The sequence below is a fragment of the Zingiber officinale genome, chromosome 6A (assembly GCF_018446385.1).
Source record: "Zingiber officinale cultivar Zhangliang chromosome 6A, Zo_v1.1, whole genome shotgun sequence".
Taxonomy (NCBI): domain Eukaryota; kingdom Viridiplantae; phylum Streptophyta; class Magnoliopsida; order Zingiberales; family Zingiberaceae; genus Zingiber; species Zingiber officinale.
Window position 1 is genome coordinate 57,405,820 of NC_055997.1, and position 72,089 is coordinate 57,477,908.

The 72,089-nt window shown below is 38.5% G+C and overlaps 2 protein-coding genes across 2 annotated transcripts; both read right to left on the reverse strand.

Moving 5' to 3' along the window:
* Positions 1 to 22,758: 22,758 nt before the first annotated feature.
* LOC121996396 (deoxymugineic acid synthase 1-like) lies at positions 22,759 to 24,736 on the reverse strand. The gene is made up of 4 exons (XM_042550359.1): positions 24,360 to 24,736; positions 23,859 to 24,102; positions 23,585 to 23,764; positions 22,759 to 23,325 (listed from the first exon to the last, which is right to left on the reverse strand). The coding sequence occupies exons 1-4, from the start codon at positions 24,686 to 24,688 to the stop codon at positions 23,101 to 23,103; spliced, it is 978 nt and encodes a 325-aa protein (XP_042406293.1). The 5' UTR covers positions 24,689 to 24,736; the 3' UTR covers positions 22,759 to 23,100.
* Positions 24,737 to 25,725: 989 nt separating this feature from the next.
* LOC121996398 lies at positions 25,726 to 44,983 on the reverse strand. Its single transcript, XM_042550360.1, has 8 exons — positions 44,749 to 44,983; positions 43,333 to 44,457; positions 40,879 to 42,199; positions 40,354 to 40,633; positions 28,919 to 29,026; positions 28,562 to 28,840; positions 26,750 to 26,893; positions 25,726 to 26,258 (listed from the first exon to the last, which is right to left on the reverse strand). The coding sequence occupies exons 2-8, from the start codon at positions 44,402 to 44,404 to the stop codon at positions 26,070 to 26,072; spliced, it is 3,393 nt and encodes a 1,130-aa protein (XP_042406294.1). The 5' UTR covers positions 44,405 to 44,457; positions 44,749 to 44,983; the 3' UTR covers positions 25,726 to 26,069.
* Between the last annotated feature and the right edge of the window lie 27,106 nt (positions 44,984 to 72,089).

Here is a 72,089-nt window from a genome sequence, read left to right on the forward strand (position 1 = left end):
TATCTTTGTGTCAAGCGACTTAACTTGTCGCTCGGACTCGGCTAGGGCGTGAGCCTGGTCAGCTGTTTTCTTCTGCTCAGCAGCCAGCAGAGTTTGAGCTTTCTTCAGCTCTTTTTGCAGCTCGGAGTAGGAAGGGCCTTGGGAGCCGCTCGGACCGCCTGCCGCCTGCAGTTGCCTTATCTCCTCATCCGCCATAGCCAGGCGGCTAGAAACTGCTATCTCTTCCACCCATCTCTGAAGCAAGAAGGCGCAGTTGTTAAAAGCCGAGCGGAAATATTCAGGCAAAACTTCAAAAAAAAAAAAAAAACAACAACAAAAAAAAAACTTACCCCCATAGCCGCTTGCATGTGGCTGTTGGCTAAGTTCCGGAGGGGGATCATTGCTACGCGCGCCCCAGCGTCGGCCCACATCTCGGCGAGGGGCCCTTTCAAAGTAATGGTGTGCTCGGGCACGGTTGGCCGGTCGGCTTCTGGTAGCAACTCTTCAGTTAGAAGATGAAGAGTAACCCGTATTGTGCGGCCGTGACCAGGGATCGCCCAACCGGGATCAGAAGCTGGCGCAGAAAACCGCGAATGGATGGTCGAGCGTTGGACTGAACGGTGAGCAGGGGGGAGAGTGTCGACCGGAGTGGCCTCAACCGGAGCAGTCAGCTCGTCCCAATCAGAAGGCGTCCGGTCGGACGAAATGATCTCGGGCACAGGCGCCTTGCCTTTAGCAGTCACGGCGGCCCGGTCGGAGGGTTGGACCGCAGAGGTAGCCGAGCGCAGCGGAGTCTCCACCCAGCGCCTCTTTTGTAGTGGTTGTTCCTCCTCCCAAACGGACCCTTCCTCGGGGGCCGTTTGTTCCCTGGAGGGGGTAGCTCCGCTGGCCACCTGCTGTTGAGAGGCCCGAGCGGCCGATTCAGCCTGGGTGCCGCTCTCTCCTTCGTGAGAACCGACCGGCTGAATACCCCGCGCCTCCATTTCCTTGGCCGTCGCGGCCTCCAGCGCCACTGCCTTTCTCTTCAGAACGCCGGCCATCACCGAGTCCATGACGATGTCAGCTGCATGAAAAGAAGAAGAAATCAGTTAGCAATTAAAGCAAATGCCCAAGCAAAATTCTTACCGAAACCGGTCGGAAGTGGGGTCCGTATAGGACTCAGCCCAAAAATGTACATCACTCCCTCGTGAAGAAGTTTGTTGATGTCCAGCCGCAGACCGGCTAGTACATTTGCGGCGTGAAGATAATCCGGTCGGGTCTTGAATTTCTTCAACTCGGGAGTAGGAGGTAGACTGACCTGCCACTGGGTCGGAAAGTTTGGCTGACTAGGCATGCGGAGGTAGAAATAATAGTCCTTCCAATGTTTATTGGAAGTGGGTAGTTTATTGAAGAAGACCAGACCGGGCCTAGCTTGGAACATAAAGGTGCCCGGCTCGGCTTGCTTAGGGTAATAGAAATAAAAGAAGACCTCCGGTCGGAGGGGAATGTTGTGAATCTTAAACAAAACGACAACACCGCAGAGGAGACGGAAGGTATTTGGTACTAAACTTCCGAGCGGCACGCCAAAATAATTACAGACGTCTACTATAAAAGGATGCACGGGGAACCGCAGACCGGCGGTAAATTGGTCGCGAAAGACATAGAAACCGCCGCGCGGCGGTCTGTGTGACGAACTTCAAAATCCTCGGGATTTCAAATTCTCAGCCAAAATATCAAAATCCCGTTGTTCAAACGGGACCGCATGGTAGTATACCATGGGCCTAGGGATTGTTCTTCGGATGAGAAGAGCCATGATCCGGACAGAAGAAATCAAAAAAGAAGTTTCAAAGACGAAGAAAAGGAGTTTCAAAGACTGGAGCTAGGGGAAGAAATGTGAATTAGATACCGGAAAGGGAGAAGGAAAGATCTAAAACCTTACTGAGGGGAGAGGGATCGAGGAAAGGCGCCGAAGAGCGTCAAAGGGCAGAAACAAGATCGCCGGAGCTCCAAAGCGCAGAGGGCAACAGTAGAGGTAACGGAGGCGAGTGAAGGTGAGAAGGAAACGAAGAATTTATAGGGTGAGGGTCGGGCGGCCTCCACCGTCGGATCCAGGTCACGGGATTCAAAGCATGCATCTAGCCGTTTATTTCGAATTGCTTCGATCACATCAAAATATCATGCCACCGCCTCCGTACTCTGATGGCATTGCTCCACGTGGCAGTCAATCATTCGGAGTATTTAATGAAGGTATGATCAACCTTGATGTCGAAGATTGGCGCAGAACGCGAGGAGATCCGGTGAAGGTCATCCTTGATTCATTCAAGGATATCTCTATGGCTGACCGGGCGGAGAGTATTAGCATGGAGGAGCCGTTCGGCTAGACTCACAGTCCAGTCAGTCGGACTATTCGCCTCCTTCGACTAGACTTGAAGGGGAGGCAAGTGATCCGGTAGTGAGAGCGGGCCCCCCCTTGCAAAGTCAACGCCAAGTGGAAGTCACCGGAGCAGCCGCCCATCCGGGGGAGAGTGTGGTCCGACCGGACGGACAGCCGTAGACGGCCGGTCCGACCGGACTGCCGGCCGGCTCGCACTTATGGTTGGAAGGCACCCTGTCAAATCGGGGTTCGGACGCTCAGTTGAAAAGGTCATGGACCGAGCTGACCTTTTGACCGACCAAAGTCATAAAGCACCCCTGTTTATTAATCTCCACAAAGCATAAGTAAACCACTGCGGATGTCCGGCCGGATGTTGAGGGAGTTGTCCGCCCGGACGACAAGTTTGGAGCAAGGGAAAATGATAGGGGACTTCTTTCTCTGACAACCAGTAGGTTTCACGTGTGTGCCATGCTCCAAATCTTGTGACAGGGGATTCTGCTGTCCCATCAAGGACATGCTTTGACTATAGTGATATGGGTCAGGTAAGCTTTCTGACAGCCGCATACCTAGGAAAGGACAGAGGACACGTATGCACCTCGGTATACATGCCCAAACCCTTCACAGCTCTATATAAAGAGCCTCAGACTTCGCCAGGAGGAGGATTTTTTGGAAAGAGAGGTATTCTGAGACTTTGGGAGCCACCTTATTCATCGTAATTTACCTGACTTGAGCGTCGGAGGGTCGCCGCCGGGAACCCCCCTTCCCGGCCCGACTTCTGTGCAGGTTAGCCGGAGCATCGCGCCACCAGTTGGAGATCTACATCAGCGAGTCGGAGAGCGCCACGTGCCCAGCGTCTGTTGACTTCTGGTTCGGACAGGATCACAGCGGAAAAAAGAGAGAACAAGAGCACACGCTAACACAAGTAGTTTTACTTGGTTCGAAGTCTTTGTTGACTCCTACTCCAAGGCTCACACGTAAGAGTTCTTTCATCTATCAATTCGAAATAGATTTACAAAGTTAAGTACAATAGCTGAAATGTAAACATTATCGACAAACAGAAAGGAAATATGAAAAAGTCTTCATTCTTCAAACTTTGAAGCAACTTTTCGGTATCATCAGAGCCTTTTTAGAGCAACGCGCGAATATAAAAGTCATAGTAAATGTTGTTCTGAAGTTGCTGGTCAAAGGCTAATTTTAAAACCCTATCCGAGCACCTGGATCCCCTCCCGGGCGGCTGGACTGTGCTAATGTGGCGAGCTCTTGTCGAAACTTCATCCGCGAAGTTTATCCACCTCCGGGCACCCGGACCTCCTCTGGGAGCCTAGACAGTTGACGTGGGCTCGGCCAGTCGACGCGCACCAACTTAGCTTTTGGAAGAATTTTCTGGTTTGGGTGCTTGGACCAGCTCCGGGCACTCGGACCGCCCAGGTGCCTGGCTAGGCACATGCCCGATAAAGCTAGCCCGAGCCCCCGGACCAACTCCAGGCACCAGGAGTTGGTTCGGGCTTTTAGATCGCCTCTAGGTGCCCAGATAACCCTTTTTCAACCTTCTCTTTCCTAAAAAAAGAGTTAGTTCAGGCAATTATAATATCTTTATCCTACAAAATAAAGTTAGCATAATAAGTAGTAGTATTAATTAGATACTGTCTCCCTGAGACCAGAATCTAGTCAAGGTCTTAGCTTAAGTTTTTCAAATAGACTTAAGTTGGACCGACGCCTATTGTTTCCTCAATCGAAAACGTGTCCTCACTGGATCTCTTCTCTAGTTGCTTACCTTTTACTTATCAACTACAGTTGCTCGACTTACTTTTGACCGACCAGGTCTTTCCATCAGTTGTCAGGTCCATAGACCCAACTGGATTTTGACCGGTTGTCAGGTCTCATAGACCCAACCAAACTTCTCGCCAGATATCGAGTCTCGTAGACCTATCTAGACTTTGCACTAGCTATCGGGTCCGATGGACCTAGCTAGATTTTAGCCTGATATCAGGTCCTCTAGACTCGTCAACTTGGTAAAACAATTAGACTATAAATACTCTAATTTTAATCCACTTGTCATTTATTAAAATTTGAGTTAGATCATTAGTATAAATTACACCAACAATCTCTCCTTTTTTTTAATACAATGACAACTTGAGTTAAAGTTAGAAAAAATAATATTAAAAGATGATATGTAAAATGTAAATAAATTATCTAAGTTAGTTTTAAATTTGATTTATTTGATCAAATTTTATTGTTCTTTTTCTACATTAACTCATACCTTCTCCCTTTAGCATTCATAAGAAAAACTAAGGTAAAATAAAGACAGGCATAATATGGGATAAGTAATGCAGGCATTAATGCAAAAATATAACTAAAAGTAAAGACTTTGTATGTATCAGATTTAGGGAGAGGTTTGAACAAAAGTTCAGTTTAGCGAAAAAAAAATCAAATATTTTTAAGAGCATTTTTTAAGTAAAGCTTTGTTAAAATTATATTTCAAGTAAGGCATTTGTCAAAGAATTTTCTAAGTAAACTTCTTCAAAGTTTTTTGAATAATCTTTGTTGGATCGAAAGCACTAGAGGGGGGAGGGGGGAGGGGGGGTGAATAGCGCTCGTAGCTTTCACTCGTTTCGAAATCGTAAAAACAACGAGTAACGCAGCGGAAATATGAAACAAACACATAAGACCCAAGTGGTTTTACTTGGTTCGGAGCCTTGGGTGACTCCTACTCCAAGGTCCACGCTCGTTGAGCATTTACTTTGGGAAATCACTAAAATATCGTGAATGAGTACAAGTAGGAATAAGTACAACTGAAATTGAAACAATACCGACAACAGAGTAATAGTAAATGAAGCTTTGGGTCGTCGGGGACTGCAACAGCACTTTAGCATCGACTCTTGAGCAGTAGATTGGTGAGAGATAGCTTCTTAATTATTGAAATCAAGTGCTGCTCGAATTCTTCTTTTATACAGTGTTGGAGGCGCCTCCAAGCCTGTCCGAGGCACCTCCAGGCTGTCGAGTCGCACATGTGGATCAGCACAGAACTGGTCACACTTATCGGCTTTAAGGCGCCTTCAAGCCTTGGTCAAAGGCGCCTTCAGCTACATCCAAGGCACCTCCAGCTCCTCTGGACAGCTGGCTTTCGGCTTGCACCCGAGGCGCCTCCAAGCTCCATGGAGGCGCCTCGGACACTGTTCATCCGAGGCTTTAGGTGCTCTTTTGTACCTGCAAAGTATGTTAGCCCCAAAAATACCCTGCAAAACAAAGTTAGCACAAAATAATAATATGAATAGAATATTTTGGCAGTCTCCGGACTGTCCAGTTCTGACTTTGGATTTCCATCCGAAAACCCTAGATCGAACCGACGCCTACAGTTCCCTCCGCGGGGAACACGTCCTCACCTACTCCTCTCAGGAGATTTACCTATTGCCAGTGCGATCCTCCAGATCGACTGGACTTTTTGCTCAGCGTCCGATGCTTCCGGTCTTCATGCTGGATGTCCGGTCCTCGACCCATCCAGACTTCTACCCGGTTCGCGACACCACGATTTTAACCTAGGGTTACCGCCCCCTAGGATTTTTGCCCGAAGCCCCGACCCGCCAAGACTTCCCGCATAAGGTTACCACCCCCTATGACATAGGGTTACCACCCCCTAGGGTTTTCCACTTGCCTAACCGCAGCTAGGACTTTCCTGAAACAATCAATCATACACATTAGATAACAATTAAGCTTAACTTTGAATCCCTTTGCCATAATCAAACCTAAGGTTTGATCGTCGGATGCTTCCCGCACCAACAATCTTTTTTTAAAGATTTTAAGAAAAAATTTCTAAGAAAGATTTTCAAAGTAATTTTTAAGAAAAAAATTTCTAAGCAAGATTATTAAAGTAAAATTTTTTTTAAAAAACTTTCTAAGAAAGATTGTCAAAATAATTTTAAAGAAAAAATTTTTAAGAAAAAATTTCAAAGTAATTTTAAAGAAAATTTTCCTAAGAAAAATGCTTTCAAAAGATTTTTTAGGTAAACAGTTTCCAAAAAAAAATTTAATAAATGTTTTCAATTAAGTAAGACAAATTTTCACAATAATTTTAAGAGTAAGGATTCAAAATAATTTTTTAAAAAATTATTTGATTTTTTTAAAACTTTCAAAATTACGTATTTTTCAAAGTAAATAATTTTCCAAGATGTTTTCTAGGTAAAGTTTTTTCAAGAAAAATTTCTCAAGGAAACATTTTAGAGTTTTGACAATTGATTTGAAATTAGATCCTCCTCTAAATCTAATATCTTTATTTAAAAATAATTATTCAACTACCAATATCCTTAGTACATGTCTAACTATTAATTATTAACTATCTATCAGAAGATAGTAGTGTTCACTTAATTAGCCAAGTTAAATAAAATTGATCCATCTTATTATTTATTAAGAAGGATTACTTAACTTGATCAATATATTATTGTATTTATAGCCCAGACTTGTTTTGATGTACTAATATAAACATCTGAAGTCCAAGCAAAAAGTCTACACATCTCACGTTATTTTATGTTCTTGAATACACAATCTAGGTAGATCTAGTATGTTTGTGAGATGCTCATTCCCTATATCTATAGGATCATGTTTTCTATGAATTAGATCTAGACTAAGGCCAAAATATTTTTTGCAACACTAGAGAAATGGAAAATTTTTAGAAAATATAAGTAATAATTTCCCTATAATTTGTAAATCATTTGAAAATTTATAATAAGAGTGCTAGCTTATTGTACACATTCTCAGTCATCTTTGTAGCTTGCTATTTGGATTGATAATATTAAATTAAGATTTAAGTTAATTGATTGGTAATTTGATTGATTTGATTTAGGTTAGTTTAAAGTTTTAATTCGGTTGAATTAAGGTATTAACTTAGAGTTTTCACTCAAGGTTATCCTACATTACCAATTAGGATAGATTAATTAAAGTTAAGTTTATATTAAGTTAGATTTTAGTTAACTTAATTTTAAAGCTTATGTGGATTAATATTTAGGGTTTAATTTAATTAATTTTTAAAGCTTAATTAAATTTTTAAGTTTTAGTTATTTTAATTTAACTTTATTTGTTAATTTTAATTTAATTTAATTTTTATTTAATTTAATTTATTTATTTATTTTTTATTTTTATTTTTAATTTAATTTAATGAATTTAATTTAATTTTAATTAACTTAATGTAATTTTAATTTAATTTAATTTATAATTTTAATTTAATTTATCCTTATTTATCTCATCTAGTCTAAGTTTTCAAACAAAGGGATTCTATAGTTTTGCGAGATGAGTTCAGTTAAATTTCAGAGTTTAGTTTAACTTGTGTTAGATTCAAATTTAGTTTTGGGTTCAACAAGTAGGGGTTCAACAAGCAAGCATTCTTTAAATAAACATCTAAGTTGTGGTAAGTCACCTGGACATCATTAGAGTAACCACCTCTTTAAAATTTTTCAAGCAGTCATACCTACTGAACTTAATATAAAACTTTGGTCTAACCGGCTAGGATTAGTAAGGGGTAGCTTCAGTTAATTCCACTAAGCCAAATGCACTAGGTCGAAGTCATATCTTCCTAGACATGCATAGACAGAGTTTCCCTAACCGACTATCATCCAAAACTTCTCTAGTGTTGTTTGTGAAGTTAAACTTTTGTCCCTTTTTAACCTAGTCCTAATTACCCAGCCGAGTAAATTATTATTTTGGAGATGCCAACTAATTTGAAGTCTCTCCCTGAATTATTCAATTTTGGATTTAGATTTTAGGTTTGTGTCGATTTACTTTATAGTTATAATAGACTTTGTTATAATTTGAGTTTAGATTAATTTAGTATTTATTTAATTTAGTTTTTTTATTTCATTTTATTTTTTGGGTTTGTATTTAGTTTAGGAGGTTTAATTCTTAATATTAATGTAAGTACCTCATGTTGGTTTTGATATGGTCAGCCAAGTTAAGTTAGGTCATATTATATTTAATCCTTGTGTCTAAGTGTGTAGGAGCTTAAGAACACAAGAAGTCGAGCGGAAGACGCAGCTAGCGAGAAGGATGGCACGGGAAGAGAGTTGACGAGCTTAGTGCATCAGAAGGACGAAATACTATAGAAGAGTACACCAACGGATGAGAATGACGCGTGTGGCGGTCTGATGGACAAGAAGCCTGGGAGGAAGGGTGCTCGAGGAGAAGGTCGGAGTTGGGTTCAGGTGAGCTCAACTCCGGTTAGCCAGAGAATCACCTACATGAAGAACTACGTGAAGAGATCAGCGTTTAGCTAAGTTGCGTTGTGGAAGACATCTTCTATGGTTGGAAGATGCCTTCGATGGACAGTATGAAGGCGCCTTCAAGCCTTTAAAGGCGCCTTCCGATAGCTGTTTGCCACGGATAGACTTTTATCCACTACAGATAAAACTTATCCGATGGAAGGCGCCTTGGACCATCTTGGAGGCGCCTTTAAGATGCAAATAGAGTTTTCCAGGGGCTATAAAAATATCCCTGGACCTAGGAAATAGATAATAACTCTAGCATTCATTTCCTAGTTTTTTTCTGAGAATTCAACGAGTGTAAGAGGCTTCTTTGCCTTCAACGAAGGAGATTTTTAGTGCTTTTTCATTTACCTTAGATTAACAACTACCTAGGTTGTAACCAAGTAAATTCTTCTGTCTCTTTTATTTTGTAGTTGTTCAATTAACTTATTATAATTGTGCAATTTCTACTAATCTAAGTTGAGAGATCGGAAAAAGTTTCTTTTTATATTTGACAGACAATTCACCCCCTTGTCGGCCCTGCTGTACCAACAATTGGTATCAGAGCTAGAATGTCTCAGAAGGACTAACCACTGATTAAAGCACCGAGGCAATGGTCGGACCAAGCATCTATCCATCGAAATTCGAGGGAGAATTCGCGACATGGAAGAAATTTATGGAGGTATTCTTTAAAACAGACTTTGAATTGCTTTTAATTATTAAATATAACTTTGTAGCTCTCAAAGACCCACAAGGAAATTAAAAAAAGAATACCAATGGACCAAGAAGGAGCAACCAAATTTCATAGCAAATGGACGAGCCGAATTCCATCTACTGAGCGTACTACCTCCGTAAGAAGTTAGCAGAATCAGCGCCTACGAATCAGTAAAGGAAGTTTGGGAGAAGTTTATGGAGCTACACGAAGGTATGTCTGAAGCCAAGCTCGCAAAACGAGATCTACTCTGGAACCAACAAACCAACCTCGGTTTGTTACCTGTTCTTCGAGATTTATAAAGGTATTCCTTAAATGATTTCCCTAGGATACAAGATTGGGCGTCTATAATAGATTCTTATTATATTTCAAAAGATCTAGATGTAAGTACTTTAGAGAGTTTATTTTCTATTATAGAACTTCACAAATCTAAATGTGTAGAGTTGAAAAAAGAGTTCAATCAAAACATTGCCCTGAGGCAAGAATAGATGATCAAGACTCCGAAGCATCCATTGACGAAGATGAAGCAGCGTTAATGCTATGAAAATTTAATAAGTTCATTAAATCTAATAATTTACTAAGTCACTGGAGAGAAAACACTTTCAGAATAAAAGGAAGGTCTGATGCTATAACTACCATGGAGAATAGCACATCAAGGATGGCTGCCCCGACCTAAAGAAGAATGAGAAGGAAAAGGGCAAAAGACCAAAAAGATTGAAGCACAAGAATCTGAAGGTCACATGGGGTGAATCGTCATCCTTCGAGTCCAAGATTGAAGCTTACGCCAAACTAGCCCTAATGGCAGATCACCAGAGGAATGTTGAAAGTTCTTCCAAGATGAGCATTGATGAAGGGGGAGGATTCTCTGAAGAAAGCAGTGACGAAGGGGAGCATCAGAGCATAAGGTAAATGAGGTACATGCTTTATCTTCTGAACAACCTTATGAGTTTATCAAAATACTTTCTAAAAATATGTGCAAATTAGAAAAAAAAAATGTTGATTTGAAAAGATAATTAGCTAATGCATGTCCACTAAAATTGTTTAATAATTTAAAATTAGAAAATAAAAAAATTGAAAACATAAATAGAAAAATTAAAAAATAACCATGCATGTTTTAACTACTTTCAAAAATCAAAGTTTAGAAAGTATGGCGAATTAATTGATATATTAAAAATCACCAGGAATAAATTAGAAAATTTTCTAAAAATTATGTACCTTCCAAATTTTTAATAAATTCAGTAGGTAAGAACCCATATTGGGTTCTAAAATTCCTTTTAGATTACACTCAATTTTTTTAGGATAGAAATTGTCTCAAATTAGAAAAATATTTTTTTCTATTCATATTTTAAATTAAAAATTTGCATCTATTCTATCTGATGACTTGATCTCTAAATAGAAATTTTTAAAATTTTATTTACTATTGAGTTATTTTTTATAAAATTGCTAACAAAAATCATACTTTGAAATTTAAATTTATTTCACAAGACTTAAATTTTTGAAAATCTTATTTTTTGTGATAAAACATAATATTCTCTATCCTTACAAATATTTTCAAATTTTTTTGAGTAATGTCTGATTTGTTATAAATTACTTTCTGAAAAGATAATTGTTAATACTAAAAATACAAGAAAATAGAAATTTTTGAAAATTTTATTTTTTTTTGTTGTTCAACAATGTGTCTAATACATCCAGGAAAAATAATAGAATTTTTAGGGTTAAAAAAAATATTTTTTTTTCAAAAATTACTTTCTGTACTGAAATAATTTATTTCTTTTCAAAAACAAAGTATTTTTTTGTGAAATTTTTTCTAACAGTTTACTTTATTTTTCCCAAATTTTTTTGATGTGATCAAAGGGGGAGGAATAGGTAAAAGTTAGGAGGGATTAAGGGGGGTTAGGATAATTTTTAATTATCCTTGTACTTATTTTATTGTACTTACTTTATTATACTTATTTATCATGTTATTACTTGTTGTTTAACCCTAACTTTAACTTGGATTGATGAACATCAAAAAGAGAGAAATTGTAAGTACCCCGTGGTGGTTTTGATATGGTCAACCAAGTTAAGTTAGGTCCTGTTGTGTTTAATCCTTGTGTCTAAGTGTGTAGGAGCTTAGGAACACAAGAAGTCGAGGGGAAGACGCAGCTAGCGAGAAGGATGGCACGGGAAGGGAGTCAACAGGCTCGATGCATCCAAAGGACGAAATGCTGTGGAAGAGTACACCAGCGGACGAGAAGGATGCGCGTGGCAGTCTAAGGGACAAGAAGCCGGGGAGGAAGACTGCTCGAGGAGAAGGTCGGAGTTAGGTTCGGATGAGCTCAACTCTGATTAGCTAGAGAATCACCTACGCGAAGAACTACGCGAAGAGATCAGCATTTAGCTGAGTTGCACTAGGGAAGGCGCTTTTTATGGCTGGAAGACGCCTTTGATATATAGTACGAAGGCGCCTTCCAGCCTTTGAAGGCACCTTCTGATAGTTGTTTGACGCAGATAGAGTTTTATCTGCTGCGGATAAAACTTATCCGATGGAAGGCGCCTTGGACCATCTTGGAGATGCCTTCAAGCTGTGGATAGAGTTTTTCAGGGGCTATAAAAAGACCCCTGGACCTAGGAAACAGACAACAACTCTAGTATTCATTTCCTAGTTCTTTTCTGAGCATTCAACGAGTGTAAGAGGCTTCTTCACTTTCAACGAACAAGATTTTTAGTGTTTTTTCATTTACCTTAGATTAACAACCACTTAGATTATAACCAAGTAAATTCTTCTGTTTCTTTTATTTTTTTAGTTGTTCAATTAACCTATTATAATTGTGTGATTACTACTAATCTGAGTTGAGAGATCGGTAAAGGTTTCTTTTTATATTTTATAGGCAATTCACTCCCCCCCCCCCCTCTTGCCTCCCCGCTATACCAACAATTAAGGTTGAGTTATTTGGTTCATTTTGATTTGGTTTTAGGTAATATATTTTGTTTTTAGGTACATGGTACTGATTGAGTTCTACTTTCTTGGTTAGACAAGTGTTCAAAACCCACGCTTTAGTTGGTTTCGTGTTTTGGCTTGTAAGTGATATAAATATTTTATTTGTTGAGCTGGACTTGTATTCGAGTCCAGATTTATTATATACAGATCGTTGAGATTCAAGTATCATGTCTAGGTAGTTGAATCTGGTTGTAAATTTTTCTAACAATTCTTTTAGACTGGTTACTTCAGTTTTTAATTTAGAGTTTTCTTCCTCAAGTCTTTCGACTTGAGTTGGGTTAGTATTTTTTGTTTGGGAATTAAGTTGTTTCTTAAGGTGTTGATTTTCCTTTAGGAGTGTCTTATTTTATTTTTCAAATATAAATAATTTTTTATTAAGACATGCAATTATTTTAAAGAATTTAACAGTTAAGATAGATGATACCTCGTTCGAACCTTTGGAAACGAGTGCGGATTTATGGCTTGATTCATATTCGGACTCGTCATCTTGTTCCGCCTTGCATTCTGATTCCGGTCCGGATGCTACTAGCGCAAGGTAGTTGTGATGCTTTCGATTTTTGATGTTCGATTCTTCGAAAGACGCCTCATCCCAAGTCACCTTTTCTTCTTCCTATATTTTGATGTTAAGTAATTTATTCAGAGGTGAATCCTTTTCAGTTACCTTTGCCTCATTTGTTCCTTCGTGTAACTCTATGAGTTTATCCTAAAGTGCCTTTGCATTTTCATGTGTACCGACATGGTTCAGTTCCTCCTTCGTGAGTCCGCACTGGATCGTGTTCAACGCCTTGAAGTTGGTTTGTTCTTTTCATCTCAAGATTCCTATTTTCTTGGTCCATCGGAATTCTGGTGTTGTTGTCGATCGGAGGCTTGTATCCTTTGTGGATGCTGAACCATTGGTCGAAGTCTGTCTTCAAGTACACCTCCATCCACTTCTTCTAATATAGGAAGTCATCTCCGTTAAAGAGCGGGGGATGAACGGTATTATATCCTTTGGTTTGGGTCATTTAAAGATAGAATCTTGCACAGAAAGAAGAGGAAGAAAGAAATCCTAAGACTAGGTCTTGGATTAGCAGTGTGGAAGATAATAAAAGTATTAAAACTAGATTGGTGTTGCACCAATTCAAAGTATTTTACAATGGAAAAAAATTATCCAAAGAGGTAATTGTACCAATTTAGACTATATCGAAAAGCTCAAAACCGAAAAGAATGATTAGTAGAAAGTTTGAAAGTCACCCTCTACCTGATTGGTGGTTGCACTAATTTAGAGTCAACCAGCTCTGATACCACTTGTAGGACCATAAATATGCTAGAGGGGCGTGAATAGCATTAATAGAAAATTGTGATTTAAAACAAGTCACACAACGGAAAAGAGAGAGAACAAGAGCACACACTAACACAAGTAGTTTTACTTAGTTCGGAGTCTTTGTCGGCTCCTACTCTAAGATCCGCACGTGAAAGTGCTTTCGATGGGCAATCACTATCAATTCGAAATATATTTACAAAGTTAAGTACAATAGCTAAAATGTAAATGTTACTGACAAATAGAAAGGAAATATGAAAAAGTCTTTGTTCTTTGAACTTCAGAGTAGCCTTTCGGTGTCGTCAGAGCATTTTTCAGAGCAGCGCACAAATATGAAAGTAGTAGTAAAATGTTGTTCTGAAGTTGTTGGTCTAAGGCTCCTTTTATAGCCCCGTTCGGGTGCCTAAATCCCCTCCCAGGTGCCTAGATTGTGCTAACATGGTGATCTCTCATCAAAACTTTATCCGCAAAGTTTATCCACCTTCAAACGTCCGGATACCCTCCAAGCGAGTGGACTATTGACATAGGCTTGGACAATCGATATGTTCCAACTCAGCTTCTGGATGAATTTTCTAGTTTGGGCGCCTTGACCAGCTCTGGGTGCCCGAACCGCCCAGATGTCTGGCCAAGCACCCACTAGACGAAGCTAGTCCAGGCGCCCGGACCAACTCTGGGCGTCCGGAGTCCAGGCGCCCGGACCAACTCTGGGCGCCCGGAGTCCGGGCGCCTGGATCCCCTCTAGGTGCCCCGACAACCCTTTTTCAGCCTTATCTTTCTTGCAAAAAAAAAAAGAGTTAGTCCAGGCTGCTATAATATGTTTATCCTGTAAAACAAAGTTAGCACAATAAGATAGTAGTATTAATTAGATCCTGTCAACCCTGAGACCAGGATTTAGTCAAGGTCTCAGCTTAGGTTTTCCAAATGGACCTAAGCTAGACTGATGCATACTGTTCTCTTAATTGAGAACACGTTCTCACTGTATCTCTCCTCTAGTTACTTACCTTTTACTTAACTACAATTGCTTGACTTGCTTTTGACCCACCAGGTCTTCCCGCCAGTTGTCAGGTCGGTAGACCCAACTGGATTTTGGTCGATTGTCAGGTCCCACGGACCCAACCAAACTTCCCGCCAGATATCAAGTCCTGCGGACCTATATGGACTTCGCACTAGCTATTGGGTCCTGCAAACCTAGTTGGATTTCAGCCCAGTCTCAAGTCCTCTAGACCCGTTAACTACTGCACACTTAGTAAAATAATTAGACCACAAACACTCTAATTTTATTCACTTATCATTCATCAAAAGCTGAGTTAGATCATTAGTGTAAATTGCACCAACATTTTGATCACCAAGTGAGGTCCTTCTTAACCCACTTGGATTTTCCTCTTGCTTAACCATAGTTAGGACTTTACCTTGCCAACATACGGTCTCCCTTAACCCACTTGGACTTCCCTTTGCCTAACTACAGTTAGGGCTTTCCTTTGCCAATGTACAATCCTCCTTGATCCACTTGGACTTTACCTGCCTAACCACAGTTAGGACCTTCCTTCCCAACGTGCGATCCTTCTTGACCCACTTAAACTTTCCTTACCAATATGCGGTCCTCCTTGACCTACTTAAACTTTCCTTTGCCTAACTGTAGTTAGGACTTTCCCTACCAACGTGTTGTCCTCCTTAACCCACTTAGACTTTTCTTGTCAACGTGCGATCCTCCTTGACCCACTTGAATTTTCATTTGTCTAACTACAGTTAGGACTTTCCTTGTCAACGTGCATTCCTCCTTAACCTACTTGGACTTTCCTTGCCAACGTATGGTCCTCCCTGACGTATTTTACCTTTCACACATATTGTCCAACAACACATTGTCTAAACATGTTGTGCACAATATATTATCTAAACATTGAAACTCAAGCTCAAATTCACTCGAGCTTAGTCAAACTGGTTAACCTTGATCCGAGGAATGATTGCGCCAATAATCTCTCCCTTTTTGATGTTTGACAATATGTTTAAGTTAAGCTAGCTTATATTAGCCTAACTCCAACTTCATCCCATGCTCGAAGCATGAATGTGGATTTTTAACTTAAACCCATATTCCCCCCCCCCCCTTGACACATATCAAAAACTCTTCCCCTTAAAAGTCAATTTTGTTAAAGAAATGCAATGAAAGTTGCATACCTTCATTGTATCATATGCTCACCCTTGAGCATATATCGTATGCTCAACCTTGAGCCTATATCATATGCTCACCCTTGAACATATATCGTATGCTCACCCTAGAGCACCTATCCATCAAAATAAAGATTTTCAATCTTCCATTGTTTCCAATACTCATCCTCGAGCACTCATAACAGTGAAGATTCTCAACCTTCCTTTGTTTCCTTATCCCAAAAATAAAGTTAAATCATGTCTTTAAGGAAGAACCACCCCTTAAAACATACACCAAACTTCTATCATTGTACCAACAATGACTTAAAATTCCTAAACCTTTAGAAAATTCAAATTTTAAAGTTTTGATGTTCAAATTTTAACTTTAAAATTAAACCTCATCATAAACTCTAAGTTAGTCTTATTTAACAATTCCTTTCTTGTTATCATCAAGAAAACTACTCTTAAATACTTATAAATATATTTATTAGGGTTAGGGATAGTTAACACAACTAAACGAGGTTTAATGGACAGAAATCAGACCATTTTAGCCAAAAACAGTCTTTTCAATCGATTAAAGTTAGGTTTAAATCGATTAAAGTGACCTTAATCGATCAACTAATAGATTCCAATGATTTAATCAATCACTTGATGGAGTCCATGAGTCTTTGTGCTGGTATAAAACTCACTTCAATCGATCATCGAATCGATTGAGCAATCCCAATTGATCACTTGATCATTTGGATTTTTAATTTTTTGAAATAAATTCCAGACCGAATTTTAAAAATCCCTAAATAATTCTATAATTATCAAAAAATCATAAAATTTTACATAGACACTATTTATATCATATACTATCATGGAAAAATATTTTTCTATGAAAATAGCTCTCATTTTCAAAGATTGACACAAAATTAAAAAACATTGAAAAACTTTAATGCTTCACTCTACTTGTGCCTAATTAATCAATGGTGATTCCTATCAAAAGATAGACTTCACCAAGATTTTCCAAAATGATTTTGAAATGTTTTTCAAAATAAATTTTTAACTATGTTCTTTGGACTAAATGCACATGAATTATATACTAGCTTTCCCAATGATTGGACTTCTCATAACCTATTGTTAAGATGAAACTTAAACTCAAAAAAAAATGCACTAAATCACCACTTTAAGTTTTGTTCATCCTCCTAACATCTCACTTGTATATGTGTTTTAAAAATACATACAAGCCAAGTCTATGGTTCTTGTAAGATGTACAATAGGTTTTTCATAAAATTAAGGATCATGTATATCTAACTAGGCATTTAAACTTTAATCATCCAACCTAGGATGTCATTGATGCCATTGTTCTTAATCAAAAGGAAAGTTAAAATAATGCATGAAAATGATTATAGCATACATCAAATGAGTGTTTTTCAAAAGAAAAATTATCATGGCTACATGATGCATGTATGACATGATATATGATATTTTTCATAAACATATGAATGCAAACACAATGATGTTATGACATATAATAGGGCACACAATCATGACAATTTAGCATAAATAAAATATCTAGATTCTCTATCTACATATTCCTAACTAATCACTAAATTTAGAAATAAAGTCTAAGTTGTACTTATCTCCTTAAGCAATTACCAAAATCCTAACTTGGCATTTCTTTTACTTCTATCCTAATTGTGCCAATTTAATTAGGTCCAAATCTTTAAATTTTATCGCATTTTACTCTTCCAAAGAGTAAACATTAATCCTTCATTTTCAATGTGTAGCAATACCTTGAAAATGCCCCCAAATTGTTAACTTCATCAAGGTTGGGTTAACTACCCTTCCCATTAGAATTGACACACTCTCTAAACTCATCTAGGGTGTAGAGAACACACTCTTAGGAACTCAAAACCTATTAGTGTTCCTTGGATATTCTAGGTATTCATTAGGGATAACTTCCCTTAATACCTTCCTAATGAACTTTCTAGGCTTCTTAGAAGCCTTGATCACACTAGACTCCTCGCGATCAACTTTAGGGATAAGTTCCCTTATGACCTTCTTAGTGACTTTTTTAGGCTTCTTAGAAGCCTTAGTCACACTAATATTTTTAAAGTTACTTCTAGAGATAACTTCTCTTGTTACCTTGGCTTGAATCTTAGACCTAGAGTTAGTTCCATAGCTATATGAAACTCTATGGTATGAGGGCATATTCTTCTTGATTTTTGATTTGTATCCCAAACCTCTCTTGCCATTAAATGGCTCTTGCCGATCTATCCCTAGATTTTTCTTCTTAGGCTCTTGGACACTAATTGTCATGTCCTTAAGGGTTTTCTCTAATTTATCAAGCCTTAGTCTTAAGACTTGATTTCCCCTCCTTAAATCCTTAAATTTAGATTTTTTTTTTTTTTTCTTGATTTCCATTAGCATTTTTATTTTTAGGCATATATCTAAAATTCATAGAGTTCTTGCCTAAATTGTTATCTACCTTCCTAATCTTATATGAGGTAGTCTTAGCATAAATGATTTAAAATTGACCCTTGGTTTTTATATTTTCTATTTTCATGATAAATAACATTGAAATGATAAAAATTATTTCTAACATGCTTTTTATCATTATTCAAGGAAATACCATTAACTAATGGTACTTTAGTTTTGTTCTTGGAAGCTTCCTCTTGACTCAAGCTTCCAATTCTTTTTTTGGTCGGATCTCTTCCCCTTGAACATTAGTTCCAATAATATCCCTTTTGATTGCAAGAAAAGCACACAATATGCTCTTTGCCCTTGGGTATCATGGGGTTGACCTTCTTTGGCTTCTCCTTGCCCTTGAGTACCACTTCACCCTTCATCTTGGTTATTTTTGGACACTTGCTCTTATATTGTCCATTTTTCCTACACTCAAAGTAAATAATACGATTTTTATTTTTACAAATTAAAATTATTATACCTTCTTTGCTTATAGAGGTGCATATGATCCTCCTTCATTTAACCTAGAAGTAGAGGATTCTTCTTGTTCCAATGTCAAAGATTAACGCTCCCCCTCAATCCTTGAGGTGGATACTTCTTCAATTTCTTCCTCGGATGTTGAGTACCTCCCAACCTTAGAATTCTCATACTCATGAAATAAAGAGTTTTCCTCTTTGCCTTGGTTGTTGCATTCCATTGAGGATAGGTCTTCATGAAGCTTTATCAATTTGCTCCAAAGCTCCTTGGCTTCTTGATATTCTCCAATTTTGTGCAATATGATGCTTGGTAATAAATTAACCAATAATTTGGTTACCTTCTTGTTGACCTCACATCTCTTGACTTGCTCCTCGGTCCATTTCTTCTTCTTGAGAAGTTTCCCTTTTCTATCAATTAGAGTTTGAAATCCCTCCATTAGAGTAAACCATTGTTTTATCTCCATCTTTAAAAAAATTTCAACCTTTGATTTCTAAAGGTTGAATCTTCCCATGTTGAATGGTGGAGGTGCTCGAATATCATATCCAAATTTGTCTCTAAACTCTATTTTGAACTTAAGCACTTTTGATGATAATTTCTTGACTTTGAAATTAGAGCTTCAAACTTCAATATCTTCTTCTTCCTCTAGTTCATTTCTCTCTTGGCGATTAGTCCAATGAAGAGCGACCTCGCTCTGATACCACTTGTTAGGACACTCAAGCGAGCTAGAGGGGGGTGATTAGCACCAATCACTTCTTCAATGATGAGTTGTAACGAAAAACACTCAAAGCAATGCTAACACCTAGATTTACTTGATATCCACCTTAATGAGGCGACTAATCCAAGGATCTGCATAGAGTACACTCTCTACTATGAAAATACTCCTTCTCGAAAATATTCGGATGTGAAGAAATCTCGTACAAGCTCTTAACAAGAAAATATAATAAGAAAATGAATGAACAACTTGCTCGATCTCTTGTAACTTGTAGATGCCTCTTGTAGACTCAGAAATGCAATAGCATTTTGCCTTGAATCTTCCAAAAATAGGCAGTGAAGAGTGGAGAAGAAGTGTTACTGTTTGAATCTCGCCAAAGACTTTATCTCACGATCTAGGGCTCTTAATCAATTATCCTTATCCTCAATCGATTACCACATCAGATCCGAACAAATCCAGCCGTCAAACCTCACAATGGTCTTCTCTCAATCGATTAGCCAATCGATCCAGCCACTCTCTATCTATCATGATTTTCTCCTCCCAAACAATCACTTGACCAATTGGGAAACCATTGGTTGCCGCATAGAAAAATGCATGTAATCGATCACCTGATATATTGGCATAACCTAATCGATCAATAGGCATAACCCAATTGATCGATTGTGCCACCTTCTATGTGTCGCGGAGAAGTGCGCTCAATCGATCCACTGATTGATTGGTGCATCTCTCAATCGATCAATGGATCGATTGAGAACGTTTCTGTGTCATGGAGAAGTGCGATCAATCAATCCACTGATCGATTAACATAGCACTCACCTAACCCTAACTTGCTTAACACAAATCTAGGGTTCTCTTGCCCAATCTCCGGTCAACTATGACTTGTTGGGACTTCTCCACCAAGTGTTCGGTCAACCTTTTGACCCACTTGAGCTTTATAAACTTTCTGTTGAACTTCCGATCACCAAATACGGTCCTTCTTAACCCACTTAAATTTTCCTCTTGCCTAACCGCAGTTAAGACTTTACCTTGCCAATGTGCAGTCCCCCTTGACCCACTTGGACTTCCCGTTTACATAACCATAGTTAGGGTTTTATTTTGTCAACGTGCGATTCTCCTTGATCTACTTGGACTTTGCTTGTCTAACCGTAGTTAGGACTTTTCTTGCTAATGTGCGGTCCTCCTTAATCCACTTGGACTTTCTTTGCCAATGTGCGGTCCTCCTTAATCGACTTGGACTTTCCTTTGCCTAACCACAGTTAGAACTTTCTTTGCCAACGTATGGTCCTCCTTGACCCACTTGGACTTTCCTTTGCCTAATCACAGTTAAGACTTTCATTGCTAACGTGAGGTCCTTCTTGACCCACTTGGACTTTCCTTACCAACGTGTGGTTTTCACTGACCTACTTGGCCTTTCTCACATATTATCCGAACATGTTGTCCATAATATATTGTCCAAACATCGAAACTCAAGCTCGAATCTACTCGAGCTTAGTCAAACTAGTCAACCTTGAGCCGAGAAACAATTGTACCAACAATCTCCCAACAGTAATGATGATGAATATACTAGTTTTTTTATTATTACGAGATGTATTGGATTTGAACTATATGACCTTGTTTTTGTGATGAAAATATTTAGTTTTTGAACCATGTCCGATGTTTTGTTGATATAATGAATGTTAAATGTATCGTTGATTTGTTGATATGTGTTTGTTTTGTTGATATAGTGAATGTTCGAGTAAAAGATGAAACTGTCAACTTAGTGGCTCCTCCAAGGCAGTGCCACACTCTCTATAAGGGGATAAATCACAAGGGACATTTATCCTAGCACAATGACCCTTTTCATGAGGAGGTCAGACACCCAACAAGGTATTTTGCATCTGTTGAAAATTAACTCCAAGACCTATTGAAGCAACCACTCATGCAGGTAATAATTGCGCAACTCATGGGGGCGTATATAGTGAATGTCGACTGTATCGTTAGTTGTAACTCTTGATGTTTAATGTTGTCATTGAATGTATCGTTGAATGTAAAACAGGATTGAAAGCTCAATTAGAGGATATTCTGTCAAAATTTAATTTAAAATTAATGACAGAATTTATTTCCGTCACTAATTCTATCCTAAGTTAGTGGTGGACAATTTAATTACGTAGCTATGCTAAAATGGCGATGGAAATAAATTTATCGTCCCTAAATTAGCGACGAATATTAAATTTAGTCGTTATATTTAACAATGAACGTTTAATCTCATTGCTAATTTTAGCAATGGAAACCAATTGTCGTCGTTAATTAGTGATGAAAATAAATTTTTATCACTAAATGACGTTAGCAACCAAAATACTAGCAATTGAAATTTTTGATCACTAATCTATCCCTAATTGCATAAAAATGACTGAAATTCTGATTGTTAAATTCTATTATTCTTGTTAATCTTGTCTAAAAGCGGGAAGGTGGAAAGTTGGGGATGTAGCGATTTCATTAACCGGTTGTAGATCTCGCTCCGCTCTGCAAAACAAGTAACGTCAGTGCCAAGCTAGGGACGGGGTCTCCAACGTTAGCCCTCCGATGCTCAAATCAGTCACCAGAATAGTGGAAGAAAGTTGAGCAGCAGTAATCCTAGTGCAAACAGTGAATAACGCATACCTCCGCTGGTACTTGGACCCCCTTTATATAGAGCCCTGGTGGGCGATGTGCACGTTCCTCGAGGTGTGAGTATGTTCTCCAATATGTCCTATGAAAGGACCTGTAAGGAAAGTGCTCCTGACACCATTCCTTAACAAGGCATGCATATTCCTAATGAGACAGTAGAAGCTTTCGCCGTATGATCTGTCAATTGTCTATGCCTAGTGTCAGCGGCACTATCTCCCAAAAGGATGTTGAGAGATTCGACAGTGGTCCCGTTGCTTAGTCGAGCGAGCTGGCCGCTCGGCCGGGACCCCTCCGCTGTGTCAACATCAACCGCTCTTCCTTACGGTGACTGCTTGTAGTGGCTTGTCCCTTCTGATCAGACAAGCTCTTTGGTCTCCTCAGTGTCTTGTTGTTATGCACTGAGCATCTGATTATCTTATCATATTATCCTGAGCTGGACGAGTGGTCCGCTCGGACATGTCTCCCGCTGGTCGGACACTGACTGTCCCGACCTACCGTTGCAATCCTCCTCTATTCGGCCCTTTGACATCTTAACTTTAACTTCTACCTTGGCAATTGATCCCGTATCAGATGGACCTCCCTATATCACTGCATCACTTGTAGTGATTTTAATTTGTTCGTTTATTGATAAAAAAAATCATATTACGATAAACGTAACAAAATACTTGCACCTATATTACGACCCCACTCATCGTAAAGGGATTTTCGTAAACATATTTAACATAACGTGACATTTTACTGGGCATACAAGAGGATGATCTTGAATGACAAACTTCTAGTGCAAACAACATCCATATCAACTTACTTTATTTCATTCATAAAAAAAGATCATTTCAAGATGATAACGCTCACCTCATATGTCTCTTCATTGCTCATCCCAAGACCTTGTGGAAGAGACGTAAGTCATGGTACTAAATGTCTTCTAGGTGAAAGGAACTTATTTTCTAAGAGAATGAACCCAGAGGATTCGAATTTTGCTCCTGTGATACAAATCTACCATCCGAGGATGAACCCAGAGAATGAACCCAGAGGATTACCAACTCAGCTATGCCCATGGGGTTGTTCATTTCGTAACATGAAATTAACTATAAATAACCAGGAGAAAGATCTAAATCTCCTTATTAGATCTCTCCATCCCACAGCTCTTGGACAGTTTTGTAAGGCCCATCTTCTGATACAAACTCTAGAGCTGGATGACCTTTGCGTTGAGGAATCTGACTAATCTTTTGCTTCTCCTCCTCTGTCAACTCCCAATCGAATATTTCCAAGTTTTCCTTCATCCTCTTCTCATTGAAGCTCTTAACAACCATGCAGTCTCCTTGCTCAAGCAACCATCTCAAGCAAATCTGCGCACAATGGAAACTTAAGTTTCTAAATTCAATTTCATTGGAGATGAGAAAATACAGATTCGGTTAGTTTTCGATATGCGCTTTTATTTCAAGCAAGCGTGGAGTAGATCCTATGCTTACCTATTCATTGTCAAGATCGATTAACTAACTACTTAGCTCGAAACCTCAAGCTGTTAGTGTTGAATCTAAAAACACTTCTTGCACTGCATTGTTTGATCTATGTATCAAAACTGATTACATTCGAGATTACGCATACCTGAGCGACAGTTTTGCCTTTGTTTTTCGCAATCTCAAGCAAGACATCACATTCCATGACCCAGTTACTGCCCCAGTAAGATCCACTTGCTCCCAAGGGCGAGTAGGCACAGATTTGAATCCCCTTGGCCACACAGAATTCTCTCAGTTTCTTTTGTTGCCAAACAGGATTCACCTCCACCTTTTTCGGCAGAAATCAAGTTCCATCATTGCCATCTCTAGATTAATCCAAAAATGAGGGGGGGAAATGGAGAATTATCGAACAAACGATGCACCTGGTTTATTGCCGGAGGAATTTTTGCGAAATCCAGCAGTGCTTCCAACTTCTTGCAAGTGAAGTTGCTGACACCAATGGACTTTGTTAGGCCAAGGGCATGACACTCTTCCATGGCTTTCCACACTGAGACAAGGTCAATAGGAAACAGCTCCCATTTAGGTTGATCAGAGTAATCTTTTGTCGGGTTCATGGCTATAGGCCAGTGTATTAGATAGAGATCAAGATAGTCCAGCTGAAGCTTCCTGCAGCAAATAAAAAAGCTATCATGATTCAGCTGAAGACCCCTTTGGCACAGAATCTAACGAAGGAGACAACATATCCAACTGTGGCACTTCAATTGAATGCATCTAGAGAAGTTAAGAAGTTCAATGCTTGAGGTATAGAAAAAGAGAGCATTGTTAGATAATAGTAGTTTTAGTTTTTCCTTCTACTGTTAAAGACAAAATTAGCATGATATAAAGCACAACTGAGAAGGTTTGTTGAGGAGGATGTTGCCTACTGAAGGCTCTTCCTGAGGGCGGGGAGGACGAGGTCGGGGCTGCTGGTGTCGGTGCACCAGAGCTTGGAGGTGACGAAGAGGTCGTCGCGGGAGCCGATGAGGCCGGAGCGGAGGGCGTCGGCGATGGCCTCGCCGAGCGGCTCCTCCGACAGGTAGAGGGAGGCGGTGTCGAAGTGCCGGTAGCCGAGCTCGATGGCGTGGAGGATGGCGGAGCGGGTCACGTCGGGGCGATCGCCCCACGGGAAGGACGCAGTGCCGAAGCCGATCACCGGCATCGCCTTGCTTCCGCCGGCGGTGCTCAGACGAACTGTTGCTATGGCGCTGGACATTTTAGCGGTCGCTGGTAGTTGCGAAGTGCCCACTTTGTGACGATTTATCACGAGAAGAGGAAATAGAAATTGTTTTTTAATTCACTGTTTTAATTATTATTTTGCATATTGCCACTATGAAGAAAGTGTAATGACAAAAAATACACATATGCGCATGCGTCATCGTGCTTGGCCTTTTGCAGTGTTATAAGCTTTTTCAAGTTGTCAGTTACAGAGACTGTCGCATGACAGGAATCTCAATCAGATAAGATCGAGATCAAGGTCAATGTGCTCTTGACGTCACATGGAGTTGATTTGGACCCCTCAAAAAAAAAAAAAAAAAAAAAAAAGATAGATATGTTATTTTAACGATCCCTCTAGTATCGATCCCATGAATATGAAGAAAGGTTCATACATATACATAGACCATAGGCGCATAACGAGATAAACCTCAGATCGTCAGTTCCTGAGAATCGACCCCTGACCATTACACCAAAGATACAATGCGCCTACCGTCTGCGCTACGCCCTGAGGGCAATTTGGACCCCTCTCAAACAAATATGAGCTATCGCTAAAGAGATTCAGGCTATGTTTGAGCGAATGGGAAGGAGCTCCTTCACGTATAAGTTGTTACCAAAGAAGATTTAGGCCACCTTTCTCTTTCAACTCAAAGTCTTTGCACTTGAACTATAGTTGTCGAGGACAAATTAGTGTTCTCCTTGGTTGTTGGTGCTCATGGGATCAATTTGATGTTTTTGGTAAGATCTGTTGTGCTTGCAAGTGATATCCGAGACTAAACTTCTTGCGACTTCGTTTCATCAGCGTGTGGAGCTTTCGTAGAAAAGCTCCGTGCAAACTCCCTTCATCAAGGTTCTATTTCTTTCACAAATGGTTCTCATAAGATTTACCACAAGTACAGAATGATGAAATAGTCTGCAGATCCAAACCGAGAAGCAAGCAAAAACATAGATAAAATATATTATACAGTTAGAAATTGTGGTTACCTGACGAGAAAATATGATACCCCTGTGCCCTTTTGCACAAACCTTCGCAGAATGTAAGTAAAAACTTGCCAACATTTCTAGGCCTCGATAATAATCACATCATATACAACAGAACATGGACAAAAGCCATCACTCTACATTCTGACTTCATCTTTTAAGACATCATGAAAGGAGTAAGATTACAACAGGGCTTGATCGATCACAAAGAGCGGACGATGGATCCTACTGTCACAAGAGAAACTAACAGGCAAGATGATGGAATATTGGAATGAGATTTCAAGCTTGAATCCACCGAAGCTTTATCCAGGTACTCTGGGATCGTGAAGCTGTTTTAAATACTACTGGTCTGATACCATTTCTGTGCATTAGCTGATGACAGAGTTTTCTCTACGAACAACTCAAGATGATATTGGTTCATACGGATAGAAAAGCCATGGATGTTTGAGTGCCTCCAAAGCGCTTGGTCGCTTCTTTGGGTTCACTTCGAGAAGATGTGCAATAAAATCAATGAAACCTTGATCACCCATTGGCAGTCGGTGACGTAGTGATGTTTTCTTTGGAATCAAATATTCCAGCCGATTGGTTTCCTGGCAGGAAAAATGTAGTCAAGTTCACTTTTTCAAGGAATACTTCTCTTCCATGAAGGCATGGCATCAGACAGGGCACAAGCTAAGGTGGCAACATTAATATAACATAGTGACATCTAATTGAATGTACAATGATATTAAATAAAGGACACAATGGGATGAATCTTTCCAAGGCTAATATTGAATGGCAGCTGTAAAAACATCAGCAAGAATCTGTTAATTGCGGATGATCAATTGCTGAAAGCATGCATCATTATTGGTTCTATATTGCAACGATCTGGTGAGAAGATGATCTAGTCATACAAGAACTCTATGGTCCTTGAATCTTTATGGATATTCAAATTATGAGTAAACATTCACATTTTCTATTTTGATTTTTCAAGTTAGAATGCATCATTACCAGTTCATATAGAAAGTCAATGCACTAGATAAAATCACCAGACTGTAGAGCAGTTATCGGTTAAAAAAAACAGCTATCAAAGATCTCAAACCTGGTTCCTCTCATATAGCATGTGGTTCTTTGTAAAATACTTGTATGTATCATGTCCCTTCGCAAGCATCCCTTGATCAATGGGACCAATGATTCCAATGACACGTGCTAGTAATGTTGCAGAAGAGTCATTTTGGAAGAGAACCTGCGGATGTGGGGATTCAATAGTTACTAAACAAAAAGAACCTTAAGGTGGCAAAACCAAAGAGCATTACTATTATGAATTGGTAAATCAAGAAAGAAGAGACTGGTCTGTTTAATCTAGTCGTTGAAGAGTCAATGAAATATAATAGGCGGAAGCAAAATAGAGAAGATAGAAAAAGGTCTTTAACTTGTCGACATGTTTTATCTGAAGCAACTCAGTATGACAGCAGCAAATTTATGAAAAGCGTAAAAAGTAATCCTTCAAAAAGAATTACATAACATGCACAAATGTAAAGTATGACAAAGCACATCATTGCAATAAACTCGGTCCAACAATAAGTTTAATATTATTATATACGAGCTGTGCAAATTCAAGATAGATGTTTAAAGGCTAGCCTAACCTTAGGTTGTGTTTTCTTTGAGTGAGAGAATGGGAGAGAAGGGAAGAGAGGCATAGATGGAGAATGAAGGGAGAGTAAATATATCCTTTTGTGCCTGCGATTCCTTTTGTTGTGTTTCTTTAGAAAGATGGGAAAAAAGAAAGGGAAAAAAAGGCAATATATCTTCTACCTCTAACCACCATCCTCTTAAGCTTGAGATGACCAACAGAAGACCCGTGGGTCATCCGAGACGGTATGGGGTGGGAGTTGCTGCAATGAGGCCGCCGGGTCGAAACTCAGTGGCAGCAGGGGAATAAATCCCCTATCCCTGTATCCCACCCGGTCCGTCCCATACTAGCTCGGGTGCTACGATTTACCTCCCTCACGATGGCCGTGGGTCCGGTCGGTGGGGGCCCTGGGGGCGAGGGCTTCGCCTTTTGCTGCAATTGAGATGACCAACAGAAGCCCCAGGGTGGGCGCATGGCATCTCTGGCGTAATGGCTAGGGGTCGATTCTTAAGAACTGACGACCTGGGGTTTACCCCACCTCCGTGGGGCCGGCACTAGGAGGGTCGTTAATGTAGCGGATATACATTTTTTAAGATGGCCGACAGAACTGCTCTGATGCCTAACTCACTCAAACTTGATTTCTGCTACATTTTAAACTTCATTTCTGCTACATCCATCCAACAACTTGTATTCCTCTCATTGACACGTGGATGCTCCAAAGCTTGTAAGTGTTTCTATTAGTGACAGTTAGATCTCCATCCACTCATGACAAAAGCAACGGGTTTTGCAGCCACTAGGGTCTTGTAAATCTCATCAACAAGATCCCAACAATGAATATCTCATCATCAATGAGACAGGTACCATAAATCAATTCGGAACTGCCTAAAGAGGAAAGATATGTTGCACAAGGAGGTAGAAGGGCTTTGATATCATCTTCCAAAATTTTCATAAACTAAACTTGGACAAAATCAAAATGAGGCTAAGGCTACTCTTTTTACCTCCAATTTCTTATTCTAAGCTTCCCTCCAAGGAATCAACAAATTAGAGCTTCCCTACTATTTTCTTTTTCCTCTTTCTCCATCCCCAAGTAAATAAAGAAACACAACTTAAGCTAAAAAACATTAGTACCACAATAAGGAAAAGGGTTCACTGCAATCAAATCTCTTCAAGGAAAATAGGTAAAGCGATTATGAACCTGAAAATAGACAACTCAATTACAAAATTGATTGAATGAATAAAAATCTTGAAGGAAACAAATGCTATATACAATTTGGAACTTACATTTCCAGTGCAAAGTTCCGCCAAGATGCATCCAAGGGACCATATGTCTATCTTTTTATCATATGAGAGACCTAAAATAACTTCAGGTGCACGATAAGATCGTGACTGTACATACGAGCATAAATGATCTGTTTCAAAACAACTACTGCCAAGGTCGATGACCTTAACTTCACACCTACTGTAGCTCTTCACCAATATGTTCTCAGGCTTCAAATCACAATGAATAAGACCAAGTCCATGCAGAAACTGAAGTGCCTCTAGACATTGAATGGTAATGGACTGCAAGATGTCATGGAAATTATAAGTTGGAGATACATTAAAATCACAAGCATGGGCAATGGGCTTGCAGCATTTAACCTGTAGCCTTGGCATTGTGAAATAAACCTCGCCTCCAGATTCCCTATTGAACTTATGAAATTCATATAAATTTGCTTTGAGAAGTTCACAAACTATCAACAAGTGTTCCTACAGGTCAATATTATCAATCAACAATATCAAACAATATTTTAAGTTCTAGGCATAGGAATTGTCAAAGAATACCAAACTTCAATATAATCCAAAAAACAGAAATGTACAGTACACATTTTACAGGGTCAGAACTTATAAGAATTATAATGAGTTCAGAGTCCAAAATTATTGTCTGAAATTGTCCCCCTTAGGCTAATTTCCATTTTAATAACTTCCTGATTCTTATCAGAAGTTGAAGAGAAAAAATGGCATTCTGATTGATACCAGTGCTTAATTTACTAGTAATGGCATTATGTATTCTGATATTAGCAACGGGGATCAATTACGACAGGTAACGGTGTATAAATTCTGAGCTTAAGTTGATTGACTGAGAATTTTAAGTTATTGAAGGTGTTTTATCCCAGGTTGCCCTCTAAAATGAAGTATGTGCAATACATACTTTGTAACATCCTGACATGCACATTCACATAGAAAAGTTGAATGCATGTTCTCATCCTTGTGATTAGATCCATAAACAGTAGTACTTTCGAAATTTATTCTATCTTTCTTCATGTTTTTCTTCTTTTTTTTCATAGGCAAAAAAAAATTAGTGTTACAAAACTGAAATTGTTTCTTGTTGAACTACATTTAGATCTAAAAAGATATCAGATATGCATATAAAATGAATTTTCTTCTGGTTTATAACGATCAATCTTTCAACCATGAGCATGTTTATTTCTAATTTCCATTTTCTGTGTCTATATGTGTAACTAACAAATCATTTTTATTTATGAACCAATAAATCTAAGCTATCTGGAATTTCTTTTCTTGTTTCTTTCTTAAAAATCAGTGAAAATTTGTTTCTTATCTTCTTGGGAAAAAATAAATCAAGATACTTCTTCTATCTTTGGAAAAAATTAATCAAGACAAAAGATCTGCCAATCTGTTTCAGAGAAAACAAATATAAGCACTTCAAGCAATACATAATTGCAATTTTGATTTAACAATGTTGTGCTAATCCTCACAAGGCACCAGAATCCAAGATTAGAAATCAGGATGAAGATATACAACGCTGACGATCAGATTTCACCATTCATCAGAAATACCTTAGAAGAATGCCCGTGAAGGACCAAAACAAGATCTTTAGGCATAAAAGAGCATTGTGATCAACATGAATGCCCACTAACTAACAAGGCAATTCTGGACAAAAGCATCCTTCACACTTTTGCTTCTTGCCAATAATCCAATTGTCAAGTTTTGCAATTATACAAGATACACATTAAAATAGAGAAAAATAGTAGCAGATACCAATCAAAATGAAGTGATAAGTCTGTTTTTTTGGTTGTATGAGGAAGCTTATTGTCAAAATAGCATGTTTATATTGAAAGCAAATACTAGATGTTCTGAAGTCTGAAGAACCATAGCTAAACCACCAACAGTGTGAAATTTGTATGTGTTTAGGCATGATTAACAAACTGGAGGGATTAATAAACAACCAAATGTTCGTCCTTTTCATATACCTTGAAGTATTAACAATTATAAGATGAACATAGCAAAATCCAAAAATCATACTACTCCTTTGTTTCTTTCCCCAAACAAAACCTCCATTAACAATTATAAGCTCAATATAGCCAAATCCAAAATCATAGTACTCCCTTGTTTCTTTCCCCATACAAAACCTCCATGTATACTTTTATATTCCCAGAGACTCCCTACATGCCCACTTAAATCACCTGCAAATATAAGTATTTCAGTATAGGCATATCTTATATAATTCCATCTAGGCTCTTCAAAAATTCCTAATGATTTGATCATTCAATCCTTCTTGAGGTGCATAAGCACTTACAAGGTTTGATATCTCATTTCCAAAAATCAAGTTCAGCGCAATGATTCTATCTCCGTAGCTCTTAACTTTGCCAGCTTCTTCAATTTTGTTTATAACTTATCTATTATATTTGATTTTAAAATATATATCTTACCTTCTTCTCTAGCCTTTTCTTTTAATGCATTCCATTTTCTTGGAAAATTGGCAACTATTTTAGGATAGTTGATCATGAAAATCCCTTGATACTGGAATCTAGTTTAGAAATAAAATATTTTAGAATTTATTCTTTTATATCTTTTTGGTTTCTATGCATAATCAATGTACAATGTATATATACTCATTATTGTGCATAATGAAAAAAGAGAGAATTTAGTATCAGAGTTCTAGGAGTTTGTGCCTATGAAATTTTCTTTTTTCGATCTTCATGGCCAAGTTTTTGTCCACTCTTAGCTTTCATTGTCGATTTATTATTGGCCTTCATTGTCGATATCCTTTTTCTTCTCGTTGTGTCGGCCTTCATAACTAGTATTGTTTTCATATTTGTGATGTCTAAGACTGCAGTAACAAACAACCCTCCTCAATCTGATGAAGGAGCGATAAGCACCCATCTTCCTACTAGTGAATTGCAAAATATCCACAACTCTTACCGACTCAATGGACAAAACTACTTGAAATGGTCTCAGTTGGTCCGTACCTACCTAAAATGCAAAGGGAAAATTCGACATCTTTTCAGCACATGACCAAAACAAGATGATCTGGATTTTGATGCTTGGGATGAAGAGGACTCCATGATTATGTCTTGGTTATGGAGTTCAATGACATCATAAATAAATTAATGATACGTGTATGTTTCTCACCTATACAAAAGATATCTGGGACACCCTTCACCAAATATACTCAAAGGCCAAAAATGTTGTCCGTGTATATGAAGTCAAAGTAAAGAGTATCATTACGAAACAAAGCAACAAAACGATAATGACAAAATATGCAAATATGTTGCAAAATCTATAGCAAGAACTCAATCATTATCGGGTCCTTGAGAGAAAGTGCCCTAAGGATGTAGTGATCTTAAAGAAATTTATTGAGAAAGATCGGTGTATGATTTTTTTTGTTAGCCTAAATGCCGAATTTGATGAGTCTGGATTCAAATTCTTGGCAAGGAAGATGTCCCTTCACTGAATGAGGTTATTGCATAGATTCGAGCTGAGGAGAATCGGAGTGATTATTATTGTAGATAGTTTGTTAAAGGATGAAGTTGTAGGAATAGTTAGAAAAGAGGATAGAATTATAGACCTTAAGATAATAGTGGCGAAAGAAACTATGAACATAATTAGCGTATATGCACCACAAGTAGGATTTGATGAAGTTACTAAATCAAAGTTTTGGGAGGACTTAGATAAAATATTACAAAATATTTCACCAAATGAAATGATTTTAATAGGAGGTGATCTAAATGGGCATGTCGGAGTGAAAAATGAGGAATATGAGAGAGTACATGGGAGTTATGGGTTTAGAACGAGGAATGAGGAAGGAAAAACTATATTAGAATTTGCGATAACATATGACCTTATATTAGCTAATACGTTTTTTAAGAAAAGAGAACACTTAGTCACATTCAAAAGTGTGAATAATAAATCGCAAATTGACTTTCTTATGGTTAGGAAGAAGGATAGAAAGATTTGTAAAGATTGCAAAGTCATCTCTGGAGAAAGCTTAACTACCCAACATAGGGTAGTAGTGTAGGATATACGCCTCCAACATAGTATCAATAGAAAGAAAATATATATAATTCCTAGAATTAAGTGGTGGAAGTTAAAAGATGGGAAGCAAAATATATTTAAGGAGAAGGTAGAAGTACAAGCATTAGGTGAAATATACGATGACTCTAATACAACATGGGATAAGATGGTATCACAGTTGAAAATAGTAGTTAAGAGTATACTCGGTGAGTCAAAGGGACATGCACCACTAAATAAAGAATCTTAATGGTGGAATGAGAAAGTACAAGAAAAAGTAAAGGAAAAAACGAATAACTTATAAAGAATTATATATTTGTAAGAACGAGGAAAACTTAAAAAAATATACAATAGCCAAGAAAGAAGTTAAGAAAGAAGTAAGTGAAGCAAAAAAATGAAATTTTTGAACGATTATATCAAAAATTGGATACAAAAGAAGGGGAAAGAAACATTTATAGAATAGCTAAAGTGAGAGAAAGGAAAATAAGATATCTTAGCCAAATAAAATGTATTAAAGATGAATACAATAGGATATTAGTAAACAATAGAGAAATAAAAGAGCGGTGGAAGAGGTATTTTCATCAACTTTTTAATGAAGGTTTAGGTGACCAACTTAACTTAGGTAATTTAATTAGATCAAATGAGCATAGAAATTTTAATTTTCATCGTAGAATTCAAACTTCAGAAGTAAAATAAATTTTAAATGAGATGCACAATGGAAAAGTCGTTGGACCAGATGATATTCTATGGAAGTACTTTGGTAAACAAGGTATTGAATGACTTACAAAATTATTTAACATGATATTGAAAACGAAAAAAACGCCTGATCAATGGAGGATAAGTGCTCTAGTTCCCTTATATAAGAACAAGGGAGACATACAAAATTGTGCAAACTATAGGGGTATTAAACTAATGAGTCATACTATGAAACTTTGGGAAAAAATAATAGAAAAAAGATTAAGGAGACCACAGTGACAGAAAATCAATTTGGGTTCATGCCTGGAAGGTCGACAATAGAAACTATACATCTTCTTAGACAATTAATTGAAAAATATCGGGAGCAAAAACAAGATCTACACATGGTATTCATTGACTTAGAAAAAGCTTATGATAGAGTCCCAAGAGAAATTATATGGAGAATTTTAGAAAAGAGAGGTGTTAGCGTAACATATATTGAACTAATTAAGGATATGTATGAGGATGTAACGACCGGAGTAAAGACTTCAGGCAGAGTAACTGAAGTATTTCCAATAAAGATAAGGTTACATCAAGGATCAGCTCTAAGTCCCTATCTTTTTTCACTAATTATGGACGAACTCACTGCGCACATTCAAGACACAGTACCGTGGTGCATGTTGTTTGCAGATGATATTATTTTGGTAGATAAGACACGTGAAGGAGTAAATGCTAAGCTAGAATCTTGGAGGGAAACACTAGAAGGGAAAGGTTTTAAGCTTAGTAAATTAAAGACAGAATATATGGAATTTAAGTTTAGCAATATTAGAAGTAATGAAACAATTGTTATGATAGGAGAGGACGAGTTACCCGGAACTGAGAGATTTAAATATTTAAAATCATTTTTATAAAATGATGGAGGAATTGAGAGAGATGTCTTACATAGAATACAAACAGGATGGGTGAAATGGAGGGGAGCGTCGAGTGTTTTATGTGACCGTAAAATACCTCTTAAACTTAAAGGTAAGTTCTATAAAATAACAGTTAAACCTGCTATGTTATATGGAACTGAATGTTAGGCTATGACTCGAGCACATGAGCAGAAGATGGGAGTTGCAGAGATGAGGATGTTAAGGTAGATGTGTGGGCATACGAAGATGGACAGAATAAGAAATGAGAGCATTAGAGAGAAAGTCGGAGTTGCATCTATTGAGGAAAAACTCCGAGAGACGCGTTTAAGATGGTACGAACATGTACTTAGACGACCAATAAATGCTCCAGTTAAACGATGTGAAATTATGATACACATGCATATCAAACGAGGAGGAGGAAGACCAAAAAAGACTTGGTTAGCAATAATAAAACAAGATAAAATTTATTTAAATATAAATGATAATATAATAGGAGATAGAGCTCAATGGCGTAAAAGGATTCATACAGCCGACCCCACCTAGTGGGAAAAAGCTTGGCTGTTGTTGTTGTTGTTGTATTCTTTTCTATTTTTTGGTATCTATACATAATTAATGTACAATGTATATATACTCATTATTGTGCACAACGAAAAAAGTAAAGAGAGCATTTCATTCTATGTATCTTGACATGTTTCTTGCAATCATATTATGTTTGTTTTTCTTCTAACCATAACTTCTATTAATTCTAGTCACATCCTCGAAAGTATTGTTAGATTCCCAATTGCTACCTTAATTGCATGACGAGGTACCTGAATGGCAGGCCTATTACATACAAGTGACAACCTAGCCATTGTTAAATACCAAAATACTAATGATACACTATAATTAAATAACAGAATTAATCAAATTAGATTAATGGCAGATAATAAATTATTATATTCACACTAACATATATTGTGTCTAACAGTACAGAATCATGTCAAGTGAGTAGCAAATCGCATGGGACGACAAAATTAAATGAGAGGTCCTTATGCTTATTGTAAGAAGACAATCTGTAGTTAGGTTAAGTGGTTCAAGATTAGATTTAAGCAAGTGAAGGAGACTTTATATTCTCCTCATACGAATTCATTAGGATTTAATTCAGGATAAGCTGAAATCAATAAATTGGCAAAAATTTTCATAATTCTTGTGTTTTTAAAAACTATGGATAATGTAGTGACTCAATCAGATCTTAGTTTCTCCCAACAGAATCGTTGCAAAACAATCGGAAACTTTTTCATTGATCAAATGAGATTGGATTTGAAGGATGCCCCTAATTATCAGAATTATCAAAAGGGCACCCCTTTTTCAAAAAAAAATAAAAAATCAAATCAAATGGGCGCACACCATATTTCTTATATTGAAAATACTATTTTTCCAATGTTGTTGTAGCAGTTAGTCAAAAAAAATACTTTAACTCAGTTAAAAAATTTATACATAAACATTTATATATCAAAAAAAATTACTAACTTGGTCAAAATTATTTTAACTTAATCCAAATCGCTTCAACAAAGTTAAAATTATCATAATATTGTTGTAGTAGCCATTAAATGGCTGCTACACCAGTATAACCAATTAATGGTTGCTATAGTGTTGTAGCAACCATTAGTTGATTGTTACAATGTTTTAACAATATTACAATCATTTGAAGATGTTGAAGCGATTTAGATTAAATTTAATCAATCTTGATCAAGTTGGTAAATTATTTTTTATATAAAAATATTCTGTATATATTTTTCGATAATTTACTAAACTGCATAGTTAGGTTTCCGTAATACAAAAATGCGTACCCAACCAAAATACGTACCCAACTTTCATATTTACCAAAACATGTAGTTGTTTCCCATTGTAATCCTCCTTTATTAAGGGTTGATTGCCCATAACTCATAATAGACTGTCAAACTTTTTACCCATTATATGCTAAACTTTCTAATAAGCTCGTGACAAAACATCTCAAAGCTATGTCAATTTCAAAATCTCACAGCTCTTTATTTAGGTTATGAAATCCATATATGAGGCCATGGTTACACTCAGGATGATGTAAGGAGAGCAATGAATTTATTTTGAAGTGATTCTGAGTGTAATCATGCCCTCAAATCTAGATTTCACAGCCTAGATTAAGAACTATGAATTTTTGAAATCTTTACAACCTTAAAACAATTTGTTACAAGTTGATTAAAGAGCATAGGCCTATTATATTTACTCACCAACACCACCAAAAGGTTCTTAGGACTCTCCTAGTTCAAATCATGTCAAGATTTTGAAATTCTAGGCACTAGAGTTATCAATGAGTTTTGACCAAGACTAGTTGATGAACTTGGGAACCACAAAATCACTTCAAACTAGGATCATTGCACTCCTATGAGCCTCCGGAGTGTACCGATGCCTAGACTTGGATTCCATAGTCTAAATTGAGAGTTGTGGATTTTTGAAATATTCACAACCTTGAGATTATTTGGCACAAGCTCACTAAAGGGCCTAATCTTGTCATATTTACTCATCAACACCACCAAAGGATTCCTAGGACACTCCCTTGGTTTAGACCATGTCAAGATTTCAAAATTCAGGACAATCAATTTTGACCAAAAACTCAGTGATGGCATTAGGAACCTCAAAATCACTTCAAATCATGACCATTACACTCTTTGGAGCCTCCTGAGTATAACCATGCCATCAAACTTAGATTCCACAAATTAAATTGAGAAATATGGGATTTAAAAATCTTCACAATCTTAAGAAAATTTGTCACGAGCTCATCAAAAGGCCTAGGCTTGTCATATTTACTCACCAACACCACCAAAGGTTCCTAGGACTCCCTTGGTTCAAACCATGCCAAAATTTTGATCAATGAGTTTTGACCAAAAACTCACTAATGACCTTAGGAACCTTAGAATCACTTCAAACCATGACTGTTACATTCTTGAGAGCGTTCTGAGTGTAACCATGTGGGAAAAAAGGTCATTCGCTCGCCCCCAGCACCCCAGCTAACCCATCCCTAGGCCAACACGGAGAGGGTAAATCACGGATGGCTACTAGTCATTAGTACAGGTGGCAAGGCATGAGGGGTCACAACCTAGATTTAGAGATATGGGCTTTTGAAATCTTCACAACCTTTAAACAATTTGACACAAGCTCATTAAAGGGCCTAGGTCTATCATACTTTCTCACCAACACCACCAAACGATTCCTAGGACTCCTTTGGTTAGACCATGTCAAGATTTTAAAATGTTGGATATTGTAGGGTCATAAACGAGTTTTGGCTAAAACTCGTTGATGGTCTTAGGTATCTCAAAAACACTTCAAACCAAGTTCATTTCACTCTTTACATCATCTTGAGTGTAATCATGCCCTTAGACCTAGATTCCACAGCCTAGATTGAGAGATATGAATTTTTGAAATCTTCACAACCTTAAACAATTTAGCACAAGCTCATTAAAGGACTTACGTCTATCATACTTACTCACTAATAACACCAAAGAATTCCTAGGACTCCTCTAGTTTAGATCATGCCAAGATTTTAAAATTTTGGGCATTGTAGGACAAAAGCGAATTTTAGTCAAAACTCGTTGATGGCATTAGGAACTTCAAACTAAGTTCATTGCACTCCTTACATCATCTTGAGTACAACCATGCCCTCTCGGATATGGATCTCATAGCCTAAATAAAGAGCTGTGAGTTTTTGAAATTGGCACATCTTAGAGATATTTTGTCATAAGCTCATTAGAAAGTTTAGCACATAATGGTTAGAAAGTTTAGTAATCAATTGAAAAGTTATAGGCAGTTGACTACTAATAAAGGACAGGTATAATGGAAAACATCTACGTGTTTTGGTAAATATGAAAGTTGGGTATGCATCTTGAGTGTTACGGAAACCTGACTACATGTCGCATATTTTTATATTTTTTAACCAAGTTGAATTGGTTTATTTTTACACATTGTGACAGTTTTTCATAGTTACTACATGTTGTAATAGCTACATCATAGCTACTACAGTAGCGGTGAGATAAAGGGTATTTTCGTGACGAAATATGAAAGGGCGTTGTTTTGACTTTTTTTAAAAAAAAAAAATAGGAGTGCCCTTTCAATGATTTTGATAATTAGGAGCACCCTTTTGATTTTTGCCAATTTGATATTCAATTGTGTAGAAGGGTAACGCAATAGTAAAGTTGCTTCCATGTGACTTTAAGAAGTCACAAAAATAGTCTGTTGCAAAAATATAAGATAAGATTGCATACAGTAGATCCAATATGATTTGATCTTTCCCCGAGACCCGCATTGGCGGGAATTTCATACATCAACTTACTCTTTTTTTAAAATATTTGGTTTTGTTGATTAACTAGTCAACTAACTAGTACAATTTTCAGAAATGCAAAACAAGCCTGATTTTGATCAAATTTCAATCAATCATCTATTTTGACTCATAGTTTGACTAAATTTCAATAAATATTATCAATTTTCTGGTGAAATCAAACTTATTTCTATCTAATTTATTCAAGTCTAAAGATTTAGTAAAATTCTCAAGTTAATCTTCATGAAACGCTCAATTTCTCACAAAGAATTGGATCAATCTTTACTAATATTGATCCAATTAGGGCAATCACATTTGTAATGGTTGACTTTGACACATCTCACAAGACATTAATGTTTTGAAACTTGAGCAAAAATGACAACTTCTTCAACTAAATATATATATAAGAAACCAAGACAAGCAAGTTTGATTACACATAAAAGATATGAACCCTAAGGATTTTGCAGTCAAACAGACAAATCATATGCGAACTAGCAACAGAATATATCAGAATCTAGGATCATAAGTTTATTATATTGATGTTTGAGTACTACCTTTACCATCTTGTGTAACGGTACTGAGTAAGTGGTTACAACAAGGTTGTATCCTAATCGATAGTAATCAAGATATCAGCTAAAAATAAGAAGCATGAAAGAACTTAACAGGATACTAAACACGCAAATACTTAATCGAATCTCCGAGAAACTCTATGGTGAATAAATCATCTGGATGACCATCCAACAAAATGGAATGTTGTTGATGGAGATGCCAGCTTAAAAGAAGTATGAAAGAACTTAACAAGATACCAAACAAGTAAATACCTACACGAATGGGAAACTCCATGAAGAATAAATCAGCTGGATGATCATCAGACAACAAGGAATGCCACTGATGGAGCAAATTGATAGCATAAAGGCTCTAAAGATGAAGCAAATTCTAAAAATCCTTATGATGCCGAGATATGCTGTCAATTAAATACTTAATGATCTGGTCAGGCTATAACACATATATGGACCTGTCAGTTCAGACGCATGTCTAGCACGTTATTCAGGTTAAAATAACCTTGCAGAGTGGGATGGCAAATTAGAGGATGGGCTTTAAGATGAGTTAGTGCAGGAATTATTCTAGACTTGGCAGATGTGCAGGTTGACAAGTAATCTTTTGTCTTTCTCCAAAGAGATATAGAGGTGCTAGGCGCCTAATCCAAGACTTAAGTTCCAAGTTGGGATGTCTCTAAACTTCAGAAGATATGGTAAAATTTTCAAGTTGGGTTCTCATAAGTCATAAGGTTGCTATAAGAAGTGAGGTAGTTTAACATGCATGCTGGGCTTCTTCAGAGGCTTGACAGGCCATGATGCCATCTATGCTAATCAGAACATTCCAATTGCCATTTGACGAGATAATTATTCAATAAAATTGTCATCTGATATATTGTCTTTGAGATGCATTATCATCACAACTACTGAGTCTACTAACATTTCCCAGCTTTATAACAAAATGAGGCATGTCATAACCTCATTGGTGGGTTCGTCTAATGAATATTCAGTTCTCTGAAATTTCCACAAATTTCTTCAGGTAATAGTGGCATGATGACATTGTCAACTGAAAACTTCTCTTCAAACAGTTCAAGCATTCCTAGGTAAGATAACTATAGCTAGTCATTACTAAGCCATGTTTCTCTTCAAAGAATTCAAGCATTTCTTGATAAGCTAGGAACTATTTCAATCATCATTGTCAAGTCATGTTTTGAACTTTATTAATCATTTATTGTGTGTCTGTGTATCATATCATGAAACTGAATGAGAACAAATGAAACTAAAAATCAGAAATAATAATTAAAAATAAATGATCAAAATGTAAGTATAGCTCACCCTATAATAGAAATAATCATAGAGACGTAGAATATGATATTTATCAGCAGGATCATTCTTGTTCACAAATTTCAGAAGCTTTATTTCATCAAGGCTTTGATCAAAGAAATCTTTGTTATTCTTGATAATTTTAACACAGACATCCATGCCAGTGTGCAAGTCATGAGCCTGAATTGCTTTGCTAAATGCAGCAGAACCCAAGTATTCAGTAACATGATATCGTCCGGCAATGACAGAATTTAGAACCACATGAAAATTTTTGTCTTCTTCAAAGCCAGTTCTGATAAATGACATCAAGTGAAAAAAAATTCAAAGTTAGAACAGAAAAGTGAAAAGTAACAAAAACAAACCCAAATTTTAGGAAGGGTGAGAAATTCTAAAGTCGTATATTTAGTTAAGCAGTTAGTGTTTCTTTTTAAAAAAATGTAAAGGAAAACCAAAGTTCATGCAATATATTAGACTTCACACAGAATATTGCAAAAACAAAAATAATTTGATGATACCTGTTCCTCCAATGTATCTTACCTGTTTTTCCTATGGACTATTTTGAGATAGAATATTTCAAATTCATCCTCCTGAGCTTTTATTTGTTTTAGTTGCTCCTGCAATGCAGCTACTTCTTCATCTTCTACTGCTTCTCCAGGATCCTCTTCCCTTATCTCATTTGCTTCACAGCCCCTTTTTCTGATATTGCCTGTTTCATCATAACAACAGTCTGGCGTTGATGATGCACTTGAATTCCTTGATCTAGCACCAGAAGTCCTCTCATCCCTGGAGCTCCTAACAGGAGAAGAGTCGCTACTTTTTCTCCTCCAAGTAGCAAGCATATCATCTGTAACTAGACCATTTGCATAGTCATCAACTGTATCAATGATCACGTCGCTTGGCTTGCCTAAACATAATGTTTTGCCAGAATCAGCCCCCAACATACTTCCAGATTTCACAGGAGGCTGGAAGGAAAAAGCACCATCAACTCCCATTCCTGACAGGTTTATATCCTTTTCATATGCTACAATGTAATTATCCTGTTTATTTCCCCTCATCTTTTCCTTCTTTGACCTACTCAAATTTATATCAATTGTATTGCCTTGAGGACACCTTCTGGCAGTGACATCATGGTGAGGAAAGAATTCTAGGTCCCCTTCACTACTTTCCCCAACCAAGCTGTCACGAACTTCACTGCCTACATCAGCAGCATCACTATTAATGCCCACACCTATTGATCTAACTGAACCATGTTGGTCATCTTCTATATGTGAACTCTCCCGACGGCTTTGGCTAACCTCGTTAGGGAATTTGTCATTCTCTAACATCATTAGTTCATTATTTTGTGTGACAAAACCTTTCCAAACAGGTTCTGAATGCATCAAACTTAGTTCTTCAGCATCCATTAATTGCCCATCATAGTGAGCTATTAAATCATTTTCATCTGCTCCACCATATACTCCTAGCATCTTATGACCCATTGGTCCCTTCATAATAGCAACTTGTTCAACATTTTTAGTCTCAAAATATTGTTCACCCGACAAGTATGAATCTTCCTCAGCAAAAGAACGATCATCATCTTCATCCTTTCTAGGTGCCTGGTTCTGATGATTACCCATTCCTTTCTCATTGTCGCTTGGATAATCAATTTCATGTGCTAGAAACCAAGTTTCATCTTCAATTGGCTGTCTCGTATAGCCAACATCATCATCATCTTCATATTCATCAGAATCCCAATACTCATTTGGGTAGTCAATAGATTCATCACCAATAGTTGCAAAACCAGATACCAAATCAGAAGTGTCCTCAGCAATTCCTTGACTTACAGAGAGCCAACTACTTCCAATTGTTCGCCTTCCACCTGTAGTAAGATTTCAGACTTTATAAAACGGTGGTTTCCAGCATTTGGAACACCACAAAGATACACAGCAAATATTGAAGATGCAGTTTAGATTCATAGCATCAAGATGCCTTGTCCAATTCAATCCCCAAGATTATACAAAATTAAGCAAAGATATAAGGTTTCAGCAACATCATTCTCTTTAACCAATATATCAATTAACAAAAAAAAATCAGAATCTACAAAAATATTCGGAATTAGGTTCATCTTTGAGGTTCCTAATAGTTGACAAAAAGAAATGGATTGAAAAGCTTTACAAATTCCCTCTTGATAATGGAAGTTGTAGAACAACTAGCTCAAAAACATGTCATTTTAACTATTTGTAAATAAGTAGCTGTGATTAATGTAGCACAGTCACTCTAGAAAAATTAAGGTGGGCAAGAGTCTAGAGCCTACTGCATGACTAACAAGCATGAACTCAGAAGCACACTATAAAACATAACAACCAATTTTGATAATAACCTTTGGCATCAGAAAATATGAATGTGAATTCTGGGTATTTTAGGGCAGATATTTATAGTTCAGGAGGCCAATCATCCAAAGAGACAAGTAATAAGTGCACAATTGACTATACTGAATTCTACAAATGCACCACATTTTGATCAAAGAAACTATTTTCTGATAGTTCTGAACTAACAATTTTACTAAATACAGCACCAGACATCTTCTCCTTTCAGAATGCTGGTATTATTCATACTAGTGTTACCACAAGGAGAGTGAATGTTTGTCTTTGCATTCAGTTCCACATTATAATTTTCATTTTGTAATTTTAATAGCTAAAACAGCCAATATGATGAACAAAAATGATTCAGTAAAACTGTAATGTCAGAATGGTATATGAGCGGAAATTCCAAATCCAATCACATAATGATAACATACATATGGTGCCAATCTCAAATTTTGCATTAAGACACAACAAATTAAGTGTAATGTTTTTCATACCATCACCAACTCAAGAGATTGTACATCTATCTAGCAGTGGAAGTAGATCCTAATAAATGAATGAGAAAACGAATTTTGTATATTTTCTCTTGTACCCTTATTTGTTGAAGAAACATAATGACACCTAGATAGAACACTCAGCAATGACATACCTGAAGAGTTGATCTCTTGCCCGATAGGAACATCGAGGAATGATCCGATAATAAAAGTATTATCAACATTGGATAACTCTGTTGCTGATCCATGCTGATCGACCTTATCCTCCAACTTAGAATTGATTAATTTGTCTTGGGACTTAAGTTTTACAGGAGGCAGCCTAGGTAGCTCTTCGCAGTGATTTTCACCAATAACTGGTAAATCAAATCTCTCGCAACTTGTTGGCTGAGCACATTCTTGAGACTTCCCAGAGATGTATGACCTTCTCATATCATCACGCTGTTCATTTTTTGATTCTCTAACGTCATTGTTATTATCTATATGTTTTAACTCCTTTTTTTTGCTAAATGATCCGCCATAACTGGATGAGGCATTGTCCATTGGAAAGGGAAAAACTGTCTTCACAGAGCATCCCTCCTTCAGAGAGTCCCCATTTTTCAGCCACAAGTCGTTAACAAAATGGTCTTGAGAATAAGCATTTATATCCTTGCGAAGTCCAGACTGGTTGATCTCAGGCTTCATTCCAACAAAGTCATCTTTATCTCTTTTCCCAGCATAAGAACTTGTTGGCTTTTCAGCATGCTCAGGTTCAGTGCCAACCGCACGATCCCTCTTTTCTACCACAAAAGAATCACGACAGTGCTTCGGCTCTTCTGATAACAAGAGGTCAGTAAAGGTGTCGATAATGGCACCAGTGTCTTTCAAACATGAATTCGGATTACTGCTATTAGAACCAAAATTCCAAGGGTAAAGATCTACAGAGCTACTATCCCTATCCTGACCAAAACCAACACATTTCTTGCTGCTGAACCTGTTACCAGTTGCTCCTACTTCAATTTCCTTGACAATGAACTCTTTAGAAGTTCCGACGCTATTCATACTTTGCTTCCTCACACTATCAACTTCTCCAATTGTTTTTCCTGCTTCTTCTTTCTCCTCAGCGAGATGCTTTTGAAGGAATCCATTCAAGTCTGGCCGTGCATTCAGCTCCCCTCGCAGAGCAGCTTCTGCATTCGTGAACTGATTCCTTCTCAGAAACTCCAACACCACATTCACCGAGTCCACCATCTCCCAGAAGGAAGATCCCACCGCACGGATGTAAAAATAAGATACGGACAAACCTACAAATTAAAAGCAATGATTTTTTTTTTTTTGCACGAAATAAACACTTCTGTTACACAAGCAATGACATGTAAATAACCGTAACAAGAGAAACCCCTATACCTAGCTCCCAAGAACAAAACTTCATACGAGAAAATTGGCGAATCCCTCGCCAGTTCACATCGGGATCGGAGGTACGAACAAACCCTAGCGTTCATTCGAACCCTAGCGTCCGGGGGGGATCCGAGGGACAATATAAATAAAAATGAGAATATTTGAGCGGAGCTAGGGGTAGGAATGGAGAGACTCACGGATCAAGCCAACAAAGGGACCGAGGAGGAGAGGGGCGGGCCTCAGCGAGTTCCAGCGGCGGCACCCCTAGGAGGACAGGAGTTGCTGCGGAGTCGGGCGGCGGAATCCGGCGGCATCAGGAAGAGGGGCAAAGGAGGAGGGGGTAGGAGGGGCAGAGGAAGGACGGCGTTTGGGACGATTTGATTCGATTCGATCCATTGCTGCGAGGGTTTGGCACTAATCGATCAACAACAGCAGCATCATATTAAATCCCAAAATTACTAATTATATAGCTCCTAATTACTATATATATATATATATATATATATATATATATATATATATATATATATATATATATATATATATATATATATATTCCTTTTTTAACTTTAAATTAAAATTAGTTGGAATAAATAAATAAAATATTCCTTTTTTAGAAGCAATCTATGTGACGAAATTGCTAAGTAATAATTTCTCAATAGAAATATTTCAGATTGACATCTTACATTTTACCCTTTTAACATACTCCTCATAATTTTTAACAAAATAGTATTAGTGTTTATATATTTATATACCTTTAGATAGTCATACTGTTAATTTAGATAAAGAAATAATGTGGCAAAGTAATTATGTTAATTATTAGGAATGAATGATACGAATTTAGATATTCTTGAGTTATTTTTTAATTATAATTTTTAAAAAATTAGGAGTATTTTGAAAAAGAATAAATTTTAGAGGTGAATGAAATCTTTCACACACAATATACAATAATGCCCAAGAAAAATGGCAATTAACAAATAAGGTTTTAGATATAGTTTGATAATTTCCTTTCATAGCTTTCTTTAATAAACTAAATAATTATTAAGTACATTGGGTATGAATTTAATTGATCAGATAAGAATTTAAGTAAAAGCAAATTAAAGTCTACTAATATGGGAAATGGTAATTTTGTGTCAGTCTTATTAAAAATATACCAATTTAGAGTCATGATTCGAACCATTACATCAATAGTCTACATTCTCTTCATCATTGGTGAATGACACATGATTTGTTCTTCTTTGATGTGACACTTATAGTAGTTATATTAGTTTATACGAATAATAGTATTGGTCAATCTTTCTTTATTTTTTGTTTACATCATGTTACAACTCATCATTTTTCTTCTTTAATTATCATGAGCTAAACATGAAGATCAATTCAAATGAAGGAAATGATTTTCTAAGACCTCTCTCATTATCACCAATAGGAAGGCAGTTTAAACTATCTTACCATAGCCCAACTAGACATATCATATAGCTAATAATAACTTTAAAACTCTAAGCATACTTTAATTAAAATTGGGTAGGCGATGTGAATGATAATAAATCCTCCAACTTTTGTATCTTTTATGTTTCTTAGTCACTTGTTGGATAAGGAAAGAATAAATTGTGTTCATTTTATTGCCTTTGTCAACTAAGAGTAAAAATGAAAAATATCTCTCTATTTTTTAACACAATTATTTTTGTGATAATAACACGATGATATTTAGTTGTAATGTGTTTTTCATGAAATAACAAGGAATATTAAGATTACGTATTACTTTAATTAACATCATTTACTAGGGATGGCATATTGATTTATCAGTTGTTTTTGTCTTTAGTCCAAGCTACATAAAAAGGAAAACATAACAACTTTTTTATTAGAATTATTCTTCTTCAATTTTTCTAATTTTATCAAATGTCTCCAATATATATATATTTTTCAACTTTATTGAATGTCTCCAAAGAAATTATTCTCCTTTATTTTTTACCTCCATTGAAACACATACTAGTTAACTTTTCATAACACTATAAATATAAGTTAATTTTATTTATGTAATCGATTTTGAGTGAAGATTGACCAAGTCGACCAAGCTCAAATTGACTCGAATTGAGTTTCAATGTTTAATCAATATGTTTATTGACTAGAGCGAAGAGTCTTAAATTGAGAAGAGAAAAATTTAAGTGGATTACGGTTGATTGAACATTTGGCAGTCGGGAGTCCAATAGATAATTGGCGGAAGGAAAGTTCATGTGAGTCATGATTGAGCGAACACTTGGCGATTGGAAGTCCAACATAGAGTTGACATGAGACATGAATTTCCAACAAGTCAAGGTTGACCGGATATTAAAAAATGATAAAGTCCAGATATGTCAAAGTTAACTAGATGTTAGGCAATGACAAAACCTCTATAGGTCAAGGTTGATCGAATACCGAGCAAAGGAACTCCTAGTAAGTTGATGTCAATAAGATACTAGGCGAGGCGATAATTTTGTTTTGATAAGGCTAAAAAAGGAGTATTAGTCATTAATAGGTTTATCAATCGACTGATAGATGTTAAACCCCTAAAATATTATTTACTACCGCAAGTAGGGTTTGCTATAGTGTTTTTGGAGTTTGCTATAATAATTTAGATTTGCTACAATATTTTTGGAATTACTATAGTAATTAGGGTTTATTGTAATACAGTCGACTATTTATTATAGCAAATAGAAAATTAGTTAGAAATTTAATTGTTTAGCTCTACTGGTCATAACCAGTTGATTGATGAAGTGTATTAGTCGAGTGATATCATTGTTCAAACGAATAGTACGTGCGGTCGGCGAAGGCAGCAACTCTTCTTAAAGAAGGAAATAGCGGCCCAAAATCCTGTAATTTAGGGTTTGAAGTAAGAAACAAATAATAAAAGTGTTTACGAGTTGCCTTCTCTTTGAACGAGAATATGTTTTCAAGTATTAATTAATCAACATGTGTGTTTGATCGTAGAACATATTATAGTTTGGAGTAACCATTGATACTTTCTATGATTTTCTTTAAGTTGACATAGTATTGAAAAATATTATAGGTTATGTGTTTGTAAAAGTGAAAATATTTCATGAAACTGCTATATTTTATTGGTCTGTATCAGATTAGCTAATAGAAACATGTTACTTTCGTGTCTGATGAACTGTCTTTTGTTTTTGTCTGCAATTGATTGATGCAAACCTTATGAATCCAAGTTATAGTTATATAGTAAAAGAAACTTCACTTCTTAGGAATCCAAGTTACAATAAACCGAGAGAGATGTTGAAATTCATGTTGGGAATGAGATATAATAGTTACAAGTAAGTCAGCTTGTAGCTAATAATCAGATGATGATGAGTTATTTATAGAATTGGTGTTTACCAAATTTGACTTTTAAAATTATGAACATAATGTGTGTGTTTTTATGACTGCCTACAAGGTGTAGAATGAAAAAACTCAATCCAAAACATTTGTCAGTGGAGTCAGATACTTCTAGTATTTTCTTGATATGAACATTCAAGATTTATACTAACTATTCCTTCTTTCATGTTACTTTTTTACCCTATTGTACTTTGAATGTCCTTGTCTTATAGCAATTTTAGATATTCTCAAAATTTATTATTTTTTCAATGCAGGCTTCAGTTTTCTAGGCTATTTTTTTTAAAAGAAAGTTGAGTTCTAAAATCTCTCATGTTCAATGGCAAAAAGATCCATTAAAAGGCCTCCACAGTTAGTTACATTAAACTTGCCAAATATGATTTTCTTAAGTAGGTGCACATGATTAACTAGTTGGCATGTACATTTTTGGTTTGTTTGTTTGTAAGACATTTAACATTGATGCAAGATTTCAAGTAGAGAGAAGGATATTGGTTATAACAAAAGAAGATCAAGGGGGAGAGAGGGAGAGGATAACGGAGATGACAATCTCTTACAATCCTAGATGAGTATGTACATTTAATGCTAGTTAGTGGTGTACAATTTGAATAAATTATTGAGTTATATATTATTTACTTTAATGATGATGTATGTAGGAAACATGATACAATGTCTAACTTTGACAACATATCAAATGAAATATAGGTTCATGAATGCATAAAAGGAAACAAGGTATCGGAGAAATCATAAACAACAAATTGTCCCAAGTTAGTGTAGGTCAAAATAATTAATTGTTTATTTTTTTATTATATCGTGTTGACATTTCACTTATATATTTTTATATTTATTAGACTAATAAGTTATTGTAATATGGACAGGAACGATATATAGAGAAACAAAATATTGATCATCACTCGTCTTTCATTCAATCTCAAATCATGGTGGAATGTGATAAGATGTCCTCTAATGAGAAGAAGAAAGAACTATCATAAGAAATTGAAGATGTGTGCTACTAACAAGAGGATGAAGAAAGAAATTTTGAAAGTAAAAAAAAAAAATTGATACTCGTTATAAAAAAAAAAGTAAGTAGAGGTGGGATATACAAGTCATTTATATCCAAGAGGGTTTTGTCTCCGTGAGCGTCGTGATAGATGATGTAAGGATTAGATTATTTATGGTGAGATTTAAAATTTATACTATTATAGTTTGATTAATAGTTAAATTTGTTTGAATTATGTGAATATTTATTTATCTCAATGTTAATTATATGATACTTTTGGATTTAGAAATTAATTATTTTTAGTATTTTAAATTTATTTAAAATGTGAGATTGTTTCTTGTAAAAAAATGTAGATGTGAAATATAGTAATAAAATATAATAAAAATTAGAGATAAATTTAAAAAATGAAATTATATATGGATTTATAAATAAGATTATAAATGGATTAATTATAAACATATTAAAATTATATTTGATATATTATTTGATATAGATTAATGATGGATTTAAAATAAATTATTTAGAGATAGGATTTTATATTTGAAACTAATTTCATTTAATTAATTTAAAAATAGATTTCTAAACTACTTCCTAGTCTATTTCTAAATTAGAGACGGAATATTTCCGTCTCCTGAATTAATAATGGGGCTTTCAATAACATATTTTAGAGACAAAATATTCTGTCTCAAACTTCTCTAGAGACGGAAAACTAAATTTCAGAGACAGATTTTTTTCATCTTTAAAACCCTATTTTCTTATAGTATAGTTCAAAATTTGATTTTTGGATTCAATTGATTAGGTAATAGTTAATTGATAGTAATGAACAACCAACTGATACTGAGATGGATAGTGATTCTGTCCGAGAGCTGAGTCGATAGACGTTGGGGACGTGACACTCCTTTTGACTGGTCGAAGACTCCGAAGACGTAGATCCCTCGTCGCCGTAAACCTGAAAATACAGTGCCGAGCCAGGGAGAGGTTCCCCGACGATGACCCTCCGACGCTCAAATCAAATCTCCGGCGGAAAAGAAGTAGAGCATAGAAGAAATGAGAACTGTAGTTACAGTGAAGATGTAAGCATAGCTCCGTCGAAGTCTGGGGGTCCTTATATAGGACTCCCCAGAGGTACGTGCATGCTTCCCTAGGCGTGCACGCTCTCCAAAGCATAACTGGAATGGACGTGTCAGGAAAGCATGTCCGACACCCTATCTTAATAGCACGAGCATATCTCTGACGTGACAGTAGAAGTTTCCACCGTACGATTCTCTATCTGACCAGGCCGCCCGCCCTGCCTCTTGTTGGCGACACTAGTTCCTAGGAAGATCTCACCACCTTCTCCCTTTGTCCCTTACCGAGCCGAGCGGAGGAACCGCTCAACTGGGGTCTATCCCGGGCCGAGCGGATGCCCGCTCGGCCAAATGCCATGTCTACTGTTAGCCGAGCGAGATGGTCACTCGACCTCCGTTTCTCCCCGATTTGCCTTATGAGCGTCGGAAACTCGGCGTCAGGCCGAGCTGTCGAGATGCCAGGTCGACTGATCCACCTGCTGATCAGGAAGGTAATTCACCCGATCGAGCGTCTGCTAGGTGTTGACCACTTTGACCCTCTACCGGACGGGCCCCCTCCTCTTACCATCAGATCATATGGAGTCATTAAACTACTTGTTAGAATTTAGAAGATGAAAGGTACTCCTTCCCATTTATCTTCTAACTCATTCAAATTCCTCTATTAATAAAGGAAGAGGAAGAGTCATCTTCCTTCTATAAAATTGCGTCCAAGGTCCAAGAAGCGAGAGGAGACAAGTTGTGTATGAAGTTTGTGCAAGGTCAAAGAGAAAGGGTTCATCCTGTGTGTGTGATCTCTGTGCAAGGTTCATCCGTGTGCACAAAAAAGAGAGAAAGGGTTACTGCGAAGAATATAAGTTTTAGTTCGTCCATTACCATCGGGTTGGGATTTAATTTGTGAACCTGGAAGAGTTTTTTAGTTCGTTCATGATCGCTCTTCCAATGATGAGTTATTATTCAATTTCTTCTCAAATTTCTTGTCCAAGAGCATTGTAAGTTTTTACGATTTATAGATTTTGTTTTCTATATTTTTCATGTTTTAGAACCAACAATGATATTAGAACAGGATCTATTTATAAATGCATGAAATGAATTACCTCAACACATTTCTGTGTTTAAATCCCTGTGATGTATGTCTCACTACACCTGTTCACTAATCATTGTTGGAGGTATCGTTGATGCTCCGTTATGTTCTGTGGTCACCGGGTGAGATTACGACTATGTCACAAATATTTACTACCATAGTCACCATTGCTGGTAAGATGTCAAATGTATCGCGATCTACCACTGTTGTGGGGCTTCATACATAATGACCACTTAGACCTGACCACGATTCAAAACCGACGGTTCGACGGTTCAAAACCGTCAGTTCGACGGTTCCAGACAGGTCGACCCTTAACCTAAACCGCTTAAGATGATTACGGTTCACGGTTCGGAACAGCCGGTTCACAGTTCGGTTCACGGTTCGTCACGGTTCGCCATGGTTCAAGATTATTATGTTAAAAAATTAAAAATTAAAAATTAAATATTACAAATTAAATATTACAAATTACAAATTAGATATTAAAATTTATTGAAAAAAAAACTTGCACTTATTTAAGTTGCCTACGTATCCCTTTAGGGGAATCAAAGCCCACGTAGTTCTTTTACATTTTTATCCTTTTATATTTTCACTCACTTCCATTTCCTATTTCTGTTGTATTTGTTCCTTCAGTATCAAAATCTTCCACTTCGTCATCTGAAAGTTGCATCCCTTGGATTTTTTTCTCCGCTCTGGTCCAATCGTCCAGTAATACTTAGGCTTCTAATGAGTCAGGAGATAAAGTTGATCGTCGTTCATCTAATATGTTGCCGTCGGCATTGAGCGTCTGCTCCACAGCAACAGTTGACACTGGACAAGCTAATATTTCTTTGGCGATCACGAAGAGGACGGGAAAGCTTTGAGCCTTCTATGACCACCACTTTAAGATATTGAAATTTTCGCTATCTGCTTCATTAAAATCAAAAGAAGTCATAAAATAATTCTCAAGTTCCTGTGTGGAACTTGAGGATCCTCGTGGACGTTTTGTCGTTCTTTTAATAAGAGTTGTGCTTTTGTAAGTTTTAAATTACTACTAGTAGTTTGTTGTATTTCAGAAATATTAGTTTGTGTTCCATATTTTGCATAATATTGATTATAAATATCATATAAATAAATTCTAACATTATATATAATATTAACTGGATCAGGGAAGAAGAATCTTTAATTGCAATTAAAGCATCATAATATAAAGTTAACATTTCTTGTAAAACTTCTAATTTAAATCTAGGATCTAAAGTGTAAAATACCATAAAAAGGGTAGATAATAATAAGGGGATTTTCCTGAATTTTTTGGAAATTTTTCGAGAATTTTTCGGAGCTCGTATGGATGAGTTAACGGGGATAAAAAAACGGGGCCCGGTTTAAGCAAGGAATTGTTTATTTATTTATTTTATTTCTTTTATTTCTTTACTTTCCTTTTATTTCTCCGTTTCTTTTCCGCACTGAACCCCGCGTGCCCGACACCCCACCGTGCCCGATCCGTGCCCTAACCGGCGCTGCTCGGCGATTCCTCCTCTCCCTCGCATGCATAAGGCCAGGACCAAGAGAAACCGGTATTTCTCTTCTCCCTCTCCGCAGCCAAGCGACCTCCCTTGTGCCCTAGCGAGCCCCGACATCGATTTCTCTTTTTCCCCTTCTCTCCCGAGCTGCACACCACCGGCCGAGCCTTCTTTCCGCACGAGGCTAGCCAGCGATGCCAGCCGATCGCCGGCCCCTCTTCTGTGCACTGTGCCCTAGCTTGTAGCTGATGGCATAGCCAAGGGCTAGCCACTAGGTCCGGTACCAGTAGCCTGTGCCCTAGCCATCGCTGTGAGGGTTGAGCCCCATCCCCAATGCCGCCAAAGACGCCGAGCACCACTGCATAGTGTCGTCGTCGCTTGACCTAGCCCGACCATCAAGAAGCCTACTGCCATCATCGACAAAGCTTCAGCCACCTACTCGAGGTGCTGTTCCACCACCGACTATTTTTGGAGTTTCTGATCAGTTGAGCGTCAACAGAAGTTTGAGTTTTGGGTATGAAATGTTAGGCTTCAATTTGATTCATCTTGCAATATTGAATATTGAGGTAGTGTATTAGCCTAACATGTGATTGTTTGGGCAGCAAAGCTTTGACTCTCCAGCAGGAAATCATTCTTCTCTGTGGGATTTTCTTGGTCCAGTGATTTAATCCAGTAGCTGCTCACATTAGGTCCAGCAACAACGATCCTTGCTGTTGAGCAACAGCGACTGTGGAACTTGAGGTAAGCGTTAGGGTTTTGATCTTCGTTGTAGAGGATTTCTAGTTGTGTTAGCAATAATTGTTAACTTAGGTTTAGAATTAACCTAATGGTGTAATTAGGGTTAATGAAGCTAACCCTAGATGGTTGGTGGATTAGGAATTTGTTTAGCTATTTGTTTATAATTAACTTAGCTAAACTTTACGATTTACAACAGGACTTTGACGCGAGACGAGTATCTCGACGTCCGATTTGGATCGGATTAGACCTTTTCTGTAGAGGCAGGTACTTTGACTTTATGTCATTTGATATGCATAATAATGTCTTTAATAAATAACAATGATTGTGTTTTCTTATCCGTTTTTGTTGATCACTACCTGATCTATTACATGTTTGTTTATTTATTTGCTATGCGCATCATGTTAGTATTTACCTACTTATAGAGGTAGTGACACAACCATGTTATTTATCATGTTCAGGACCTAGGGTTTTTGATACCTTATCTGGTCTGTGTACTTTGATTTGATTCATTTTCTGATGGTACACATTTTATATATGTATGGATATTGCTATGATGTTTAGGATATTGTCATGCTTAGTGTCATGCATCATTCGCATGATTGCATGTTGCGCGATAGTCTGCTCCATTATTGTTGAGCACATCGCTAGTTTCATCATTGTCGGTGCTCCGTTGGTCCGCTCATGGGTAGCGTGACGCAGCGTGGTAGCACGTCAGTTTGGCTCTGCCGGTGCTCCGTTGGTCCGCTCATGGGTAGTGTGACGCAGTGTGGTAGCACGACAGGGATCCCTCCCCGTCATGGTGTACCGGGAGATGAGAGCATTGCGCTCCCCCATTTATGATTTGGGGTAGGAGTATATGTGTACTCCGATAGCATCCCGTCCACTCGGTCACTCATCAGGAGCAGTGATGGCAGAGTGCACGGTTGTGACAACCCTACCCACTCGATCTCACCATTGTGTGTGAGATGGCTGACTGGCGTCAGGGGTGACCATGACATTGGCATCATATGCATGATGCATTTATTGCTTGTGTTTACTGCATTTACTTGCTGCATTTATATGGATGCATATGATTGACATGCATACAGGATTTATGACACTCTCGGTCTGACGACCTATTGTCCTTATACCTTGGTCCTGGTTAGTACAGTTTTCTCCTACTTGTTTCAGTTGCATTTATCCTTCTTGTATTAGGAGACTGTACGCATGATTAGTGCTGAATATTATTTTCTTTATTATGCATATCAATTGATACCCGCTAAGTGTTGGACTCACACCCTCCTTCGTTGTTATTTTCAGGTTGATGCTGTCCGGAGAGAGTTCCAGTCGCTAGTCCCCTTTAGTCCACGAAGACGAGTGTTGCTCTTTTAGTTTTTCTTGTTTTAGACTATGTTTGGACTTGTTTGTGTTGATATATTTGGATCTTGTATGAATTCTTATTGTCGATGAGCTTTATTTGAATTTGTTTTACTACACGCATGCCTAGACGGCAGAAGAGGTAAGTTGATTTTATCGTCAGATTTGAGCTTTATGAGTGTAGTGGAGTAGGACATCGGTTTTGTGCTTTATGGGTATAGTTGAGTAGGGTTGTTTTTGAGTCTTATTATTACTGTGCTAGTTTGTTAACTATTAAACTGCGTGTATGCCTGTGTGTTGTGCTTATATTATTGTTATTGTTCCGGCCGCGTTGGCCGATGTATTTGTGGCCCAGAGGGCATTGTAGAAAAGTTTCAGATTGTCACTCGTACAGGGGAGGTGCTGCCGAAATTTCTTCGGGCAGGGACTCCCCCGGGGCGTGACAATTTATTTGGTATCAGAGCCAAGTTATACGATCCTTTGTTTTCGTATTTTGGATATCTTGGATAACCTGATACCAATTTATGTGGTATCAGAGCGCCAAGTTGGCGATACTTGTTTGATTTTCGTGTTACGAATTTTTGAGATTTATCTGATACCAATTTATTGGTATCAGAGCAGGTTATGCTACCTGCTTTTGGTGTTCTGGATATTTGGGTTAGCCCAAGTTTACGAGTCAAACTGGGTAGTTATTTTGGATTGCACGGATTTTCCATTATGTATATGTTTGGACTTTCATTTCGGATTTATATGGATTTCCGGTGATTTTCTTGTACGGAATTCCGAGGTAATATGGGGGTTGGACAGTGACGGAACATCTCCAGACGGCAAATAGGTATGATGTTTATTTTATGATTGTTATACTTGTAGTAATATCTGTTATATAACTTAACAGATATGAGGAGATCTACACGTATTGCTGCGAGACGTGGTGCTGGACGGCCGCGTACGAGGACCGTGGGATCTTTGGATTTGTAAGAGATGCCTACTGGGGTTGAGCTTGTCAGTCAGGGACAGACTCAGGATACTGCGGGCGCATCGGGCTCTCAGATCCCGATGGCTCCTTTAGAGGTACCTACCCCGGCTGTACCGACTGTATCCACCCCTACCGTATTTACGGTACTACCAGGGGTACCATTGGCACACCCGACACCTGCTCCAGCGCAGCCTACGGCGTACCCGACACCACCGCCACCTGGACCTACTGTGTACCCGACACCAGTGGCACCTGTGCCCCCAGTACCTACAGTATACCCAGCGACACCTGCACCAGCGATACCGGCTGCTCCATATATGGTACCACTACCTACCGTACATCCAGCCGCGACCACCTATGCTCACCCTGCAGTGTCACCGGTGGCATATGCCCCAGTTTATGCAGCAGCACTTGGAGTACCTCCTTCGGTCTATTCAGCGGTACCACCTGTAGCACTAGCTCCAGTGATTCCGCCAGTTCCTGCAGCCGTTCCGATACACCTCACTGACATTGTCGCGGCACGAGCTAGGATCCCAGCATTAGCAGAGTCGATGAAGAGTAGATTTACACTCTTCCGAGGAGACCTTGATCTGAGTGTGGCCTTGTCATGGATAGAGACTATGGAGCGCACTTTCTTCTATATGGCTTGCTCTGAGTGGGAGAAAGCAGAGCTGGCTGCTTTTCACTTATGGGACGAGGTCGACACTTGGTGGATTACTCAGCGTTCCATCATCAGCGAGCAGAACATCACTTGGGCTAGATTCAGAGAGGCTTTTGAGAGCCGCTTCTTCCCACAAGCTTATCAGATGGCTCGCCGGCAGGATTTCCTGAGTCTGCGACAGAACCACCGGACAGTGACAGAGTATAATGCAGAGTTTGACAGATTGGCCCGATTTTGTCCAGAGCTAGTTGCTGAGGACAGTTCACGTATGCAGCAGTTCATTCAGAGGCTGGATGGACATTTGCAAGTAAGGCTTGCCGGTCTTGGTTACGCATCTTATTTGGAGACTTTGGACAGAGCCCTCATGATTGAGTCAGCTCAGCAGAGAGCGTTTCCGGACAGAAAAAGGAAGCAGCCTGGTCAGACGTCTGGACAGATCCAGCAGCCACAGGCTACACAACAACAAAGTGACCGCAGTCGGCCAGGTCAGGGTACTTCTGGGGTATTTCGTAGGCCTCAGAAGTCAGGGTAGTCTTCTTCAGGACGTTTTCGGTCTCCACAGCAGAACTGGAAACAACGCGCCAACGACATTCGCTGTTTCAAATGTGGGTCCAGAGATCACATCACCACAGCTTGTTCTCTGGGACAGTCAGTTTGCTTTTATTGCAAACTGCCTGGGCACCAGAGTCGAGATTGTCAGCTGAAGGCTCAGTATACTGCTCCCAGAGTTACTACTCAGGGAGGGCAGCACAATCAGTCAGGGGCTCGACGAGGAGGGCGGAGATTTTCACCCTCGCATCGCCAGCAGGGGACAGCTCCCCCTTCAGCAGTTGCATTTGGCATGCTCGGACAGGAGTACCCCCAGTACTCCCATAGTACCCAGAGCTCCGTTCCGGGACCTCATTATCTGGCTCAGGGGCAGTATCAGCTGCAGCCCCAGCCCCAGGCTCAGTATCAGACGCAGTCTCAGCCATCAGTACAGTATCAGTTGCCGCCCTCTCAGACTTCTCTGGCACAATATCCAGTACCACTTCAGTGGCAGGCTCCTGCCCAGACGCAATAGTCGCAGGCAGCGTTACCACCTCTTCCTGTGCCAGAGATTGGGCATATTCATGCGGTCACCAGAGAGGATGTGCAGCGAGCCGACGGATCCATTTTTCGCGGTATGATTTCTATTTATGCCTTATCTGCAGATATACTGATAGATACTAGTAGCTCGCATTCTTTTATATCTCGTACTTTTATGCGGGAGATTGGTAGATTACCCACTTTCAGATCACAGCGACTGACCATCTCTCTACCCTCCGGTGACCCCATGGACGTCACCCAAGAGGTCAGAGGTTGTCCGTTAGATTTTGGCAACCTAATACTTACTGCGAATCTTTTAGTATTGGAAATGGTCGATTTTGATATTATACTTGGCATGGACTGTTTGTCAGCATATCATGCCACAGTTGATTGTCAGACGAGGGTGGTCACATTCCGGCCTACGAACCAACCCTCGTGGGATTTCATTGGCATCAGAGACGACGACATATCGATCATTTCGGCGATTCAGGCTCAAAAGCTGCTGTCACATGACTGTCAGGGTTTTCTGTTATCTTTGATTAGTACTGAGGACAGCAGTAGTTCGCAGCTCTCCGACGTTCCGGTGGTCCGCGAGTACCCAGATGTATTCCCAGAGGAGCTACCAGGTCTGCCTCCAGGAGGCAAGTGGAGTTCGCTATTGAGCTGATTCTAGGGAGTGCGCCGACATCGAAAGCTCCTTATCGTATGTCACCAAAAGAGTTGAACGAGCTGAAGGTTCAACTCCAAGAGCTTTTGGATAGGGGATTTATTCGCCCTAGTGTTTCTCCATGAGGCTCCCCAGTATTGTTTGTCAAGAAGAAGGACGACACACTGAGATTATGCATTGACTATAGACAGCTAAATGCAGTGACCGTCATAAATAAATATCCCTTACCACGGATCGAGGATTTGTTTGATCAACTCAGAGGTACATCGGTGTATTCTAAGATTGATCTGCGGTCCGGGTATCATCAGCTAAGAGTCAGAGAATCTGATATTCAGAAGACAGCTTTCCGTACCATATACGGTCATTATGAGTTTTTGGTTATGCCATTTGGGCTTACCAATGCTCCAGCGGTGTTTATGGACTTGATGAACTGTGTCTTTCTGGAGTATCTTGATTAGTTTGTTATCATTTACATCGATGATATATTGGTCTACTCGCGTCCCGAGGAGGAGCATGCACAACATCTTCGCACAATCTTGGAGACTCTTCGACGACATCAGCTGTACGCGAAGTTCAGCAAGTGTGCATTCTGGCTATCTTCAATCAGTTTTCTGGGACATGTGGTCTCGAGCAGAGGTATTTCAGTAGACTCTCAGAAGATCGAGGCTGTCACGAGTTGGGAGCAGCCGAAATCAGTACAGGAGATCAGCTGTTTTCTAGGACTGGCCGGATATTACCGACGTTTTGTCGATGGTTTCTCGTGTATTGCTATGCCGTTGACACGCCTTACTAGGAAATGCGTAAAGTTCACGTGGTCTGAGGATTACGAGACCAGCTTTCAGGAGCTGAAGCGGAGATTAGTGTCGGCTCCAGTTTTGGTTTTACCTTCTGGAGAGGATGGATTTGTACTCTACACCGACACGTCTTTTCAGGGTTTGGGCGCTGTTCTGATGTAGCACGGCAAGGTAGTCTCCTATACTTCTCGACAGTTGAAGGAGCATGAGAAGAACTACCCAATACATGATCTGGAGTTAGCTGCCATCATCTTTACTCTGAAGCTTTGACGGCATCATTTATACAGCATTACATTTGAGATTCTCACTGATCATAAGAGTCTCAAATATAATTTTACTCAGAAGGAGCTTAATCTCCGACAGAGGAGATGGATGGAGTTCCTGAAGGATTATAATTGTACCATTAGCTATCACCCGGGGAAAGCTAATGTGGTTGCCGATGCACTCAGCAGGAAGTCCAGAGGGACTTTGGCTTGCCACCGAGTTTCAGTTACAGACTTGGTTCAGAGTTTCTCTGAGTTAGACCTTGAGGAGCAGGGACCTACAGAGCAGGGTATTCTTGTTACCATGGTTGCTCAGTCGTCGATCAGGACGAGGATCCGAGAGGCCCAGGCTGGTGATCAGCATTTGCAATTCATTGGCAGTCAGATAGCTTCCAGGCAGCAGACTGAGTTCACACGAGACGAGAAGGGTATTACATACTTCCAAGACAGATTATGCGTACCTCAGTCTTATCCGGTCTTACAGGAGCTACTTCAGGAGGCTCATCGCTCTCGATTTGTGATCCACCCAGGCGGGACCCGCATGTATCGAGATTTGAGGTGTTCCTACTGGTGGAACGGTATGAAGAAAGACATCGTGGAATTTGTAGCTAGATGTCTTGTCTGTCAGCAGGTGAAGGCTAAGCATCAGAGACCTGTCGGATTACTTCAGCGGATCCCTATTCCTGAGCGGAAATGAGAACATATTACTATAGACTTTGTGGTGGGTTTGCCTAGGACACGACGAGGTCATGACGTAATTTGGGTAATCATTGATCGATTAACCAAATCCGCGCACTTCTTAGCGATCCGGAGGACTGATCCCCTGGATCAATTGATAGATCTGTATTGCCGGGAGATCATCAGATTACATGGTATCCCTTTGACTATTATTTCGGATAGAGACCCACGGTTCACGTCTCGTTTCTGGCAGAATCTGCAGCAGGCCTTGGGTATTCAGCTCCGATTTAGTACAACTTTCCATCCGCAGACAGATGGACAGTCAGAGCGGACTATTCAGACTCTAGAGGACTTGCTGAGATCTTGTGTATTAGATTTTGGAGACAGTTGGGAGGACCATTTGCCATTGGTAGAGTTCACATACAACAACAGCTTTCATTCGGCTATCCAGATGGCACCGTTTGAAGCGTTGTATGGTAGGCCTTGTCCGACACCCACCCTCTGGGATGAGGTTGGGGAGGCCCAGCTGTTGGGATCTCATAGAGCTCAGCAGGAGGCAGAGTTGGTCCGTATTATCAGACGGAGGATGTCAGAGGCGCAGGACCGCCAGAAGAGTTATGCTGATCGGAGACGCAGACCTTTGGAGTTCTCTAAAGGCGACCATGTATTTCTGCGAGTATCACCCACGAAAGGGTGAAGAGATTTAGTCTCAGAGGTAAGCTAGCTCCATGATACATTGGCCCTTTCCAGATCCTGGAGAGGATTGGAGCAGTAGCTTACCGGCTAGCACTACCACCGTCCCTGGCAGATGTGCACGATGTATTCCACGTATCTATGCTGAGGAGATACGTACCCGACCTGACGCATGTGCTGACAGATATATCAGTTCCCATTCAGCCTGACGTGACCTACGAGGAGATTCCGGTACGAATTCTGGACCGGAAAGAGCGTCAGTTGCGGAACAAGACTATCCGGCTGGTTAAAGTCAGATGGCAGCATCATTCGAACGAGGAGGCTACTTGGGAGCTCGAGTATACTATCCGAGCTCGATACCCCCATCTTTTCACTTGAGGTATGTGATTTAGTTACTGTTCAGCATTTATACTCTTTACCTGTTGTTAGTATTTGCTGATGGTAGATAACGAAATTTGGGGACCAAATTTTTATAAGTGGGGGAGAATGTAAAATACCGGAAAAAAGATAGATAATAATAAGGGGATTTTCCGGAATTTTTAGAAATTTTTCTGGATTTTTCGGAGCTCGTATGGATGAGTTAACGGGGATAAAAAACGGGGCCCGGGAGAGCTTGTTTAGGCTACCCTATTTAAGCGAGGAATTGTTTATTTATTTATTTTATTTCTTTACTTTTCTTTTATTTCTCCGTTTCTTTTCTGCGCCGAACCCCGCGTGCCCGACACCCCACCGTGCCCGACACCCCGCCGTGCCCGATCCGTGCCCTAACCGGCGCCGCTCGGCGGTTCCTCCTCTCCCTCGCGTGCATAAGGCCGGGACCAAGAGAAGTCGGTATTTCTCTTCTCCCTCTCCACAACCAAGCGACCTCCCTTGTGCCCTAGCGAGCCCCGACGCCAATTTCTCTTTTTCCCCTTCTCTCCCGAGCCGCACACCGCCGGCCGAGCCTTCTTTCCGCATGAGGCTAGCCAGCGACACCAGCCGATCGCCGGTCCCTCTTCTGTGCGTTGTGCCCTAGCTTGTAGTTGACGGCGTAGCCGAGCGCCGGCCACTAGGTCCGGTACCAGTAGCCTGTGCCCTAGCCGTTGCTGTGAAGGCTGAGCCCCATCCCCACTGTCACCAAAGACGCCGAGCACCACTGCACAGTGTCGCCGTCGCTTGACCTAGCCCGACCATCAAGAAGCCTGCTGCCATCATCGACGAAGCTTCAGCCACCTACTCGAGGTGTTGTTCCATCGCCGACTATTTTTGGAGTTTCTGATCAGTTGAGCGTCAACAGAAGTTTGAGTTTTGGGTATGAAATGTTAGGCTTCAATTTGATTCATCTTGCAATATTGAATATTGAGGTAGTGTATTAGCCTAACATGTGATTGTTTGGGCAGCAAAGCTTTGACTCTCCAGCAGGAAATCATTCTTCTCTGTGGGATTTTCTTGGTCCAGTGATTTAATCCAGTAGCTGCTCACATTAGGTCCAGCAACAACGATCCTTGCTGTTGAGCAACAGCGACTGTGGAACTTGAGGTAAGGGTTAGGGTTTTGATCTTCGTTGTAGAGGATTTCTAGTTGTGTTAGCAATAATTGTTAACTTAGGTTTAGAATTAACCTAATGGTGTAATTAGGGTTAATGAAGCTAACCCTAGATGGTTGGTGGATTAGGAATTTGTTTAGCTATTTGTTTATAATTAACTTAGCTAAACTTTACGATTTACAACAGGACTTTGACGCGAGACGAGTATCTCGACGTCTGATTTGGATCGGATTAGACCTTTTCTGTAGAGGCAGGTACTTTGACTTTATGTCATTTGATATGCATAATAATGTCTTTAACAAATAACAATGATTGTGTTTTCTTATCCGTTTCGGTTGATCACTACCTGATCTATTACATGTTTGTTTATTTATTTGCTATACACATCATGTTAGTATTTACCTGCTTATAGAAGTAGTGACACAACCATGTTATTTATCATGTTCAGGACCTAGGGTTTTTGATACCTTATCTGGTCTGTGTACTTTGATTTGATTCATTTTCTGATGGTACACATTTTATATATGTATGGATATTGCTATGCTGTTCAGGATATTGTCATACTTAGTGTCATGCATCATTCGCATGATTGCATGCTGCGTGATAGTCTGTTCCATTATTGTTGAGCACATCGCTAGTTTCATCATTGTCGGTGCTCCGTTGGTCCGCTCATGGGTAGCGTGACGCAGCGTGGTAGCACGTCAGTTTGGCTCTGTCGGTGCTCCGTTGGTCCGCTCATGGGTAGTGTGACGCAGCGTGGTAGCACGACAGGGATCCCTCCCCGTCATGGTGTACCGGGAGATGAGAGCATTGCGCTCCCCTATTTATGATTTGGGGTAGGAGTATATGTGTACTCCGACAACATCCCGTCCACTCGGTCACTCATCAGGAGCAGTGATGGCAGAGTGCACGGTTGTGACAGCCCTACCCACTCGATCTCACCATTGTGTGTGAGATGGCTGACTGGCGTCAGGGGTGACCATGACATTGGCATCATATGCATGATGCATTTATTGCTTGTGTTTACTGCATTTACTTGCTGCATTTATATGGATGCATATGATTGACGTGCATACAGGATTTATGACACTCTTGGTCTGACGACCTATTGTCCTTATACCTTGGTCCTGGTTAGTACAGTTTTTTTCTACTTGTTTCAGTTGCATTTATCCTTCTTGTATTAGGAGACTGTACGCATGATTAGTGTTGAATATTATTTTCTTTATTATGCATATCAATTGATACCCGCTGAGTGTTGGACTCACACCCTCCTCCGTTGTTATTTTCAGGTTGATGCTGTCCGGAGAGAGTTCCAGTCGCTAGTCCCCTGCAGTCCACGAAGACGAGTGTTGCACTTTTAGTTTTTCTTGTTTTAGGCTATGTTTGGACTTGTTTGTTTTGATACATTTGGATCTTGTATGGATTCTTATTGTCGATGAGCTTTATTTGAATTTGTTTTACTACACGCCTGCCTAGACGACAGAAGAGGTAAGTTGATTTTATCGTCGGATTTGAGCTTTATGAGTGTAGTGGAGTAGGACATCGATTTTGTGCTTTCTGGGTGTAGTTGAGTAGGGTTGTTTTTTAGTCTTATTATTATGTGCTAGTTTGTTAACTATTAAACTGCGTGTATGCCTGTGTGTTATGCTTATATTATTGTTATTGTTCCGGCCGTGTTGGCCGATGTATTTGTGGCCCAGAGGGCATTGTAGAAAAGTTTCAGATTGTCACCCGTACAGGGGAGGTGCTGTCGAAATTTCTTCGGACAGGGACTCCCCTGGGGCATGACTTAAAGCGAATGCAATTAAATAAATTTCAGGAATTAAATAAAAATATTTTTCCCATTTAGTTTTCATAGCAAAGATGCAAGGAGATAAAGATTCATTATTAATATGTTCATTTAAAACTAATACTATATTAGAAAAATTTTCTAAAATTAATTGAGCAGTGGGGTAATAAATACCGAAAAGTTATTCGGTTGCATTATTAAATACTTTTAAAATTTCACAAATACTACTACAAATATTCCATTATTGTGAAAGTAAATATATATTAGTATTAGTATTTTGTGCAAAAAATGAACATAATAATTCTTTATATTGAAATGAATCTTGTAATAATTAGTATGTTGAATTCCAACGTATTGGTACATCACGTGAAAATTTTTTAGGTCTCATTCCATTAATTTTATAAAACCTATCTCATTATTTCATTATAGATGGATGAGACTATAAATAAGAAATTGCAATTCTAATTGGTTTAATATAATTTTCTAAAATTTTTAAACCATCTTGAACACATAAATTTAAAACATGGCATACACAACGAATATAAAAAAATAAACCGCCAATAATAGCTTGACAAACAAATTTTAGATCATCTATACAAGTGGTATTGAAACTAGCATTATCTAATGATATTGAAAATATTTTATGATTTAAACCATATTCTTCTAAAACTAAACATAATAATTGTGCGATATTATGAGCATTATGTGATTCATCAAAAATTCTATAAGCTAATAATCTTTTTTGGAGGTTTCAAGAGTTATCGATCCAATGACAAGTCACACTCATATACGAATGTGTTTGCCAATGATCACTCCAAATATTGGAACATAAAGAAATTTTATTATCTAATTTACTAAATTCATCAATTAAATTCTTTTTTCCTTATTTTACTAATTTTTTAATTGTACAAGTAAGTGTAGTTCTAGGAACACGTTTAGCACATGGATTAAGAGATTCTTTACAAAAATCTTCAAATGTGCATTTAGATCCAAAACTAAAAGAAAGATGCTCTACGGAAATAAATTTAGCTAATGATTCTCTTAATTTATTATCCGAATATAAAAATAAATCGGAATAGGTACTACCACTAGTTGAAGAAAATCTTGATAATTGTGTTTGAGAACGGTCGAGTCCATATTCCGTCGGGTGCTTCGTTTCTACATGTCGTTTCAACAACCCATAGCCGCCGTCGGCTTGAAATTTGTAGGAAGCATTGTAGTGCTTACATTTTGCAAACATTTCTCCATACCGAAGAGTGTCATTATCAAAATGTTTAGTGAAAATAGAAGACTTTAGAGGAGGAAGTTCCCGAACCTTAGAAGTAATTGCATCGGTACTTCCTTGTGTTTCGGGTGTCGAATTCGGAAGATGCTCGATCTCATCATCGGTGGATTGAATATTGGGGTCATCCTCCCGCGTATTCATTATTTGTTTTCCCTTCCGAGCTCGAGATGATGCACCTCCGCGGCCTCCTTCCATTGTAATTGAAAATTGGAAACGAAAGCATGTAGAGATTAGAGAATACAAAAATGAGATTAAGAGTAGAGAAGATGTGTATGAAAAATGATGAAATGAGCTCTCTATTTATAGAGTTTTGATAGTAACAGACGCTAAATCATAGTCATTGATAAAAAAAATGGTCAAATAATCCTAACCGTTGAAAAAAATACCCAAAAAACTCTCCCAACGACTACGAACCGCCGGTTAACCGGCGGTTCCAACGGCTATGAACCGTCAGTTAACCGGCGATTCAAGTCATTTAAGGGGAAAAAAAATTGCGACTGAACCGCCGGTTCAACCCGTCGGTTTTACAACGAATGAACCGGAACCGGCCCGGTAACTTGCCGAGTTGGTTCCGGTTCGAACCGATGAACCGGATCAACGGATAACCGACTCGTTGACCTGGTTACAAGCCCGGGCCGGGTCCGGACCAGACCCGACCCGGGGTCGGGTCTATGACCACTCCCACGTAGTTTATCTCCGTTTCTGGTCGGCGAGTGAAAAGTGGTTGCATGGGTGCAGGGATGGCGGTGCGGCGTTGGCATAGAAGGGATTAGATTTAGCGTTTTTGATGGTAGAAGGACAAAAAACAAAGGAAAACAACGTTTTTTTCATTGCATGTTAATCGCACATTAAAAATGATTTTTTTAATTGCATTGCATGGCCGAATAGTATTGGCAAAGAAAAAATGTTAACGTATATATTACTTTTCTTCAATGAATGCAATCCATGAATTAGACATGGACTTGAATGATTGGATATTGAGATTTAATCTAATTTAAATTATTGGTTAATTTAATTAGATTAATTTGATCCAATTAAATTTAAGTCAGGTTTAAATCATTAGCTGATTTAATTAGATCAATTTGATTCAATAATAACTCAATCTGGTTCAAATCATTAGTTGGTTTAATAAGATCAGTTTGATTCAATCAGACAGGATTGAATCTAATTGGGCTAGATCTTTCTAAATTTTATCAATGAGCCAGATTTATTCTAATAAGTTACATTTAATTAAAATTGGGCAAGATTGTCCAATGAGCTATGAATGTTCTTAACTGCAGTGCGTGTCGCGTACTGCGAATGCTCTTAACTGTAGTATGTGTCGTGCACTACGAATGTTTTATGACTTTTAACAACTTACAATTATGCAACATGCAATGCACGCTGCGAATAACATATTTGAGCATTGTGAAAAGTCATATTTGTTCTAGTGCCACTTGTCAGGATTGTTACTCAAAGTATTTGGTCAAAACATTATATGTTAAGAGTATTGTTGTAAGATATGATAAATTAAATAATAAGTGCTATTAGAAAAATAACCTTATGAAATTTTCTAAAATTTTATAGAAATTTTTTGAGATTTAATTGGAGCTCGTATGACAAATTTAAGGGGATATAAGTATTGGGTTTGGAGAAAGCTTGTTTGGATATCCAATTAAGATGAAAGTTGATTGGAATTATTAATATAAGGTTTAATTAATTAAACCTAAGTTCCTATTCCTAATCCCTCTTTCTCTTCCTGAACTCATTTTCGCGATTCCCTTCTCCCTTCTTCTCTTTGCTCTGTCGCCGACTCCCATAGCCTGACGCCTGATCAATGCCTCCCTGATGTCAGTGCTCAAGAGCCCTCCGAGTGCCACCCGTGTGCTGCCCTTCAAAGCAACACCATCATCTTCTTCGTGCAAAGGCCACTTGGCAATGTTGTAGATCTGTCACTGACATCTCATATCCATAGATCTCCGATGGCGCCGACGTCGTGTGACCACTGTCAGTTGAGCCTTCCTTCTCTTCCTATCACTCAAGTCCCATCTGGCTGTTGTCCTCTCCACGTCAACGCCCTTACATGGGTTGGTCTTCGGCCAAGAACAAGGATCCAAGTCCTAGCTCTGATTCCCCTATCGCCGCACCTACGCGACATAGCTCTGACCACTAAAATCTCTTGTTCCAACCAACCCTTGCCAAAGACATAGCTCCCTCACTCTAGAATCTTTCCTCCACTAGGCACTCAGTTTCGATTGAGTCTTGGTCATCAGTGGCTAGCTGTAGCCATCATATACTTCACTCTGGCTAACCCTCTACCTCTAGGGTTAGAGCTGGACCTCTCCCTCTACTCTGAAGTGAAGCTCTCGGCCAAAATCCATGTATCGGTCAAACATCACTATTTCGGCTAGATTTGAGAATTTATTTGGGGTAAGATGTTAGTTTTGTTGGTGCAATATCCCCTGGGTCAAGGTTGACCAGGTTGACTAGGTTTGAGTTGGCTCAAGCCTGAGTCTAAATGTTGGGTTTCAATGTTTGACAATACATGGAGATTGTAGATGCAATCGTCCGTTTGGCGAGATTGTGATACAATTCCCCTCTGGTCAAGGTTGACCAGTTAGATATGAAGAAGAGTCAAGCAGGTCAAAGGGTTGACTGGATACTTGACTAGGAAAGTCCTAACTAGAGGTTAGGCAGATGGGAAATCTTGGTGAGTGAAGTCAGGTGAAAGACCTAGTGAGTGAAGCTAGGCAATGGAAAAATCCTGGTGAGTGAAGCCGAGTGAAAGTCCTTGTAAGTGAAGCCAGATAGATAAAAGTCCCAGTGAGTGAAGCTGGGCAGTGGAAAGTCCTGGTGAGTGAAGCCAGGCAGGTAGAAGTCTCGGTGAGTGAAGGCGGGCAGTGGAAAGACCTGGTGAGTGAAACCAGGCATGTGGAAATCCAGGTGGGTCAAGGTTGACCGGACATCTGGTGGAAGGAAGTCCAAGTGGGTCATGAATGACTAGACACTTGGCACGAGACGGTAAGTCCAAGTGGGTCAAGGTTGATCAGACATTTGGCACGAGATGAAAAGTCCAAGTGGGTCAAAGGAATTGATCGGACACTTAGTAAAGAAGTCCTAGCAGGTCAAGGTTGACTGGATGCTAGGCATAATATTCCAACAGGTCACGGTTGACCGGATGTTGGAATTGGATGCCTTGGACTTGATTTTAGGCAAGTCAAAGGTGGTTCAATCGATCAATCGATCGATTGAACCAAAGTCCAATCGATTAGTTGATTGATTGGATGTGCGCTGCGAAGAAAGATGGCCCAATCGATTGGTCGATTGATTGGGAACTTATGTCACGTGCACAGAAGTTTTCCTAATCGATCAGCCGATCAATTGAGAACCTTCAATCGATCAGCCACCTCCAATCGATCGGCTGACGATTGGGGACAGGCTGGATTTCTTGCGCGATCGTGAGAAAGCCTGAATCAATTGGTCGATCGATTCAAAATATTTCCAGAGAACACAGAGGCGCTCTGAATCGATCAGCCAATCACTTCAAAGCCTCCCCAATCGATTGAGAGTCATTCAATCGATTGGGATCCGACCGTTGTGTAGGTTATAGTCGTTGGTGAGCGCTTTCGTCCGCAGATTCTCGACTCCACTCTCAGCGGTTCTTCTCCACCGAGCTCAGTGACACATGCCAATTCTTAAAGAGTCTTAGAGTTAAGTGCAGTTGCATTCCCAAGCATCAAGAGACATTCCCAAACAAGAAGAGAGCATAAGCGTGTAAACCTTGTAAGGTTTGTGTTTGTATTTCTTCTTATTTTGAGTTGTATGCATGTATGAGTCTTGTACGAGGTTTCTCCACCTCCGGTAGTTACCGAGAAGAAGTATTTTATTAGTGGAGTGAGCGTCGTATGTGGATCCTTGGATTAGCCACCTCTTCTTGAGGTGGATATTAAATAAATCCTCATGTTAGCATTGTAGAATGCTTCGTAGTCTTATTCCGCTGCCTATCAACAACAATGAAACAAGCAATCAAGCACGACGAGCTATTCACCCCCCTCTAGCACATTTCGACCCTAACAAGTTTAAAGGTTGTGAATTAATATTTTGGTTTAAATCACAGATGTAGATGTATTGATCGTGAATTGGAGCATTTGATTTAGTGATCAGTAGATCCACCTAGCTTCGGTCACATTTCCTCGCAGCAAGCTTTTCGGTTGTTGGTTAACAAAGGAGCATCCAGATTTGCCTGAGTTACAGTTGATTTCATCCCTGCTTTGGATTTGGTTGTTAATTGATGATGGTGTTATGTATAGTTGAATATGAATTGCTTAATGAGAATGTTGGTTGTGGAATAGGGATGATTAGATTTGGTAAATGATTCATTATGCTTAATCAATTAAGGTGTTAGGAGATAATGGATGGATAAGTTAATCAGTTGGTTAAAGATCAATGCAGTATCTGATCTATTTTATATGATGAATTAATTAGCATTACCTAATCAGATTAGGATTAGGTTTTACTACTTGGTTTATGGTGGAATTTAGCTATAATATATATATTATTGCAGGACATTGATATAAGATGAGCAGCTTGACATGGGATTTACTTCCATATGAACTACAGATAAAGGTTGGTACTTCTTGATTTGTTTATTTAGACCTTTGACTTTAGTGCATGATCTATTTTATTGATTTGGTAGTACTGATTTACTTACCTTGACTCTAATTTAGATCTGTTTTGGAGTTTGATACCTTATTGCTTGTCCTTATATTTTAATCTATTGGATATCTATATAATCTCATTTGTTATTTATGATTGGGTTGGTTATATATATTCATGATATTACCAAACTGTAGTTTAGTTATAGACTTATATTTATGTATTTATATTATAATATGGTTATATACTTAGGCTCTTGCCTACAAGTTATTGATATCATATGTAGTATAGTTGTATGCTTGTGTAAGGGCATATAGGTTAGTGAGATCATACTTACCTATACTTGATAGAAACCACTCCCAGGGGTAACATATTCCACTAGGCTATTCTCTGTGGATCACCATCTATCCTACTGTTTATTATATGTATGATGATACCATGGAGTCCGAGAAGATATTATGACTAGATGGTTGGATCCCTTTGGATTTAGATTATTACTATGGTATATGATGTTATGGTATCTAGACATAGGTTATTAGACTTGTTATTTAATGCATGTCTATGTATTCAAACTGTCCATTAGACTGGCTAGTTATCGCATGTAAACCATAGCGAATAGTTGGATATCCTATTAGACTCTTTACTTGTTTTGTAGGCTCAAGCCTACACATTGGTAACATTTATACTGTAATGTATGATATCGAGTATCTTACTAGACCCTTGGTTATTATTTAGGCTCATGCCTATTTGCAATTGATTTTAGACCGTATGATATCTTGAAGAGCATTATCCTTAAATAGATTGTTACTGCTTAGTTATCATTATGACTTGGTATCTGTATATACCCTGTCTGCCCATGGGATCATCTATGGTAGAGTGTTCTCATGTAGATAGTGGCCACTTATGCATTCTGTCTGCCTACGGGACCATCCATGATAGAATGTTTTCCCACAGATAATGACTATTTACATACCCTGACTGTCCACGGGACCATCCATGGTAGAGTATTCTCCCGTAATCAATAGCTAAGGTGCTAGATAGCTACCTCATCCTGTATGCTATGGGACCATCCGCGGTAGTGCATTTTTTCGTGGATAATGACTATTTACATACCCTGACTGCCCACGGAACCATCCGTAGTAGAGTGTTCTCCCATAATCAGTAGCTGAGGTGTTAGATAGCTACCTTATCCTGTCCACCCACGAGACCATCTGTGGTAGAACGTTCTCCTGCGGATAGTGACTATTTACATACCTTGATTATCCACGAGACCTATTCATGGTAACATATTATTGAGCTAGTCATGACTCGTTATTTACTAGTTATGCATTTGTTTGTGCATTGGTTTGGACGTACTGTAGGTAATCTTGATTTATTGGTTATACCTGGTTGAGCAGGTTAGTGAATGTTATATTATGAGTTTTGCTTTTGCTTCATAGATGATTATATGGATACTTTTACTTTTATGGTATTTATTTCTATTAAAACTATACCCTTTGTATATATATATATAGTATCATGCACTATCTTCTTATACACGCTGAGTATTTTATACTCACTACCCTTGCTTTCCCTTTATTTCTAAGTTAGTAGGTAGAGGACGTGTCGTGTCACTCGGAGGTCTTAGCTGTCAGTCCCACGTCACACTCGAGATTGTGTTTTTCACATTATTTTATTGTTATTTTCTTTCTAGTTTTCAAACTTGGTTGTGCAATAATTAACATGATTGTGGTTTCCATTTTTTGATGTGTTTATATTTGGTTATGTATTTATTGTGTCAAGCTAGGTTGGCTCATAGTCAATATATTATTTCTATATTTTTCTTATGTCTCCCGTTGTGTCTTTTTATTCCAGCTATGTGGGTCGCTTATAAACTGTTTGGTTGTATTTACATCCAGCAGTGTGGACTGTTGTTGGCTTGTAAGTAGTCTTGTGGCATTGTATGCAGGTTTTATTTGTCATTATTACAGGAGAGATATTGTCCGTTTGTTAGGTAGAGACTCCTCTGGGACATGACAAATTATACTCTTGGGTACATGTATGAGTAACTTGAATCTATAGGATAAGGAAGTATTACTTTAGCTAGGTGTGACATAGCCATCCTAGTGAGGATTGACACACAAACCATGCCCTGAACCAAGTGAGTATAACATGAGTGAAAGAAATGAGACATGACTCATTGTAGTTGCTGAAGAGTTCAAAAGTGGTCCTGTAATCAACTATGATTTTTTGATCAATTAAGGATCATGATGCACTACTAGGTGTCATTCATGATCGTTCTATAATTAATAGTTATTTATGGATGACTAACATAATCGAAAACCTATAAGGTTACACACATTACGAATTTATCTTATGGACTTAAAATAAGTTTGAGAATTGGATTTTCAAATCGAGAGAGACATAAAG

Excerpts from the sequence above, each read along its gene's own strand:
- LOC121996396 (XM_042550359.1), bottom strand. The coding sequence starts at position 24,688 with ATGTCCAGCGCCATAGCAACAGTTCGTCTGAGCACCGCCGGCGGAAGC. Across the intron at positions 24,103-24,359 it reads GCCCTCAGGAAGAGCCTTCA|GAAGCTTCAGCTGGACTATC; the intron begins GTAGGCAACATC and ends TATTTGCTGCAG. Across the intron at positions 23,326-23,584 it reads AAGGCAAAACTGTCGCTCAG|ATTTGCTTGAGATGGTTGCT; the intron begins GTATGCGTAATC and ends CATTGTGCGCAG.
- LOC121996398 (XM_042550360.1), bottom strand. The coding sequence starts at position 44,404 with ATGGTGGACTCGGTGAATGTGGTGTTGGAGTTTCTGAGAAGGAATCAG. Across the intron at positions 29,027-40,353 it reads ATGATTATTTCTATTATAGG|GAACACTTGTTGATAGTTTG; the intron begins GTGAGCTATACT and ends ATTGACCTGTAG. Across the intron at positions 26,259-26,749 it reads TGCTATATGAGAGGAACCAG|GAAACCAATCGGCTGGAATA; the intron begins GTTTGAGATCTT and ends TTTTCCTGCCAG.